Source organism: Nelumbo nucifera, chromosome 1 (assembly GCF_055504915.1).
Source record: "Nelumbo nucifera cultivar China Antique chromosome 1, China Antique-T2T, whole genome shotgun sequence".
Taxonomy (NCBI): domain Eukaryota; kingdom Viridiplantae; phylum Streptophyta; class Magnoliopsida; order Proteales; family Nelumbonaceae; genus Nelumbo; species Nelumbo nucifera.
The window spans coordinates 197,409,249-197,480,715 of record NC_142649.1 but is presented as its reverse complement, the minus strand read 5'-3'; the positions used below and the strand labels follow the sequence as shown (position 1 = coordinate 197,480,715).

Here is a 71,467-nt window from a genome sequence, read left to right as displayed (position 1 = left end):
ACTTTTTAACTTTTTTCAGCAAATACCCTTATTAATATAAAATATTTTTAATTATTTTTAGTATTTTAATTATGTTTAGGTTTTTCAGAATTTTCTGGATTTTTAATTAATTGTTGGTATTTTTCATTATTATTTAGTAATTTTTTCATATGAGTAATTTTGCAATAAAATATTGTTAATAAAACATGTTCTACATTTTAAATTTTCATTAATTTTTATCATTTTTAATGAGTTCATTATGCACAATAAAGGTCTCAACTCATATGTTATCTAATAATATTATTAAAAGTTTAAGACTATCAATTAATATTTTTATATTTAAATTTCTTATTTTTATTAGTGTTTATTAAGTTTGATTTTTAAGTGGAATTGAAACACATTTTAATATTTACTAAATTTTGTTAATATTTATTTTTAGTGAAAGTTTAGTGGATTTTTAAATTAATAATTTTTTGATTGTTTAACGTCAACCTATTTATATTATTACTACTCTCTCTCTCTCTATATCTCTTTTAAATGTAATAATAATATGCATTAAAATAAGAGGCCTTGGAAAACCCAAAGGTCTCTCTTTAATAGTGTGTATATTTATTAATCTAATCAAGATAAGCAATGATAAATACCTTCTCTCGAAAGAGAAACATGCTAACATGAACAAACCAATTTTAATATATATATATATATATATATATTATATTTCACTTGTTCTAACCAAAGTGACAACATGACAATAACAAAGTTTAGAAAAATGGTTAAAACCTATATGGCAACAAGAGGTGATTAATAGGTTGTTAAGTTGAAATCAACCACACATGGAATTCCAAGAATAAAAGGAACTCATTAATAGGCTTTTCGGAACAATATCTGTACAATTTTTTAGGTGAAAATAATTTAAAAATTAAAACATACTACCAAGATAGTTAGGTCCATAGAAATAAAAGAAATAGGACTAAAAAAATACCATGAAGATAGTGGTCTATAGACATATCTGTAGATTAAGAACAAACACTCCACAATTCAAATATTTCAGCATAAAAAATTCAATCCACTTTACATTAGAGAATACAAAATATAAACTTCCTTTTTTAAGTGAAACCCTTGTAATTAATGATACTCTTGATTAAATTGAGATCTTTGTAGACTTAATAATAAACAGATTTAGAAACTAGCATGGACAAATGAGAAGTAGATTTCATGACCAATAGCATTAATTAACCACCACCCCAAAACCAGAATAACAAAAGGAAACTTAGCCACCTCTAAGCAATCAGATACCTAATGTGAACCGCTAATCATGCCCAACTGTGAGTCTATGACGCAACCATGACATTGACAATCAAACCAAAACAAAAAACAAAGACAGAGTAAAATAAAATACAAATTTAAACATCTCAAGTTCAACCAAACAAATTAAATAAAGCAAATCAAAAAGAAGAAAATGAGAGAGACTAATAAAAAAGATTAAGATTTATGAAAGCACAAAAGGCATCCTCACTTTGCTATAGATTCCAACAAATGGGAGTATAGGTGAAGTTAAACAGAAAAAAGAAAAATAGAAAGCCACAAAGAATGGTAGAAGCTGCACCAATATTTTAAATGTAACGTTGTTTGGAATTGAGCCATCGTATTACATAAAGCAGTATGTCCAAAGTAGAAGAAAATTACATTGGATTCAAAGTACAAAAAAATTACCGAGAAGAAATGATAGGGATTTACATTAAATGAAACTCAGAAGCTCAGGTAGAACACATGACTTCATAGAATTGGGCAGTATCAAACCTGGCACATTTCTCAGAGACAAAGTTGCTAATACATGTAGAGCTTATTCAAATGAATCCCAAATAGAAGTCAACATTAGGGTATATTATTTTTACATTTTTTACAACAAAGATTAGATTATCTAATAGCAACTTTGGTACAATCAACTAACTACCATAAAGCAGCTAAATTAAATAAAATATATATAAAGACTCATTAAAGCATAGTTAATTGCATGTTATGTGCCTATATTATTGGGGAAGAACAAAATAAAAGGATAGCACTATTTTTCACAGAAGATGCAGAAAATAATCCCTAATTAATCAAGCATAATAGTTTTACACAAGGGCATGAGGAATTTATTAATGGAGATTAAATTATATATTTTTTATATTTAAGGTTAAGAGTGGCAAAATGTTAAATTAGTTATTGCTTAGGATAATCACCTGTCGAACTCTAGGACTATAAGTATTTTACTAATTAAAGAAATTTAATGCAACCTAATATAAAATTCTCCATCAAAAATATCCAATTGCAACAACACCTAATAGGGTAAAACTATAAGAGGTAAAAATCTAAACAAAAATAATATATTTAAAAAGGTATCCTAGACTTGGACACAAAATAGAGACAAGCAATCCCAAATATCCAAAAAGACACCTACATCAAACCCTTATGAAACAACCCAAAGAAACACCAAATAACCCACAAAAAGCACTTAATTAGTTCACTAATGGGACAAGGAACGACAAACATTTAGTCATTACCAAAAAACCAAACCTAAGAGTGGGATTCTCATAGCTATATACACCCAAAACAAAGTGACGACTCCAAAACCTACAACCAAAACAACAAAAATTAAAAAAAAAAAGAAATGGAGCAAACAAAAAACACACTAATTGAACAAGACGAAACCTATGGGCGGAAAGCAAATACTAAAAGTCACATGAAGGAAATTAGAGCAAATAAATGAACCACAGCTTGTAAGAAAAACCTTGGTTAGTAAGGGAAGAGATCTCATAGTCCACCATGCCTTCTCCCATCGCCACTAACTATCTTGCAATCCCAAAAATAACAAAGAAACAAATAAAACCCTTACAAAGAATAGAAGCCTTTATAGAAGAGGAATGCAACCAAATGATCCAATGGGGGTGGGAAAATAGAGGGAAGAGGAAAAAAATAGAAGAACGAAATGAAACACTTGTAGGAAAATAAAAAGAAAGGCTCCGCTTGTTTGTAGTACAAATGCTGAATCGGGGTATTTATATACTACGGTTTGCATTTATGAGCATTTGTTTGACATGTAAAAAAAGTAATGATTATCAGATCAAAAATGTATTTTTTAAAATTTTAGTTCTTTGAAAAGAGAGCACTTTTGTACCTATTTTTTTATACAATTTTATATTCTTTTGATAATCAATTTTTTAAGCAAAGTTAAAGCATTGGAGCATTTAATGATGGGGCTCATACTTAGCATCGATTTCAAACAAACAAGATGAGTGTAAAATCGATTTAAAATCTAAACCGTATTCACGTTCATGAACCGAAAAAAATGTAAATATGTAATATACATATTTGTGTTTGCATTACAACCAAACGCAACCAAAAGGAAGTAGGTGATTGGAAAGAGAGAGAACCAGGGAGGAGAGTTGACAGTGGTATAATGAAAAAGGACTGGGTGCGGGAGAGATTGGACTGATACACGTCGGCCGTCAGTCCTCAAGCGTCCACTGGCCAATAACTCAGCTGTCCTAAGCATAGGCTAGCCTGTTTTTGTTAGCCTTCGAACGTTGGCCGATTCCCGTCAATTCTTGAATGTTTGCTCATTGACAACTTAGCTACCCTAAACATAGTTTGGCCAGTTTAGGGTAATTGAAAAAGAGGGAGGGAGAGAGACGAGTGAGACTCAAAGCGTGATTTTCTCACATTCTCACCTAACCCGCACGGACTAAAAAGCTGGATTTTCACGCATAGATCCCATTTCCTAACTGCAGAAGTTGTCCTTGGATTCTATTTCTTGAATGGGGAAGGGGTTGACCGTACATTATTTTGCTTTTAGGTTATATATAAGATCACACATTTTCTTTTCCAACCTTGATTTTATAAGATATAAAAGATATTAATCCTTTTGCCAAAAAAAGAAAAAAGATAATAATCCTTTTTTTTTTGAGAAGTTGGGCTTTGTTTGCACACAGAGATGGCTAATTTTTAAGTTCTCATACAAGTCCTTTGACTTAATTTTGGGGCGTGACATCTAGGAGAACTATGATGCTTTAAGTTGTTGTCCTTTCTAGTTTTCTCTAATTTGTGCCTTACACAACAAGGCTTCAATGCCATATCCTCAATGTTTCTTCAAAGGGAAATCTATGATGCCAAAAAAACATGATATCGGAAAGGCTTTGATCAATCACAACCTCTCATGAATTTTGATGAAAATTCACTAATTTTATAATATCAGTTGATTGATTGTAAGTTTTCCCAACGTCATGTCTTTCTGGCATTATGGTCAAATCCTTTTTAAAACCATGCCAATTCCACTTGGAATAAAATTTGGAAGGTTGGTCGAGGTAAAGAGTTTGCATCAGTTACATAGAACAGAATTATTTCATCTCCATTGAGAGGAAAGAAAATGTAATTAAAATAATACACATCTATACTACTAGAGCTAACAAATTGCACAGTATTTGACATGTGTTGTGACAGTCCCTTGTGACCCCCAATAAAACACAAAAATGCTATCAATGGAAATCATTGGAATGCCCATGTTTTAAGCTTGGATCTCCGTAAAGCAAAAATTCTTAGAACATATCATCCAATCGCATATCAGGAACATCTCCCATAGATGTATGTTAAATTCATGGGAGATGTTCCCAATGTGCATAGAACTTGCACCCTCACATTGGGAATATCTCCCGGACTTGTGTGTGTGTATTATCATTCATGGGCAAGGTTCAAAGTATCGATACGTATCGGGAGCTTCCTGATATGCCCTTACAGAGGGTGTATCGGGGTTTTGATCAGTTTAGGGGGTGGACAGACCTTAATCCAGCCCCTCTTAACTGGATTTAAAAAAAAAAAGAAAAGAAAAACTATTGATACGCCTCTACTGACGTATCAGGCGTATCGATATTTTGAACCTTGTTCATGGGAAGATATAATCATGCCCCATCTTGCTCATTTTCATTCTTTGAGGAAACCCTACCTACAAAACTGTTGCTATAGATGTTTACTAGCGGACTACCGTGGAAACTCACCTCGACAGACATTGATTGCCATAGTGCTTTTACACGAAAGCACTTTTATAAAAATACTTTTACAAAATCACTTTTGCAAAAGTACTTTTATGAAAGCACTTTTATAAAAATGCTTTTACATGAAAGCACCTTTATGAAAGCAATTTTATGAAAGCACTTTTATAAGTTTATGAAAGCACTTTTAAAAAATACTTTTACGAAAGTACTTTTATAAAAGCACTTTTTTCGGAAGCACTTATAAAAGTACTTTTATGAAAGTACTTTTATAAAATTGCTTTTACGAAAGCACTCTTTTCAAAGTATATTTATGAAAACACTTTTACGAAAGTACTTTTTTATTCATTCACTTTGGATTGGATTGGACCCAATCTAATCCATTTGCATTTTAATTGGACTAGATTAGATTGTAGTAGGTGTTGTTTTTTTATATTATTTTCTGGATTTCTCGTGTTATTTTGGTGTTTAATCCAATTTGGATTGGGTTGGACCCAACATGGTCCATTTGCATTTTATTTGGATTGGATTGGACTTGGTTTGTACGGATTTGGATTGGATTTGGTCCAGTCTAATTGTAAATCGACCAATATTGGATTGGAATGCATTGGACCAAATCTAGTACAATTGACAGTCCTAACTACCATCCATCCACCAGTAAACATGTATGCCAACAATTTTGGAGACCTAGGCTAGCAGTTTATGAATACTGCCACAAATGTTTTTTTAAGAATGAAAAAGAGCAACATAGTATATTTGTCAATTTGAAAAGAATTCATTTTTTGGAAAAACAAGCGTTTGGTTCATAGCATTATTTTCTCATCCTTCCTATTTTTACCCATTCTTGTCCATTTTAGAATTTTATCTTGGGTAAAAATAAAAAAGAATGAGAACTGAACCAAACATGGCCTCAATATATTTATCTTGGCCGTTTTATATGTCCAAAGAGTAAAGTCAATTATCAAGACCCGCGATTCAAAAAGAACCTTGGAGTAAGGACCAAGGCATTTCTATTGGTTGGGCTTAAGATGCAAGGCATAAACCTAAACAATATTCAACGAAATGCTGAAATGAAATTTATAAATCACAAAATAAGTCAAAACACTTAATATTCAACTATTTATGTAATACATACATGGCTTTTTGGCTTTTCCAGGCTCTTCAATTTTTATCCCATTGCATAACTATCTTTTTTTTTTGTCTTTTTTTTCCAGGCTCTTCAATTTTTATCCCATTGCATAACTATCTTTTTTTTTGTCTTTTTTATGCACAAAATAATTGTTAATCAATAGAAAAGATATCAGTAAACAAATCTAGATGTGGAAGAGGAGCGATTTAATCTTTGAGGAAAAAAATTCCTCCTCTTTTAGGTTGCGGATAGGGATGGCAATTTTCCCTAACCCTGCCTGGTACTTGACCCAATGGGACCAAGGATGGAGATTGCTTTGGTGAGGTGGGGATGGGGATCAATAGGGATCCCCAACTAGGGTCGAAGTCAGGGATGGGGAATGAAGTCCCAACCCGACCCCACCTCAACCTCGATTATATATATTTAAAATTTTATTAATATGTTAATTTTTTATTTTAAGTAAATTTATTTTTCAAAAAAATCTGTTAATTAAATAATCTTGGGGATCAGGTTCCCACAGGGAACCAACCTCCACCAGGGATCGAGAATGGAGGACAACTTTTATTCCTAATGGGGGTTGGGGTTGGGGATAGGGAATATGATCCCTACCTCGAACCCAATTATATATATATGCACCAACCTCCACCAGGGATCGGGGATGGAGAACAACTTTTATTCTTGATGGGGGTTGGGGTCGGGGACATGGAATTTGATCCCTGCCCCGAACCCGCCCTATTGCCATTCCTAATTGTGGAATTTGATTAAAGAAGATCATTTGTGTATTCCTTGTCTTAGTTGAAAAACTCAACAAAAAAAAATCTAAAGCAACAAATAGTAAAGGCAACAATAGTAAACATTTACCATTAAAATTGTTTTTTTTTAACCTAAAGCAGCAAAAGTGGGCAACAATAGCTCAATTGCTACCTGAGCTCCCTATTTTTTTTTTTTTTTTTTTTGGGGGGGGGGCATGATAGGTTGAGTGCACCCCAAAAAAGTGGAAGAACACTTGGTCTTTGTGTTAGATAGTTATGCCCTTAGCTCCAATCAGATTGATATATCTTTTAACATTTATTGTAAATGAATAAAGTACATAATTGATTCATGTCATTGTGGGGTGTTTATGTGTAATACCCTTAAACTGTACACTTATGAGACTCATGTTACTTTAGAATCTTCACAGCCATTGGAGAGATCTGGGGAGATTTATCCTGCCAAGACTGACACTGATGTACCGCCAAGTTGGTTGGAGTGGCTTGTCTCAGCTGCCAGGGTGAGACCTGAGGTACATTCAGTGTGAGTTTTCTTGAAACCCTGAACTGGACCAAAATTCCAGTATTGCCTTGGATCTTGGAGATAGATGGGCAAAACTGGAATATTACACCTGACCCCTAGACTCGATTATGGTACTACACTAGGTGTCGGATCGGGCTCTCTTTGATATGCCAATCAGTGAGATCCTTAGAGGGGGTCAAAACCTGGGTATGTTGGGACAGTCCAAGAATTCATTTGAGTGGGTGATCATAGTGACAGGATCAGCCCCATTGTCAGACAAAGTGAATGATCAGGAATGCACTATCTCTTATGGAAGCCTAAACTATCGACAGTTGATTTGAACCATTGAAATTTGTTTCTGCAAAATATATTTACATATATATATGTGTGTGTGTGTGTGTGTGTGTGTGTGTGTGTGTGTGTGTGTGTGTATTATGGTTTCAAAATGTTTGCAAAATGTTTTAATTCTCGGGATCCATGTGAGTAGAGAGTGCATCACTGTTCCTTGCAGCTGAGGGAGAAGTCATCTCTTTGTCGGGCAGTGTTTGATCATTATGTGCTGAGAGGTTAAGTGTAAGACCATTGAGGGTAATACCTAGTGGGCTAATCTTGCATCTGCCCACAGTCATTCAGTTTTCATAAGGTGGCTGGACCTAAAGACCATTTAGTGTAAATGTTGGGCCCATTAAGAGCCTATGGTGATGGACTCAGGGGTTCACTGTGTCCTACAGTGAATTCAGCCAAGCCTTGTAACAAAGACTGTGCTGAACCCATGTGGCTGATGTATAGATCAATGTTTGGGTCCTACGCCAGACAAAGAGAGACAACTGGGCTATAGGTTAAGAGGTTAAGTGAGCACATAAACTTAATGGGCCTAAAAACCAATTCGAACTGCTCTTAAGTCAGTTAATCAAAAGGAGGCAAGATAGGATCTATAATCTAATTAGGATTAGTTGAAGGATAAGATAAGTCTCATCCATTCAAGAGTCTAGATTGATATTTGGATTAAGGAACTCTCTCCTAATTGGATTAGGAGGCTGATCCTCAAAAAGTTATAAATAAAGGGGGTGAATTCCTCAATGATACAACACAGCAACCTATAGAGTTCTTCCCTGTTCTTGTCGCCCCTATCTAGTTCGATCTCCACTTGTGGGAGTGACCAAGAATTGTTCTTGATATTGCTTCTTGGTAAAAGAAGCAATCTGAAATCGTGCTCACCAGCCCTCTACTCCATTCTTGCTGAAGAATTCGGTTCTTGTTGAAGAGCTGTCCTACTGATCCTGCTTCACCACACATTGAGTCATCTTCAACGGAAGCGGGTTTTGGTTTTCTCCTTGGGCGTGAACACCTTCATTAGGAGTTATTGTTACTTCATATCAGGTATATCCCTCTCCTCCCTTTTAGTTTCAGATTTGGTTCAGTATGGTTCAAGATTGATCATTAAAAATGTAATTTTCTAAAATAGGGAATGCGATTCCCAAATGGAAGAGAGATAAATTTTTGAAATTTCGTCCTACCTTCCTATAGGGTTTGGCCATCCATGTGATGGATTTCTCATCCCTTCACTTTGAAAATCCCTCACAAATTAAAGTTTTTTATTTGGAAATGTTGTTGTGGCTACTTGACCCAGAGGGGGGACAATGGAATATGGAGTAGATGGAGTCACCACCTAAATTTTTGGGAAATGGGAATTTAGGAAAACCTAGAATTAAAAAAAAACAAAATTTTTCTTGATGACTCGTTACTCAATGGGACATAGATTCTTAGGGTTTGGAGACCAAGGTACGGTGTGGGAAGGTATTAAGCACCCTACACACTCGGTTAAATCGGCCTCTACTTCACCAATGTCCCAAGGACGATTTTAACAATTTTGGGCTTAACAAAGACACACACTAGACAAAGGAATTAAAATATAGAAAACAAAGAGGAAGTTGTAAGCATTTGATCAATTAACTAAAAAATGCATTTTAACAAATGGAGTGACTAAATGATGATGATGAAATTGAGTACAACATGTAAAGGATGAATTCATAATCACACTTAGAATGCAACGACTAAGGAATTTAATGGCAAATAAAAAAGGATGGAGTGGGTTATAAAATTAATGACCTAATTATTTGCAATACCACTGAAAAATAGTGACTAATGGGTGAGTGGTGAATATAGCTTACTACACGTGTCATAGAGACATTAAAAGCTTAAATAAAAAATGATAAGCTAGCAAAAGACTATATATGACTAAGAGTTTTAGGGATTAAGGCAACTATGAACAAACTGATATATTTCAAAAAAAAATTAATTACCAAATGACCCTATTTAAATCATAAGAGGAATGCTGAAAAAGTATTATCAAGTTTTAAGCTAACCCTAAAAAAGACTAGCTAAGTGGAAGAAAAACATTAATTATACTATAACAATGGCTTAAAAGAAGAAGAAGGAGCAAACGCAAAAGTTTCTAAATGGCATGCAATTAATTAAACTTAAATAACGTAGTTCTAATTAAATGATAATAAATAATTATGATGGTGTTTGAAAGTATGGGCTTTTTTTGGGACTGATTCTTAAGAAAAAACGAGTTTATGCTTCCAAAACCCGTCTTTTATAAAAAATGCTTCTGTCACATAAGCAGTGAGCAATACTATGCTGTTTGGTAAGGTAATTTTCATCACCGTTTTTCATGTATGTGCTGAAAGGTAAGCACCACATAGGATACACATCAGTCAATTATTGGAGGAAATGGTTCACTGATGCATGAAATGCCAAATTTGATGTCTCATGCATCGGTGGGGTCCCAATTTTCGAGGCTTACCTGATTTTTCAATAATCGGCTGAATCAAACAATGAGATACATGGGCGTTTGTTGAAACGCCTATATGAATCTGACATGGCACCGTTTTTTTTTTTTTAAACAGTCATGATTCCAAACATCCCCTATATGCAAAACGAAATCGTGCTATGAAAGTGATATGGCTGATTTCACCGGATTGAAATGGCTAGAAAAAAAAAAAAAGACCAAGAAAGAAAGAAATGAGAATATTGGTGGGGTCAGCTATTTACTAATGGAAATTGAGATCAAATTAAAAAAAAAAAAAGTGTAAGTTCAGAAAAACAATTTAAATGGTTTAAGAAAAAAAGATTTCTAACCGAATGCAATCAAAGAAAGATTCATATAATTCTAATGTGATGCAATGATTTTTTTTTTCTTAAATGTAAATGAAGACATATCCAAAATACTAATCTACATGACTAAAAAAAGTCAATCCTACCGATTTCTTAGAATGGAATGATGATTGCTAAACACTACATTATTAAATTACCAGCAATGGACTAGGAATGCAAAAATGAATAAGTAATAAACAAAAAAAAAAGGAAAATGTAAATTATTTCCAAGAGTGAATGTGACCATACCCCTTCAATATTAGATTCAACGCTAAACTTTTCGGTCACGTCCTCAGCCTTGGTTGTGTCTCTTGCCGCACATTAACCCTTCAGCAAATGCAAAATGGAAAGCCTTTTAGAAGCCTTCGTTCACGTTCGGATGTTTTGAAACTCCAAAAGCTTAAGTTATGTATCCCGATGAATGAAAAAGAAACGCGTTTGGATGTTTTGAAACTCCAAAAGCTTAAGCTATGTAGTCTGATGAATGAAAAAAAAAACGCTGCTGAATATAATGGTGCTTTCTACTACATCGTTTCGACTTCAAGCATGTTTTGAACTCTTTTTTATGTTTGTACCACCTCATGGGATTATGGATTTCAAAATGTGATGAAGGGACCCTATGGGTGTGTGAGAATAGTGTATGGAGACGTTGGGAGGTGATGAGAGTTTTATGAAGGTAGGGCACTCTACTATGTGTGTGTGTCGGAGCAACACTATGGCCGGGGGATGTCCTAAGGCTTGAATGACATATGGGAAGAGAGAGGGAACTTTCTCTAGGGCATTAGACGTGAGTGGGTGAAGGCTACAGCTGCTTGGGACGTGAAGGGGGTATTGTCTTGGATAACTAGGGTAGAATTCTCTCGTTAAGCTAAAATCTATATGTCATTGTGTGTGAGAAAATGGGGTATTTATAAATTTTTGGAAGAATTATAGAAGAAAATGGACGGCTAAGATTGGGAGACTAGGGAGATCAATAGCTGAGGTTTAAAGGGTTTTTAGAAGGAGATTTGATGAAGGGAAATTTGGCCCGACCTCGCGATCGCCCGACACGTGGCAAAGGCAAGCAGCTCGGGACAGTGGAGCACCCAAAGCGAGCATCGGAAGCCAGTCCAAACTCACTACCGAGCCCGAACTCCAGACCGCTGTACTTAGTCCGAGCTCCTTGTTAAGAGCGAGCTCCGTGTCAAAAGTCCGAGCTCCCTAAAACCCGAGCTCCCTCAGTCCGAGCTCGGTACTAGGAGCCCGAGCTCCCTAAGTCCGAGCTCGGTACTAGGAGCCCGAGCTCCCTAAGAACCCGAGCTCCCTAAATCCGAGCTCCCTACTAGGAGCCCGAGCTCCCTGTTAAGAGCGAGCTCCCTACTGAGAACCCGAGCTCCCTGCAAGGAGCACGAACTATACTGGGCCCCAAGCCTCACAAAGCTGACCCGAGCTGACCCGTGACAGCTCGGAACACTCCAAACCGAACTCATGGCACCTCGCTCGCCACTCCAAACACTTCACTTCCAAAGCACCAGGCCAGCCAAACGTACCCAACACCAAGGACGTCTTTATCCAAGGGCGACGTACCTGACTGATTTGGGATCTGACGCCTGACAGCCGCATTTCAAACGGCTTCCTGCCACCGCCACCTGCAACCGTCGTCACTAGCCGCAGAGACGGCTCCGACAAAAGGAACAGTGACGGTTCTGTCCGACCAGAGGAAATGACACCCGAACTGACAGGAGTTCAGAAGTAATCATGCCCGACCTGACAAAGGTCTGGAAGTGAGTGCGCGAGGTGGTTATAAAAGGCTTCTACCCCCCCAGGGACGAGGTATGCTAACTTCCGCGCTATCTGGTTATTCTTGCCTTTGAAGGATTCTAACTTGAGCTTCGGAGCCCTTACGCCGGGTTTTCCCCGGAGCTTCTCTTCTCCTCCCGTTTCAGGTCCCTGTTACTCATTTCGGAGGCAAGATCATCAACAGCTAAGACCAGCCAGATCGTGCATCATCAATTGGCGTCGTCTGTGGGAAACGCTTCAAAAGGCCTCCCTCCAAAAGTTTCATACCCTTTCCTTCTTCTCTAAAGAACTCATTACTTATGGCCTCATCCAGCAACGCCAGACGCGGCACAGAGACAAACACCACCGGGGAACAGCCCCAAGTCCCTGTAGTGTGTGTGGGGCAGTTCACCATCCCCCTCACAGTGGACGGAATACCCAACCTGACTACGCCACAAACAATGGCACCTATAAGCCTGCCCTTCGCAAACGTCTCCTTCCCTCCTCCCGTCGAGACTACCTTCTCTGAACCGATCGCCGTCCCCCTAGCAGCTAGCCAGAATCAGTTGGACGACTTAATGCAATGCATGCGGACAATGCAAGCCCAGATGCAGCAGTTCCAGCAACACCAGCTTCACCAACACCAAGTGTTGCACAACCTCTCCCAATACCACTATCAGCAGCAGTTTCCCCAACTGACACCGAACCAACCACCGCTTCCACCTCGCCACCCCGCCCCGAAGCCAATAAAGGCCTCTCCGCAGGACGGGCGCCTTCACCAAGGAAAGGCCTCCAGGCCCCAGAATCCTCCAAACAGTCAGGCCTCGTCCCCAGGCCGGAGAGAAAGAAAAGTCATCCCCGCCTCGCGGCTCGTAGGCAGATCAGGAACCTCGCCCGCGAGGTCAGCACCTCGGGTCTCAAAACCGGAGTCCCCACTGGTGGGAAACTAATTCGGCGCACTGACGGCAGCGGACTACCAGAACTCCGAGCCCATCGAGCTCGGCAACACGGAGGCCAGCAGCGCTAGCACGAGGCCCACTGAGCAGCGGAGACGCCGTCGAAGTCGACGAACCGCCACCCGCGTCTTATCCGAGCTCAGAGGCAAAGGCGAGGCGAGCTCGGACGAGGTAGGAATCACCCCGATTCTCTCAGTTCCTTCCCCCCTCGCCTCAGAACTCCTGGCAGTCCCCTTGCCTAAAGATTTCAAGCTCCCGCCCCTAGACAAGTACGACGGATCCTTCAACCCCAACGACCACGTGGACGCTTTCCAGTCCCAAATGCACCTCGCCAGGGCCAATGAATCATGCATGTGCGTGGCCTTCACCACCACCCTCAAGGGGGTAGCCCGCACTTGGTACAGGAACCTAGCCCCCGGATCGATAAAATGTTGGGCTCAGTTCGTGCAGGGTCTTCACTGCACACTTTGTTACCAGTAAACGGTGCCCCAGAGCAGAGGAGAGCATCTTCGGAGTAGTCCAAAGGGAAGGAGAACCCATACGAGGCTACATCAAACGATTCAACGAGGCATGCTTACAGATACCTCGGTTAGACCCCGCGGTACAGCTTGCCGCAGCAAAAAGAGGGGTGACGCACAAGGAATTCAAGTGGCACATGGTAGCTAACCAGCCCGCGACCGTGGCCGAGTTCCTCAAGCTCGCGGACAAGTTTATGAGGACGGAGGAGGAAATCAACCAAAGAACCGAGGGCGGAAACGAGAAAAGAAAGAGGGACGGCGAGCCCTCTAGCTCGGCCGACCGGAAAAACCCGTATCGAGACCCGAAACCAAACCAGTCATTCCGAGCTCCCCTCCCAGCTCGGACGGATTACACGCCACTGAACACAAGGCGGACTGAGATCCTAATGACAATCAAGGACGCCCCCTTCGTGAAGTGGCCACCTAGCCTAAAGGGAAATCCGAACGAAAGAAACAAGAATTTGTATTGTAGTTTCCATAGGGACCACGGTCACAGTACCGAGCTATGTAATAACCTCCGAGACGAGATAGAAGGGCTCATCCGTCGCGGATACTTAAGAAACTTTGTACAGCACAACAATAATAGCAATAAAGTGGATCACCCGGGCGAACACTTAAAAGACGCCCCGGAGACTAGCAGTAGGCCTGCCGAGCCGGTGCAGCAACAGCCTCCGGCAGAAAGGCCCGTTCGGGGAACCATCCATGTAATTGTGGGAGGTTCAGAGGTAGCGGGGTGCACATCGGCGGCAGCTCAGACCTCAGTTCGCGAAGCGGTCCTCGAGGAGCGGAACCCCCCGAAGAGGCCGAAGACCGAGGAGCCGATCCTCTTCACAGAAGACGCGCGGGGAATTCGCTACCCTCACGACGATGCACTCGTCATTAAACTCAGGATCAGCGACTTCGAAGTTAGGCGCGTGCTCATAGATTCAGGCAGCTCAGCGGACATCCTATTCAAGCCGGCATTTGATCGGCTACAGCTGCCAAGGAGCGAACTAAAACCTGCAAGCACTCCCCTGGTGGGCTTCAGCGGGGAGGAAGTCAGGCCCCTTGGAAAGATAACGGTGCCCGTGGAAGTTGGCACCTGGCCTTGTGCGGTCAGACTCAACCACGATTTTCTGGTGGTCGCGACCCCCTCCCCATACAACGCCATAATAGGACGGCCAATCACGCATATCCTGCGGGCGGTGGTCTCTACCTATTATTTGGCAATGAAGTTCCCTACGGACTTCGGTGTGGGGGTAGTGCGGGGCGACCAGCTCGAGTCCCGCAAGTGCTACGTCGCCGCCCTAAAAGGCAAGTCCAAGCCGGCCGGCGACCTCGACCTGGAGCGGCCTACGGAGCAAGGCGAAGAACGAGCCTCGCCGACAGAAGAGACAGTCGCGATCCCGACCTCACCTACAGACCCATCTCGCGCACTCCAGATTGGTGCTTCTATCAAGGGACCCCTACGGACCGAACTGGTAAGTTTTTTACTCCAAAATTTAGATATTTTTGCATGGTCCGCGGCCGATATGCCCGGTATTGACCCTAGCCTTATAACTCACAAACTTAACACTGACCCTTTAGTCAGACCCGTTAGACAGAAGAAACGGAACTTAGCCCCGAAGCGCTGGAAAGCGGTCGACGAGGAAGTCGAAAAGCTCCTCGCGGCAGACTTCATAAGGGAAGTCCATTACCCGAGCTGGGTGGCCAACCCTGTGCTGGTGAAAAAGGCGAACGGCAAGTGGCGCATGTGCATCAACTACATCGACCTGAACCGAGCTTGCCCGAAAGACTGCTTCCCCCCTTCCCAGGATCGACCGCCTAGTGGACGCGACCTCGGGACACGAATTGCTAAGTTTCCTGGATGCCTACTCAGGCTACAACCAAATCCGGATGGACCAGTCCGACGAGGAAAAAACCAGCTTCATAACCGAATTCGGTATATATTGTTACAAGGTCATGCCCTTCGGGTTAAAAAACGCCGGGGCGACCTTCCAAAGACTTGTAAATAGGCTGTTTCGGCCCCTGATCGGGACAAAGATAGAGTGCTATGTAGACGACATGGTCGTCAAAACACAGTTTTCGCGAGAATTAGTACAAGACTTAGATTCTGTCTTCCAAATCCTGCGTCAGCATAACATGAAATTAAACCCCAACAAATGTGTCTTTGGCGTCACCTCGGGCAAATTCCTGGGCTACGTTGTCAATCGACGTGGCATCGAGGCCAACCCAGACAAAATACAAGCCATCCTAGATATGAGACCACCTTGGAAAATAAAAGAAGTCCAAAGGCTAAACGGCCACATAGCCGCCCTAAGCCGCTTCATGTCCAAATCGGCAGACCGCTGCCTACCCTTCTTCAAAGCGATCAAAGGCAAAGGGTTCGAATGGACCCAAGACTGTCAACTCGCGTTTGACGAGCTAAAAGGCTACCTCGCCAAAGTACCAACCTTAGCTCGGCCCGAGGAAGGCGAAGTCTTAGAGCTATACCTCTCAGCCAACAACGAGGTAGTCAGTTCGGTACTAGTAAAGGAGGCAGACCGGGTCCAGCGACCCATATATTATGTTAGTAAAATCTTGCAGGGAGCAGAAACAAGGTAACCGCAGATAGAAAAGCTAGCGTATGCCCTGGTGATAGCAGCACGGAAACTCCGCCCATACTTCCAGGCCCACACCGTCGCCGTCCTGACCGACAAACCTCTGAGGCAAGTCTTACTCAAACCCGAGGTTTCCGGCCGGCTGACGAAGTGGTCCATCGAGCTCAGCGAGTACGATCTCCAGTACAAGCCAAGAACTGCCATCAAGGCCCAAGCCTTGGCAGATTTTATCGCGGAGTGCACATTCAACCCCGGAGCCCCTAAACTAGTCGAGCCCGAGGTCCCCAGTTCGGGCGAACTCGGAGCTCTCAAGCCAAACGAGTCCGAGCCCCGTGAAGTAGCAGCCAGCGTGGCTTACCTCCTGGTTAGACCAAGCGCAAACTGGGATGAGGAGCCCTGGATCCTTCACGTGGATGGCTCCTCGAACCAACAAGGCAGCGGGGCTGGAATAGTGCTACGCGGCCCGGGCGGAACAAAACTGGAATACGCACTACGCTTCGAGTTTGCGGCATCCAACAACGAGGCAGAGTACGAGGCACTGATAGCTGCGCTAAACCTAGCGTGCAAGGTCGGGGCAAAGCACGTGGTTATCTGCAGTGACTCCCAGCTCGTGGTCAACCAAATTACAGGCGAGTACGAAGCACGCGAACTCACTATGATTGCGTACTTGGCAAAAGTAAAGGAAGCTTTGCTCAACTTCCAATCACACTTCATCAAGAAAATCCCGAGGTCAGAGAACGCTGAGGCCGACGCCCTGTCCCGATTGGCTAGCACGAGCCACAACGCCAGGAGAACCGTGTACGTGGAGGACTTGCCTCGGCCCAGCATTCTCGGTGGGGCAGAAGAGGTCGCTCCCGTCACCGAAGCAGAACCGAGCTGGATCGACCCACTCGCAAGCATCTTGTTAGATGGAACCCTCCCCGCGAACCGCAACATAGCCAAGAGGGTGCAGCGCTAGGCAGCCAAATACGTCATGATAGACGAACGGTTGTACCGACGATCCTACACGCTCCCCTATCTGCGATGCTTGCGCCCAGCCGAAGCCGAGCTGGTACTCCGCGACATCCATGAAGGCTTGTGCGGCAGACACCTGGGGGGCAGAACCCTCGCCCAAAAGGCACTTCGACAAGGATACTACTGGCCAACGATGAAGACAGAGGCAATCGAGCTCGTCAGAAAATGCGGCAAGTGTCAGAAGCACGCCAGCATCCACCATCAGCCCGCGGCCGACCTCAAGTACCTCACCAGTCCATGGCCCTTCGCCCAATGGGGCATCGACCTCCTGGGGCCATTCCCACCAGCGACAGGCGGGAGAAAATTCTTAGTGGTGGCAGTAGATTATTTCACAAAGTGGATAGAAGCCGAACCCCTGGCAATAGTCACGGCCCGAAACATACAAAACTTCTTTTGGAAGAACATCGTATGTCGCTTCGGGCTACCTCGGGTACTGATCTCCGACAATGGCAAACAGTTCGAAGACATCAAGTTCCAAGAATGGTGCCGAAGTATGGGAATTAGTCAGAACTTCACATCGGTCGCACACCCACAAGCAAATGGCCAAACAGAAGTAATGAACAGAACCATCCTCCGCGGACTAAAAGCGCGATTGGACCGAGCCAAAGGTTTGTGGGCAGACGAACTACCAAGTGTTTTATGGGCACACCGAACCACGAAAAAGACCGCCACGGGTGAGACCCCCTTTAACCTCACCTATGGCACCGAAGCAGTGATCCCGGTGGAAATCGAAGTGCCTACGTTACGACTAGAAGCGTACGACAAACGAACAAACGAGGGCGAGTTGCGCACCAACCTCAACCTACTGGACGAAGTGAGAGACCTCGCGCACATCCGAACTGCGGCTTACCAACAAAAGGTAGCTCGGTACTACAACGCGCGAGTAAAAAAGAGGGACTTCCACGTCGGCGACCTGGTTCTCCGTAAGGTCATGGTGCCCGAACCCGGCGTAGGGAAACTTGGGCCGAACTGGGAAGGACCCTACAGAGTAATGAAAACACTCGGGGGGGGAGCGTACGAGCTCGGAACTCTAGAAGGTAAACAAGTACCCCGAGCATGGAACGTTGTCAACTTGAGAAGGTACTATCTGTAGGCCACCAAGGCAAGTACGCCGAAGTCATTTCATAAAATAAATTGAGGGACCGAAATGGTCAGTTCGGCAAAAAACATAGCTCGAAGACACCAGTACATGAACAAAAAGACTTTTTCATTTCAAAACAGATATGTACATTTCTTTTCATTTCATTTCATTTCACAAGCCCGGGGCTACTTCATCGTTATCAGAAGCCTCTCCGACAACGCCCAAAGGACCTGCCTCCCCCTCGGAGTCTGGTTCGGCATCCGCGGCACTTGCCATCTCGGGAGTGATGCGCAAAGTGGATATGGCACTGGTATCAAGATCGGGGTACGTATTCCGGATCATCCACCGACTTAGCTTGAAACCCCTCCTGTAGGAGTCTACCATCAGGTCATCGAAATCCGGCAAAGCGATGTAATCACTGACAGCCTTCTTCCTCGCGTCTTCAATGCCTTGAGAGAAGATCTGAGTCCTCTCCCTGATATCCTCTTGAAGATATTCGACCTGGTGCTCCAGGTCCTGCTTCATTTCCGCCATACGCTGCACCACCACCCCCATGGCCTCGGCGTCCCTCTGAGACCTCGTCTGCCTAGATCGCGCACGGCGAGCAGCAGCATCAGCAGCACGAGCATTCTCCTCGGCAGTCCGAGCGGCCTCCTCGGCAGCTCGCGCCTGCCGCGAGCATTTCTCCACCTGGTTCGCCAAGGCATGAATGGAGGAGTTCACCTATCAAAGGAAAACGAGGTCAGAAAAACGAATGAAAAAATAGAAGCCAAGCACTGAAGAAGGGATCACTTACCACCATGGCATGAGTAACGGCACAGCAGGCCACTTGGTGCAGAGGAAGTTCAGTCCACGCCGCAACTTCCTCAGGAAACATCGCCTCCTTACTCCGTTGAAGAGCATGCATGGGCGACAGCACGCTTCTGAAGTCCCCCGGGGCCTCCAAGCCCGACGGCCCAGCTCGCATATGAGCGGACTCGGAATAGGCGGGAGCCCCCGTATGTGTGGTTTCTGCATAAGGAGCCCCCGTGTGTGTGGTTTCAGCGTAAGGAGCCCCCGCCAGCCCCTGCATAGGAGGAACCATCTCGGGCTCCTCTGCCGGGCAATCCGGCACCTCAAGCTCCGCAGCCCTGGATGGCTCGGCGCGAGCTCGCTTGGCCACCCGCTTTCTCCTCTTCATCCCCTCGAACAAGTGCGCACCTCGTGACCCTCGAGAATCCATTGTACCTGCGAAAAGGAGTTCGGCATCAGTAAGGCGTAAGCGAAGAACAAGACAAGATCACTAGGGAAAGAACCTACCCGAACTCAGGCCCGCAGCAATAAGCTTGGCCTCCGTCAGATACCATTGGCAATCCAGCCCAAGCCGCGCCCATTGCCGGAGGCCCTCCGTCGTCTCCTCATCAAGCCACTCCCCAGCCGGTCTGAAACGGCCACCCCATCGCACTTCGCACCCCGAAATAGTCCCGCTTCCACGCCGGGACCTTATTGGGGAGTCCGTGTAAGAGCTTGAAGCCCGGGCGAGGGGACAGGTAGTATGCCCGCCTACGCCCAGGAAGGGGACCCACTTGCTTTTTCAACATTAAGATAGAAGAAAAAATCTCTAGGTCCAGAGGGAAGTTCTCGTCGCAAAATAAAGAGATCGTTCCCACTAAGTTCCAAATAGAGTTCGGGTGTAGTTGGCCAACCGTCACACCGAAGTGGTTTAGGACCTCGACAAGAAGAGGGTGGAAGGGCAGTCGCAGCCCCACGGCGAGCTGTTCCCGAAAAATCACCATCTCATCAGGACCATGTTCCCAAGGAAAGCTCCCCGTAGGGATAAAATAACCGTACTCACTAGCAAATTATAGTAGTCTACGAGGGTTTGAAGTTCCTCAAGCGTCATGGTCGAAGGGCCGAACTGATCTACAACCCGGCCACGGCGGGAGGTGGATGCCGACCTACCCGAAGCACCTCGGGTGGTAGGCCCGACCCCTCCCTCAGGACCTACATCGGGCTCACTTGAACTACCATGGGACGCAAACTGGTTCGTGGAACCCACATCAGACCCGCTTGAACAGTCGGAACCCTCCAAACCAGACATTGCAAAACGGAATGGGATTCCAAAATACTCACCCGGGAGGAAGACTGAAGCAGACCGCGAGAACTCGAACAAGCAAGACCTGGGACGTGAGCTGAAAAAGCCTGGACGCGAGCTGAAACTTAAGGCGCGAGCTCAAGATGTACAACAGTAGCAAGGACGGGTCCCCCCCCCCCGCGCACTATTTATATCCACAGCGTACGGAAAGTGACGGCCCAGATCGAAGCCAATCCAACGGCCCACAGCCGCGCTAAGCCGCACGTCTTCCAAGACCAATCGGCGCACGTCTTTCCGAAACTGACAGAACGTCGCGCACGTCTTGTCAGAGGACAGGTGTCGACACGCGTCTCCCCGAAACTGACGAGGTAACGGCGCACGTCTCCTCGCATTAAAAGCGTCTGCAGCGCAACTCCCGAACAACTGCCGTCACGACTCCCAAACGCGAAAATCAAATTAGAGCAAGCGCGCTCAGCACGGACCAAAACCCTCCTGCTACCTTGCAAACTCCCCGCGCCAAGACGGAACCGTTGTCGCAGGGAGTGGGGGGCAATTGATGAAGGGAAATTTGGCCCGACCTCGCGATCGCCCGACACGTGGCAAAGGCAAGCAGCTCGGGACAGTGGAGCACCCAAAGCGAGCATCGGAAGCCAGTCCAAACTCACTACCGAGCCCGAACTCCAGACCGCTGTACTTAGTCCGAGCTCCTTGTTAAGAGCGAGCTCCGTGTCAAAAGTCCGAGCTCCCTCAGTCCGAGCTCGGTACTAGGAGCCCGAGCTCCCTAAGTCCGAGCTCGGTACTAGGAGCCCAAGCTCCCTAAGAACCCGAGCTCCCTAAATCCAAGCTCCCTACTAGGAGCCCGAGCTCCCTGTTAAGAGCGAGCTCCCTACTGAGAACCCGAGCTCCCTGCAAGGAGCACGAACTATACTGGGCCCCAAGCCTCACAAAGCTGACCCGAGCTGACCCGTGACAGCTCGGAACACTCCAAACCGAACTCATGGCACCTCGCTCGCCACTCCAAACACTTCACTTCCAAAGCACCAGGCCAGCCAAACGTACCCAACACCAAGGACGTCTTTATCCAAGGGCGACGTACCTGACTGATTTGGGATCTGACGCTTGACAGCCGCATTTCAAACGGCTTCCTGCCACCGCCACCTGCAACCGTCGTCACTAGCCGCAGAGACGGCTCCGACAAAAGGAACAGTGACGGTTCTGTCCGACCAGAGGAAATGACACCCGAACTGGCAGGAGTTCAGAAGTAATCATGCCCGACCTGACGGAGGTCTGGAAGTGAGTGCGCGAGGTGGTTATAAAAGGCTTCTACCCCCCCAGGGACGAGGTATGCTAACTTTCGCGCTATCTGGTTATTCTTGCCTTTGAAGGATTCTAACTTGAGCTTCGGAGCCCTTACGCCGGATTTTCCCCGGAGCTTCTCTTCTCCTCCCGTTTCAGGTCCCTGTTACTCATTTCGGAGGCAAGATCATCAACAGCTAAGACCGGCCAGATCGTGCATCATCAAGATTGATTGAGGGAAATGACTGTCAAGACAGTTTTGGGAGAAATCCTCTCAATCAATCAAGGCAATAAGTGAAAATTTTTACCAATTTACCTAAATTGAACATTTCAAGCTTAGGTAATTGTTTTGACTGTTTGGAGGCTCCTTAATTGGTTAAATTTTAAATTTTAATATGGTTCTAGAGGTTGGAAGAAAGATTTGGTCATGTGGGTCCTAAGGTTCCAAGTTGTAGTGAAGAGGATTCTAGACGGAGGGCCCTGATCAAGTCTAACTTCAGGTCTCAAGATAGAGGGGTTAACGGTGTCATTATTGGATGATCATAGAATCATTGCACTCAAAATTTCGAGCCCTATTCATCTATAAGGTTGGATTTTTTATTTTTTGTGGCATGCGGTTCAAGATGAAAAAATAATCTTGATTGGACAATTGGATTTGATTCCGACTTCGTGTCTTAAGATAAAGGGGTAAAGAGTGTCGGATTTGGGTGATCTTGGTGTCCTCAGATTTAGATTTTTAGGCTCTATATACCTATGTTATTGGGTTTTTAATTTGACGTAATATGAGGTTTATGATCAAAATGACTCCAATCAGACGATTGAAATCGGTTCTAGCTTTGGGTTTTAAGATGCAGGGGTAAATGATGTTGGATTTTGGTGATCTTGATGTTGCTGAATTTGGATTTTTGGGCTCTGCATACCTATGGTTTTGAATTTCTGATTTGACATGAGATGAGATTCATAATCAAAATGACTCCGATCGAACGATCAGAATTGGTTCCGATTCTGGATCTTAAGATGAAGGGGTAAATGGTGTTGGATTTGAGTGATCTTAGTATTGCTAAATTTGGACTTTTGGTTTTGCATACCTATGGTTTTAGATTTCTGATTTGACGTGAGATGAGTTTCAAGATCAAAATGACTCTGATGGGACGTTTGAAATCGGTTCTAGCTTTGGGTCTTAAGATGAAGGGGTAAACCATGTCGGATTTGGGTGATCTTAGTGTCATTGGATTTGGACTTTTGGTCTCTAAGTATTTATGGCCTTGGATTTCTAATTTGACATGAGATGAGATTTAGGATCAAAATGACTCCAATCGGACAATCGAAATTGATTATGGCTTCGTGTCTTAAAATGAAGGGAGTAAATGGTATCGGATTTGGGTGATCATGATGTCGTTGGATTTGGATTTTTGGCTCTGTATACCTAAGGTTTTGGATCTTTGAAATCCAAACTTTTTAAAATTTAAAAAATGACCCTTAGGTCATATTAGAGGTTAATTGAAGCATGCTTGAAGCTCAAAGTGCTGTAAAAAGGCTAACGGTCACAAAAATGGGGTGTTTATAGATTTCCTCTCTTTGTTGGAGGATGATAATCCGAACAACAAAACTTAAGAAGACAATTCATTTTTTGTGCAGAAATGCAATGGAATGATTGTCTCTAATGCTACTTGAAAAACTTTTTCATGACAAAAGTGTTGATGATTGAAAGAAGATTATTATTTTTTATTAAAAATGATTCCCCTGGAATCTCCTACTATGGTATGCTCACATAGTTGTCTAGCATTCTTTCGACCGTTAACAAGAGGATTGTCGTATGCAGGCCAATCCCTGGATCTTCCAGAAAGGGGTTTTTGAAATAAAATCTCTCACCCACAATGTTTGTGTGGCTATTTAGGACTATAGTTGTCTCTACAACAATGAAATTACAGAATCTCTCGCTGATCAATTCCCCAAGATTTTTTAAGATGCATAATTTGATAAATAACTGATGAAAAAGAAAAGGTGATCTTTGTTAATGAAAAAATCTTTTTAAAAAAAAAAAAAAACAAATCAATAACATTCCCGACCCACTAATTTATAGATCCATGACATCAACAATTTACAAATCGATGGTTCATTTGATCCTTATATAGGAAATGCAAGACGAGCTCTCATCCTCAAACACACCTGGTGAAATCATTGTTGAGGACAGACTTGCTGGGCAGACTTAGGCTACAAAGCTTCAAGGAGCTATAAATGCATATATGCAGTCTATCACTTTATATACGGACTCTAGCAAGTTAGCAAAAGCTTCTAACAAATCAAGAATATCCAATCGAATGGGTGGAGCAGTTTCATAGGAGTCTGGATCTGTTCCTCACAGAATGCATCTCACATCGTATCCTGGCCGTACACTTATATTTATTATTTATGGGGAAATGTTTTTTTATAGGGATAAGATGTAACTGTGAGATCGGTGTGAGACGCGCTGTATATGAAGCGGATTCCGATTCACATTGGAGAAGCATGAAGGAAAAAGTAGGAACATACAGCTCCATTTCTTTTGTTCATGTGCAGATAAAAACTTAAACAAGGCTACGGTGCATGTAAAGGCCAGCTGGCCATCAAATACAACCATGCAACTATGTCTAATGTACAATTCTGAAGATGTTTCCATTTTCCTTTTTTTTTTTCAAAAAAAGTATATATGTCTAATTATTTTCATAAGGTTATTAGATCTTTTTACATTATATCTATTTTCTGTATTTTAATATTTTTATATGATTTATGATGTCATAAATTTATCCGGACGATCGTTACGATGAGCGTGCTACTCGGTTCGCGATTCCGGATTGATTGACGTCATATAGTTTGATAAAAGAAATGGGAAAATGCGGTGAACCTTAGCTCTCATCACATGGCCCATAGATATCAATATCATCATAATCCTTCACTTTTGTAGGACCATCTAAAGGTACAAATAGGATTGCTTTTTCTTTTCAAACTTCATGTCAAAATTATAATAGTTTAATTAATAATAGGCAAAAAATATATATATATATATACGTATACAAACAAAAACAAGCAAAAGCAAAAGAAAATGAAAATTTCAATTGAAGTGTCAGGTGGGCCCGCATACCCTTATCAAAAAAAAAAAAAAAGAAAACTTGTGATGGAATAAATAAGAGAGAAGGCCACAGCGTGGATAATACGTAGCGCCGTTGCGGTTGGACTAATTATTATTTTTATATTTATTTTAATAAAAAATTTTAGGAAGATGAATAAGAGAGACTGAGAGAGAACTTCAAAGACGCCATCTTTTTTATCTTCAGACGATCAGATTCCTCGCTTTAGAGCTCAGGGAAAGTGGAGTTTTCGTTTTGTACTTCTTTTTCAGTTCTTCCTTTTAAGAGGTTAGGGTTTCTATGTTTTATTTTCTTGATTTTTATTCTTTTTTGTTTTTACATGTTTCCATCTGTACTTCATCGATGATAGATTACTCTGTGGACTCATAAATTGAGAATTGTTTTGAGATGACGAGGTGTTTGTTACTAAGTTTTCTAATTTGTGTTTATCCATATTTTTCTTTTATTTTGTTAAAAGTATTGATCGTATTCTCTTCTTGAAGATTTTATCAGCTAGTTATTGTTATTGTTTTTTACTGCCTGGGTTTCACATTGATGTCGATAAAACAAACCTATTTAGAAGTTTAGGATTTTTGCAGATTTTCTTTTTAGCCAGAACTTCTTGTTTGTGCAATTTCTTTTTTCTGTTTATATTTTTGCTTAATTGAGGCAGATATTCATGCTTAATTTTGTTTTTCTTTCTGTTTTAAAAGAAAAGTAATACAACACTGTCTTTCTTATTCTTCATTTTTGTTGTTTAATTAATAAGGTTTGTGCATGTTGAAGCTCTAAATTAGGGTTCATGTTTTGTAATTTTCACTTATTGTGTTGACTTGTTATATTGTTTATTTTATGAAAATATTTATATTTTTGGATATCAAGATTCTTTTTCTTGCTGGTTCTTGTTCTTAGTTGTTCGATATTTAATCTCCTTTTTGAAAACATGGTTTTCCATTAAAAGCTTAATTTCTTATTTCACTGTAGTTCCAAGAAGAAATGGCAAAAAGCTACTTCAAACAGGATCATGACCTTGGTATGTGCTGGTCTTTGTGTGTATTGGTCATCTACTGGATTCTTGTCTTCTAGTCTGTTCCTTTATTTCCAATGTCGTGAGAATGATGTTTTCTTGATTATGTGTGTTTAGAGAAGAGGCGTGCTGAGGCTGCTAGAATTAGGGAGAAATATCCAGACAGGATTCCGGTGAGAATTGGAACTTAATCGTTGGTTCACGTCCTCTTTGTGCTTTCTTGTTTGGGACTTTGGGTTGGCCGGAGATTTTGTTAGCTGTTTCCATTTTTTTTAATTCCTGATTTCATTTCTCATGGACGTTTAGATATTTGGATATCTTTGTTGAATTGATGCTTGATGTTGCCTTTCTCTTATGTTTCTGTTAGCTGTGGTTAAAGCAAAGAATTGTAACATGATATTTGAGAAACTCAACTGCATAACGCATTTAAGTGTCATACTGCCATTTTGATGTATTTGGAATGCAATACATAGAAAATAATTTGTCAAAAGACTTTGCCATTTGATATTGGATCTACTGTTAATATATGCAACCAATGTAGGCAATGTGTTACTAGTGACCACCTTAGCATCTAAGATCTACATTGATTACTCACCGACCATGCAATTAGGACACCCTATTGCTAGTTGACCAGCTAAACACTTTAGATTTTAATGCTTTTCTGTATATTTATAATTTTATATTTATATATGAAAAGACTATTACCCAATGTTGGTCCTAGCTATCTGGGGTCTTGGCCTCTAGGGATGGGTGGATTGGATACAGACCTTTGGCACTTTTTTGCATAAAGTGGCTGTTCTCAGAGACTCAGACTTGAGCCCATGCTCTCATGCTTGTCAACTATTCCTCACTAAGGGGCCATTTGATAGCAGCTGAAGTGGCTGAACTGAATTGTGCATAGCTTTGTCTTTTAGTGGATAAGTTACAAAGGAGGTTATGATATCTTTCGTGGCTGAAGCTGAAGTTGGCTTAATTACCATACATCAAATATTTTATTATATTACTTTATCCACTAAAAGGCAAATCAGTAAGTCATTCAGTCCAGACACTTCAGCTGTTATCCAGTGGCCCCTAAGGCACCAATTAGTCATTTCAGTGTTGACTTACTAATATAACTCTTCACTTTCTAATTAACTCCTAATCCAATTAGGAAAACTAACTCTTACAATAACTAGGAAAACAAGCTTTCAATCCAACTAGGAAATCTGTGTCAAATAATCAGTTAATAGCTATCTATGATCCATACCCGCATAGAAATTAAAAAAAAAAAAAAATCTTAGATTTGGCATTTGGTTCTTGCACCAACTGGTCATTGCCATGGCATGCAGCGTTAACTTCACTGGATGCAGTTTGTATGCTTAACTCATTAGCGAACAATGTACAAGCTTAAAAGTACTTCTTATCTCTTGAAAAGTTTTCTCCTTGATGAGACTGAACTGAAATAAAATCAACTTAGCTCCTCTCAGCTCTTCATATCCCCATGTCCATGAATCTTCCTTCTGCTATTCTGCTCTGATTAATTCCATATCTCCTTATTTTCTATTAGATGATAAATCCTTGTGTATTTTCCCTACATCAACCATGTGTTTTTTGGTCTTCTGTTCTCTTTGAGCCATAGTAGAATAACAATGTCTGCCTTGAGTACATGTATTTATAACAGTGTTATAAAAGGTGCTAGAGGTGTATGTTGTGCCTCTAGGTGAATGCTTTAAGGCATGCTGTAGAGCATGGAATCATGCGAGTACACCTCTAGTACGGGAGGGGGGGGTTGTATAGAACGGTGTACACCTCCATTGCACTTTATGCAGTAAGTGTACATTTCATATGTTTTCTCTTTTAAACCACAGACATGTTATAGGGCAGAGTTTTGGGCTGCCGAGAGGCAACTTATTCAGAAAATGACTGTAGTAGAGATGTGGATGTTGAGATGGATTAGTGGCAAAATTCAGGAAGGGTAGCAGTGAGCTTATTCATGGGGAGTTGGTTGTTGCCCTGATAGAAGGTAAAATGAGGGAAGATAGATTATGGTTTTAGTGCCTACGTAGAAGACAAAATACTGCACCACTAGGAAGTGATTTGATGCAAGTTAAAAGGTCTAACTATGGCATGAACTAAAAAGAATATGTGCTGAAGCGGTCAAAAATGAGTTGAAGGCTCACAATTTAACCATGTAATATATTGTGGAATAGCAAAACAGGATTCATGTAGCTGGTCCCGTTAACTGTACAGTTGGGATATGGCTTTTCTTTTCTTTTCTTTCTTTTGTTTTTTTTATTTTTTGGATTGGTTATTTTTGTTAAAAGAGGTCCATAAAGAATGTCTTATTATGGACACAAGACTGGGTTTAAATGTATACCTTAAGGCTATGTTTGGTTTAAAGGAAAAAGTAGGGAAAGGAAGGGAAAAGGTAGGGAAACCTTTACAAACCTTGTATGGGTTTCCCTACCTTTCCTTTCCTTTTCCTACTTTTCCCATCAAAACAAACACAGCCTAAAGAGAGGAACATGGACCACTTTCTCTGGCCAAAAACAAGGTGCAATGTGCAAGATTCCTGTTTCATTTAGATTTCTCTAGATAACCCAACTAGCAAATGTGTCAGAGAACTTTTCTCTGTGGGGTTATGAATCTTATGCATATACATAGGGAAGGAGAGAGCTTTCTCCATAGGATTATGAATTATATGTGCCTGCATATTGCTTTTCAAGGAAGGAAAGGTAGGGGGAAATAATGAAAGTGCAGAAGGGTAGGTGTGGTTCTCCACTCTTCTTTCATATTTGAACTTTCATCCTTCACTAATCTTTCCTATCCTATTCCTCCCTTGTCTAATCAACTAAAAGTTGTTCCATTTGGTTTTCCATTGTTGCTTGTATTTTAAAGCCCATTTATATCTTTAGCAGCTCTTATGCCATAACCCCATCTAACATTTGGAAGTAGCCAACTTGACTCCATAACTTGAATTAATATCCCATCTTCACTCCTTGCTAGTAGCAAGAGGTTAAAGGTTTATTAAAATTCCTTCTTTAATTGATAAACAGAGCAAATTCTCTGTGGTTGGTTAGTTTAATTTTCTTTTTACAGTCATTTGGGGCTTTCATTTATCAAAGTACAATTAATTCTACTTACTATTCATTATCATCTTGTACTCCTCTAGATCCCATTCTAACTTAGTGGCACTGGCTTTATAAATTTAAGGTGATCGTGGAGAAGGCTGAGAGAAGTGATATTCCAAACATTGATAAGAAAAAGTAAGTATGCTACTAGTTGTTTTGCTTCATTTTCTTGTGTTTATGTTTCTATTATCTGATTTGGCTATTACTTTTGGGAAAAAAGTAGAAAATTGACTTGTATTCATTTTTGAGAGGGTGATGTACCCAATACACCCTCCCAAAATTAGTGGTGGTGATAGTGGAAGAATGCTTAGGAAATAGATTGCTTTGCCATGTTGTGGAGCTATCGTTCTGGTTATTGTTACATGTTGAGAGGGTGATGTACCCAATACACGGTGCCTTTTTGGTTTATTGTCATATCTAGTATTTGCTGTCTTGTCTCATCTCATTGCTTTGTGACTATTCTAGCTAATCTATCTAATTTGCATTTTTAAGAATAGATTGAATTGCTCAGTAGTTTCTTCTGATTTTATGAAAAAAGTCCTAAAACAGGATTACTACTATAATCACAATGGAAACCAAGGTTCAAACTTCAAATCATTGATATGTGTCATATTGTATCAGTATTGAGGGTCTTGGTAAATATTGAATGCTGAGAGTTGGGGGAATTTGACAATTTCATAGTAGTCATCCTCACATATCTAAATTAATCCAATTTCATTTTCTAATAACCTGGGTAAGAGAATTTCAGGTACCTTGTTCCTGCTGATTTGACGGTGGGACAATTTGTGTATGTAATACGGAAGAGAATCAAGTTGAGTGCAGAAAAGGCAATCTTCATTTTTGTAGACAATGTCCTCCCACCTACAGGTATCATTTTGACAATTTTATATTGCTTCCCCACTCAACCGTAAATTAAAAACCAATGTAGGTTTATGCATTAGAGTTGTGAGTCTTGTAATTTTGACATCAAAAGCTAATACCTTGTTTTTTGTTGCTACAGGAGCTATAATGTCGACAATATATGACGAGAAGAAGGATGAAGATGGATTTCTCTATGTTACTTACAGCGGAGAAAACACATTTGGGGACCAGAATATGCTGTAGGCTTGTAGCCAAGGTTATTCCCTTCAAATTTGTCCTCCCCCAGCCCCCTCTCCTTTATTTTCAAATTTCAATGTCTTCTTTATCCTTATTCTCGTATTGGCCCTTCCCTCTGTTAATAATTCCAGATTCCAGTATACAAGGATCCCAACAACGGTAAGTTGTACAGTCGTAATCTGTATATAGTTTCAAAGAACAAGTATAGCATTTAGATGGCTCCTTTATTATTCATTCATCCCAATCATGTGGAATATCAGTGGTGCCATTCTTTTACTCTTTTTAATGGATTTCGATAAGTGGGAACAATTAAATTAGCATTTCTTGGTAAAACTTACAAGATTTTTGGGTGCATGATCTGTCATTGAAATGTTTCAATGAGGTCTTTTTTTTTTTATTTTTTATTTTCGGTAGGATAAAATGGGGCCTATTTAAGGGGGATGGCCCTTCCCCAGAAATCCAATACAAAACCAATATAGTTTGAGATCAGAAAACAACTATTATTGCAATTAAAGAAATCCATCTGGTAATTTAAAATTTTAAACTAGCTAAAAATCTGCAGTTTGATTAACTTCTCTATAGACGGTGTTGTGCTTGATATCTCGAGCTCTCCTTCCCTCACCATGAAAATGTTTCAATGAGTTGAAATCTGCTGGATCCTGCAGTAGTTTAGAAATAGTAGTTTTCCAAACAAGAGGGTGTCTGTCGCCCTTTTTAGTAACAAATAGTTGCGTATTGCCAATTTGTTATCATTCCGTTCCTTCCGTAGGATGCTTTCCACATTTGTTCCACTCTCTGGTCTCGACTCTCGAGGTTGCCTGCTATCAAAAATCAAAGTATGCAGAGGTGAAGACAATGTGCGTACTCTAAGAGGTGAAGAGTGAAGACAACTAATAGTAAGGATGCTTTTGACTTTCCGAAATGGGTTCACACGACAGCCTATAAGCTATATTTGGTGAAAAATGTATTTCTTAAAATATTTTATTTTATATTTCACTTGTAGTGCTGTGACTGCTGTCCGCCAGCCTCTTTGCGAAAAAAATTACCTTATTTAACGCATCTCTAAGAGTTAATATTAGATCCATGACCTATAAATAAATTATTAATTTTTTAATAATATATAATTTAATAAATAAATAATAAAAACATTAGTCAATTAATTAATTTGGAAAAAATTAAAATATTAAAATTATTAATTAAGTCATAATTATTAATAAAATAAAATATTAAGGTAAATTACAAAGATTCTCCTGTACTATGACCATGAGACAAGACCCCCTTTTGTTCACTTTTTGTCTAAAAAGGCCATTGCAATAATTTTTAATTTCCATACTGCCCTTATAATAACTATTTGGATGAGAAAAACATTGTTCATCTTCCCCAACCTCACGGTACACTAATATCAATGGCAGTAATCCCCTCTATCTCATATCCCTTTACATTTCTCTCTCCCCTCTCTCTCCCTCTCTCTCTCTCTCTCACTCTCACTCTCACGATACATTAATATCAAATCTCTTAACACTACTTTAAGGCACTAAGTCATCTCGCCTTTTGTGTTATTTAATGAAATAAAATAGATTTTATTAATTTTTGTATTCATCAAAACAATCAATATATATATATGATTAACAATTCCAACTAAAAATTAAAAGAAATAATATTTAAAATTAGCATTTTATAACTAAATTAAATAAACAATCTATCAAATCCAAATTGACATCAAATGATGATTTTAATCCCAAGAAATTTATACAAATAAAATATTAATAATAAAATAATTATCTTAGTACTTAAAATTTATAAATTTGTGCATGATATATAATATAATAGGTTCATATTTGTGCATCCCAGGTATCGGGTATCGGATACTCTAAAGTTAAAACCCAAACCTTATAGGGTTTTAGTCTAAAATCCCAAACCCGTCCAAAACCTTATAGGGTTTTGATAAACGGATCCTATTAGGGCTGGGTTGGGTCCCAAAAATTCCTACGAAATTGCCATCCCTAATCTCTCTTCTTCCCCTTTCCCTTAACAGTGTCGAGATTGAATCCATTTTCATGAGTTTGGTGTGATTGCTCTGATTGAGTGAGGTGATACAAAGCTAGCACCGAGTTGTGCTGAGCCCGCTCGATCTCGGATTAGAGCAAGTGTAGAAGCTAGATTGAAGAGGGCATTGGCCGGTGATGGGGGGGGGGGGGGGGGGCTAAAGTACAATGGGGTCGGTGAAAGTGCATGAACCCATGCACCAGGCTGTATAGGGGGGATAAAGTAGCAACAACAACTAACTACCATAGTGCATGAACCCAAATGTGTTCATCCTCCCCTTTATATACCCCCACCCCTCCCTTATCGTTCCCCAGGGCTCTCAGGGCTTTTGAGCTAAAGGCAAAGAGTTGTGAGAAAGAGAGAGAGAGAGAGAGAGAGAGGGTGAGACATTGAGAGAACAAAATGATTTCCTCGTCTTCTCTTACGATCATCTCCAAATGCATTGTGTTCCCAGAACAGGAATCCTCGCTTGGATTACTCAAGCTTTCCGTCTTTGATCTCCCTATGCTCTCCTGCCATTATATATAGAAGGGCCTCTTTTACACTCGTCTTCTTCCCATCGATTCTATTCTCTCTCTTCTTAAACGCAACCTTTCCAAGACTCTGATATATTTTCTTGCCCTCGTTGGCCGTCTCGCAACTTATGATGACGGTTACGTTTACATTGCCTGCAATGATGCTAGCATCGACTTTCTCCATGCCAACATTGCTCACCTCCTCATTCGTGACATTCTCTCTCTTGTCCATGTGCTAGACTCCGTTAAGGAGTTCTTCGCCTTTGACCGCACCATCAGCTACGACAGCAATTTCAAGCCCATAGCCGCCGTCTAGGTGACTGAGCTCGCTAACGGAATCTTCATCAGGTGCACTGTCAACCACACGGTGGCTGACAATACGTCCTTCTGGAACTTCTTCAACGCCTTTGTCGAGGTGTGTAGGGGTGTCAACAAACTCACGAGGCCATTGGATTTTCACTGCAATTTTGTCAACGGTTCTCTTGCGGTGCTTCAATTCCCTGAGGGCAGTCCCCAGGTGATGTTCTCTGTCAATGCCCCTCTAAGTGAGAGGATCTTTCATTTCAGCAAAGAAGCAATATTGAAGCTGAAATCCAAAGCTAACAAATGGGTCGACAACAGATTAACAATCGAGGTTGAGATTTTGGCACCGCAACCCTATTACATGCATGAACCCAACTAACTACTTTACCCCCCCCCCCCCTCGTACATCACCGGCTAGTGCCCTCTTCAGCCTGGCTCTTGATGATGACAACAAAACGGTGATAGGGGTGTTAGGGGCATTGCCGCCACTTCTGCACCTACTCTAGTCCGAGAGCGAGTGGGCTCGGCACGACTCGGCACTAGCTTTGTATCACCTCTCACTCGTTCAAAGCAATCGCATCAAACTCGTGAAAATGGGTTCAATCCCGATGCTGTTAAGGGGAAGGGGAAGAAGAGAGATCGGGGGGAGAGAGAAAGAGGGAGAGAGAGGGAGAGAGAGAGAGAGAGAGAGAGAGAAATGTGAAGGAATATGAGGTAGAGGGGATTACTGCCGCTGTTGTTAGTGTATCGTGAGGTCGGGGAAGATGAACAATGTTTTTCTCATCATAATGGTTATTACAAGGGAAATATGGGGATTAAAAAATATTGCAATGGTCTTTTTGGACGGAAGGCTAACGAAAGGAGGTCTTTGTCTCACAGTCATAGTACAGGGGGGTCTTCGTTGCAAAACAAAGTAAAGGAGGGTCTTTGTCACAGACCCCATAGTACAGGGGGGTCTTTGTAATTTACCCAAATATTAATAATAAAATGTAGACTAATTAAAATTAAGAAAATTTTGATTAAGACCCACCCCATAAATTTTAACTCCACCTAGCGTTCACAATATTTTAAAATTTTCAACACCTTAACCTAACACATAGACACGCAAATGGATCAAATCATGATTCGATATTCGAAATCTAATCCTATTTTGTTAGATTTGGATATACTCCCTTTCAAATTGGAATCATTGGACAATAGGATTTGGTTAAAATGGATCAAATTCGAGTCACCCCTTATCTAATCCAAAAGAATTCTATATATGTGTGTGTGCACATGTGTATGCTATTTATTTATTTTTTAAATATGTTTGTATTGCATTGTTGTAAATTTTTATAGAAAAACATGTATATATATAACGAAAATAGTTAAAAAAATACTTGTATTTTTTGTTTTTCTTTATATAAATTGTTATATTTTTTCTTTTAATAAATTATTAATTTAAAAAAAATAAATCAAATTGGATCATATTCCAATGTCCTTAACGGATTATGATTTGAATCAATGTTTGTGAAATCCGATCAGATCAGATTTGGATATACTTTGATTTGAATCCAATTATCTATTTGCATCCCTACTAGCACACCACATCCCCCTTTGAATTCGCATCAATACCCCACTTTCACTGTTGCCAACCATACAAAAAGTAAAAAATTATAAAGTGTGAAAATGAAGTTTCCTCTAAAAATTAAAATATTAATTAATGTTAATAATTATTTAGCTAATTAATAACTTATAAATCATAAAATTATTATTAAGTAACTAATAATTAACAACAAAATAATTAATAATTAACTATTAATGAAGTCATAGGCATTCATAAAATATAATATTAATAATAAAATATAAAATAATAAAAATTCAAATATAAATTAATCATAATAAGTAATTAACTAATTATTAATTTTAAATAACTAATAATAAAATAATAAATAATAAAAAGTTTAATTAACTAATTAGTAATTAACAATAAAAAAGTTAATAATTAATTAGAAAAGTAATTAATGAATAAATAGATAAATATTTTATTATTACTGAAATTAATGATTAAATAAAAATCAATAATAAAAATTTTGAATAATTAAGAATAACATATAAAATTATTAATTTTATAATTCGTAGTAAATATTTATAAAATAAAATTTAAAATATTAATTCTTGATTAATAATTAATTTTCAAAATTAATTAATAAAATAATTTATTATAAAACTAGTTAATGAGATATTAATATTTAATAGGTAATTTATAGTAAAATATAAGATAATAAAAATATTAATTAATTAATTAGTGTTATTAGGTTTGATTTCCCCACTATTTTCCCTTTTGCAACCAAAACAATGGAATCTGAAAATTTTCCACTCATTGTTCCTTTTTCATCCCATCCTACCAAAAATCTTTTCACAAACTAAACTCAGCCGATCGAAAAGATTATTACAATTAAAAGAAATCCATCGTGTAATTAACTTAACCTAGCTAAAAAAAATCTGCGCTTCGATTAACTTCTCTACAGATGGTGGTGTACTTGATATCTCGAGTTCCCCTTCCCTAGCTAGCTATGAAAATGTTTCAATGCGTGTTGCCATCATTTCATTCCGTCCTTTTACAAAGAGAAATATCAGGATGCTTTCCACCTTTGTTCCGATCGATCCACTGTCTGTTTGTCTCCAGGTTGCCTGCTCTCAAAACTCAAATATATATGCTAGTGTGAAGACAACTTGCGTAGCCTTGGTGCCTGTTTGGGAGGGCTTGTAGCTTTCCGATCGAGATGGATTTAATTTACACGACAGCTTAATTATAATAGTGAATAATCCAGAGAGCCCGAACCGGCTGTCAAGTCATTTGTTGAATGTTCTGCTCTGCGCTTCCGAAGGATTCTCTGAAGGCCGAGAGTTAGAGTTATTTTTTCCAAATCCATACTGCAAAAAGGACCCAACACGGCAAAACCACAAAATTAAAACTCCAACGGTCCAATTCCAAACTTGCAATTTTAATTCCAAATCCACCCAGAAAAATAAAAAGCACACATTTAAGTCTTTAACTAACAAAAGGTGGACTTCTCCTCGGTGGATTGCTTTTTTCTTGCCCGTATAAGGAAATCCCATTTCTACATGTAAATTGCTAATAGAATGCAATTTACATCTCTAGGTGCACTACTCTTGAGTCATACCAACACCTTTTGTATGTTCTTTCTTTTGTCCCTAATTAAGATTCTCTTTTCAATGCCTTGAATTGAAAAAGAAAAGATCGTCTGTCATTAAAACCTAGGTTTTGAGTTATGGAAATTTCAGTAATTTTGGAACCTCCGTGATGATTTTATATAAAATTTAGGACTATTTTTGATATATTAATTTTAATTATTTTATTAATATTTAGTATTTCTATAACATATTTTTATTTTTTTAATATATAGTATCTTGAAAAAAAGAGCGAAATTCCAAAACTCTGAACCAAGTTATGAAAAATCAACTAAAATATTAAATTGATTTACTGCTCAACCCAATCAAATCGCTTGACTGGGTTGACATGATCAACGGTAACCCTGATGATAAACCAACTGAATCCTTTTTTTATTTGTTTATTTATTTGCTTGCTTGGGCCACTCGGGCTAGGAGTTGAATCCAAGCTGTCAAGTTGCACTTGCACCTATTATTATATTAATATTTGAAGCCTATATATAAAATCTTCAGACCTTTCTTACCTTTGGGGATTGGGTGTAAATTTCTGATGGCTTGTGGGTATTCCATGAGCATAGTAAATTCATGGTTATGTGAAAAACAACGCTTGGATAAGTTGGATGACGGTTAATTGGTCGTAGGATTGATTCCTACTCGGACAAATAAATAAATAATGCCTATCTCTCAGACAAATCATATATCGGTGCAGGTGAATCACAGAGAGAGAGGAAAAAACTTCAAACTCTCTCGACGTGGATATGTTAATCCACACAGCCATGCCTCCACCACTGATACTGCTGCATGGAGTCCCTAGAATTAACGTGTCATCACGCAGCAGGGTGAGCCCTGTAGACAGAACAGGATGTAGAACGTGGACAGCCAAAGTTTTTCTCATCACTTGAAATATTTCTTGGTTAAATAATCAGAAAACCAAGTCTAATGTGTCCACTCCAGATTGAACTTGTAACTTCAGTTAAAGAGCAACCTAGAAGGTATGTTGGGAATTGAGATTGTGAGTTGCAATCAACCCAATACCGCTTCTTCAGGATCACCGGTCGAGACACAATCCTCATAACCTACCTCGCTAGATGAAAGAAACCAAATAAAAATCTGAACTAGATTATATATGGGCGCGCGGTTTATTGGTTTCCAACTGTAGAAATACAAGGCATAATCACCATCCCTGGTGAATTCATTCATTTCACAACTCAATTGCTAAAACTGATCAATATTTGAATCTGTGACGCCAAACGACGACATGGTAGTTGTCAAAAGCTTTAACAAAACTGTGTCTTTATCTGAGAGAGATTGTTAGTTTAGTTCTTCTTTATCAGTAGTTGCGAGTGGGACAACAGATCTAGGCAGTGCGAAAATACTTACCACCCACCCAACCTAGCTTCCAGTGTCAACTGTCGCCTCACGGTGCAATGCATTTGAGAGAGAGAACCAAATGTTGGTACTCCCGCCCCAGCAGCTGCAACTCCACAGTCCCCACAACAACTCGGTTATCACCGATCTGGGTTTGGCTGATTGGATCTGGCTATAACATGATAACATCAACTGGGGTTGTGCATGGTAACGTTCACCTCAGCGTGGAGACAACGGCGCCGAGATGACCAAGGATGCTTCGACTTTCCAAGACATGAATCCGTCAGCTGATTGTCAACCCCTGCAGAGTCCCGAATCCCGAGCCCTCCCGGGACCGAGTTTGTCGCGCCGTCGCTCCAAGCCGACATAGACCCCGAAAACAAACAAACACGCAAAACTAACATCAACGATGGTGATTGGGACCAGATGAAGGCATCCGGTCCCATATCCACGTGGCTATAATAGCATAGTTTTCCTTTCCACGTGGCGTGCATGCCTGGATTACTGCAAGGTTGGGGGTCTCTCCCTCTCATGTCCCTCACCTGAGGTGCACAAGGAGGTTGGTCATGCAGCTTTGCCTCCCATTTCCTCTCTCTCTCTCTCTTCAATCCCCACTCTCCACACTTCTGTCGGTCCTACTTGCTTTTGAGTTTTGACTGCGTAAAAACTAACTAGTAAAAAGTAAATGGGGAGTGGGGACTCTCCTGTCCCACGGAAGAAAGGATTTCCTGCGACCACAGTGCAGTCACACTAGTCTTGTATATCTTTTATATTTACTAATTTACATTTTGACGTTCAACTTGGATATACAGACTGGACTGGACTGCATGTCATAGACGGCTTCATGCACAGAATGTGTTAATATAAATTTCTGATGATCTCATTCCGATCCTGGACCAATCGTCACAGGCGGTGCTCTGACAGTATATTTTATTGATGAACGGCATTTGAAGCCGTTATACTGCAACCAACTGTGTTTAGGACGCATATTCTATAGCTTCGATCGGAATGGTCATTCAAACTTCTAGTTTCAGAAAACAACAACCCATTGAATGACTGAGGCCAAGTAATTAAGGCAGCTGGTGTGGGAACTAATGCTTAAAGCGTCTCACAATCTGATATACAATCCCTAGGGGAAGAAGATGTGAGCCGAGTCAATATATACACCAATTTTCGAGGAAGAGGATGCATCATAGCATAGATGTTGTCATCCATCCTAGCTAGAAGAGATTTTCTACCATGGCGCCTTTGGATTAATAAACCAAGTAGCAAGATTTTCAAGAAAATAGGGGAGGGGGAGGGGGGGCAAGTCTATTTCTAAGAGCATGCAACAAACACGGAGCCACAATCATGCATACACTTGTAAAGAAATCCAAGACAAAGACAAGGAAAGGAGCTCATCGATTGAAACAAATGGGGCAAGCTCTCTCTTTCTTGTTTTTGTTTGTTATTTCATTTTCTGTACATATATATAACTTAATCCTCCTCTTGTTTCCCTTTGTTATTTCAAAGAAAAATCTCTCTTTCGGACTCTGTTTTTTCCTTCCAAGTTCCACCTGCATATGTTCGCCAACACCAGGAGCCTAAAATCGTCTTCTTCCTTGGTGGGGGTATATTCTCTGTCTTGGGTCCCAAATGACTGAAACATGAGAGGGAGGGAAGAGACATAGAAGGCGCCACATATCTTCATTTTTCTTCTCCTCAGGTCTCATCTTTCATACACCTCCACGTTCTCTTGGAGAACCTCTTTCACTACCTACAATACCTGCATTTATTGCTCAATTTCCTCCTCCAGTCTCTAACTATAAATATAAATACTGCTAGCTAGCTAGCTAGCTGCTAGTGCTACCCTCTAGCCCTTGAACAGTCAAGAAATCTGATCTCGTCATGTCAAACATGCCTTCTCTTCTCCTCCCATTCCTATTCCTTCATTGTCTCTCCATCTGTGCATGCGATGCCCGCCATCTCCGAGGCATCGTCTTATTGGAGTCCCGTAGCCAAGTTCGCCTTTCTGGCAAGGTTAGTGCAAAAATAAATGTTTCAATTTGTTTTATAAGGTCACTAGGTGAATATATATAGAGAGAGAGGTCCAACTCTTCTCTAGCTAATATAATTAATCATCTCTGGTTGTGGTGCAGCAGGATCTGGAGAAGGAGGGCAAACTTGATAAGACCTCAATCCCATCGACGACGAAACTTCACTTGCCAGAGGAAAATCAGAGACCAAAACAAGAAGCAGAAAATGGGGAAACCAGGATGGACAAGTGCCGGGAAGGTGCAAGCACCCATGAGAAGTCAAAGGGTTCAGATGCTTCTCTGAAGAAAGTAAAGATATCAGGTGCTGTTCAAACCGAGTCTCTTGTTTCGGTTCCACGGCGTGTGCCTCGTAAGAAAAGTGGCCAATATCCGGGGTTTAATTTGGACTATTCTCCGCCGAAGACACACCCTCCCTCTCACAACTGATGAACTACACTACACCCACCCTTATTCTCTCTTTGCCCACCTCATTTCCTTCTTTTTCTCTCATTGAGCTTGGGTTTTGCGTCTTCAACTGACATCCAGTCCAGGAACTTCCAAAAAAGTGGCTTCATACTTAATAGAATGAAGAAGCAATACAGCCTTATTAAAAGAATCTGTCTAACTCATATATACATCACTGCTCAATATAACTTCTAACAACTCACCACAGTACAGAGTTGCACTGTATTTGTTGCCAATGCCTGGCTCTCCTGTTTATTGTACATCAGAGATAACATTTTTAACTGAGAAGTATCACCACTCCGGCTATCGATTTTGTTATATATTATACTGAAATGTTCTTCATCTTCTTTTATTGTTATCATCATCATCATTGATAGTAATGGGGATGTGCAGGGTTAATTGAGATAATAATGTCTTCTTCTCAGGTGGGTTTGCCACAAGCAACTAGAATATATACAGGTAAATTGCACCATGTTCGCATTTTATCTTTTCCGAAGATTTGTCTGTGATAAAAAAATCATTAAGCTACAGGATTAATGTGTATGCAGTAATGGCGACCAAGAAACATGGTCCATCTCCTTGAAATTGTCCTTATGTTGAGGCTGGCAAGGCCATATGATGTCCGCATCCATGTGTATATCATGTGACGTGCTTGTATATGCATGGTAAAAGCAAGCTAGTGTTCACCTTGAAACTTGAGAATCCATGATTAAGTAAGAACAATATAAATATAAATATATATATATAGAAAGGGAGAATATATATATATATATATATATATAGAAAGGGAGAAATTAATTAGTATAGCTAGAAGAAATGGTGCAATTTGTGGAATGGACGATGGGTGGAAAATTCATGGGTCGGGTGGATGGTGTTGTAATGAATTCGTCTGGTGCTTGTGTAGGGATTGGAGCGGCAAGCACGGTCGGTTCTAGGATCTGCTTCCCACGCTGCCGAAGAGATTATAGATTCTGTTCAGGAAAAGGAAAACAATTACCACGATGACGTGGTAGTCATGGATTATGAGCAACCCCATCGAAAACCGCCCATCCACAATGAATCACCCTAAGATAAACGAAACGTGCTCAAGCGCCACAGACGTGCCTGAGTTTCTAATTTTCAATGTTTTAATTCACCATTAATTCATTAGTTTTTCTCCTCCTATTAGTAAGAAAGATTGAAAAGGAAATATAAAGAAGTGGGTATATATCCATCTTTGAAAAATCTAATTGATTTTTTATGATTCATTAAAATCAAAGAGTAAAATTCAGTGGTTGGCTTCTTAATAAATGAAACATGTACGGCAGTACTTCTCTTCATATAACTCATAATTAAGCCTGTATTAATCTTGTTTGTTGGTCACCTCCTGTGAGGTTATAATTGGGGTTGTTAGGCTAAGCAGTTACTGTGAGTTTATCAGCTGAGTTGCTAACTTGTTGATGGTTAATTTTTATTATTATTATTTTTTTTATGTATATATGGATGGTTAATTAGTTATGGTTACCAACCATTTGAATATCGTTAGTCCTTACGAACTCCATGCAAAAAAAAACAATGCTGGAGACATGGCTATGAACTGACCTGTCAAGTGGAGAGAGAGAGAGAGAGAGAGAGCCTGTGGACAGCTAAAAATTTTCTTGACACGTTGATCAAGTATCATGACTGAGGAAAAAAAAATCCCAAATTATTTTTTAGAGTTTTTGTTGTGAAGAGCAAAGACACGCTGTAATTTGTAATTCCATAGGATTGAGTCCATATAAAATGCTCCTGCTTTAACCAAGACCACTCGTTTTTAGCTCTAATAACACCTTACCCCACCCAGCTGTATTGTTTGTCGAGCCCACTTAGCTAAAATCTAGTCCCAGTCTCAAACAAATATTGAGAGCTCTTGTGCCACTTTGTTTGGGCAAGTGCTCTTTGCAACATGCCAACATGGATCTAATTTTATACAGAAAGAGTTCACCCATTTTGCTAATTATAAGAAAGCCCACTAGATAAAACTGTTGAGTAAGGCCAACGATTGCCCAATTCAGGTGCGACCTGCTTTGAGGTAAGGATCAGGTGCAGAAAAGTCGCTATGCTTTTATGAGTTTATGCAAAAAAAAAAAAGGGACCTCACTAATTACAATGCAAGCCCCTTGGAGATAAAAGAGTGCAATGTATTAGATTAAGAGTAAGTTATTTGTGTAGGGCAATAACAAGTGATTATCTGACATTGGGAATTTCTTTAAAACGACCACAGTAATCCATTCAATCAACAAAGTTCAGTTACAAGTCAGCCTCCAAAGTGTGAACAAGAGAATTAGGAGGCATAGACCAGGTCCATGGAGAGTTACAGTCGAGTGCAAATTTGGCTACCCCATGTACAGCTGGGTTACAGGGCCTGGGAATACAAGTAACTGATAGCAGGGAAGGTGTGAAAGTAAATTCTTGCAATCAGCCATGCAGCGTAACCAATTAGCTGCGCATAGGATAGCCATTGGGAATGTTTTTGAAGAATGAGATATGATTCATGACTTCATATTCATGATTGTCATGTTGATCTGCTGAAGGCCAGAAATAAACATGCAAAAAAGGGTGTAGGTAGAGAAGACTTTTAAATGGCTGATCTCTCTATTGCATTTTCATTCAATGTAACTGTTGGATAGATTCAAAGGAAACCCCAAGCTTTCTTTCCGCAAAAGCAGAAAAATTGCCTTGTATTATGGATCTGCCTAAGCACAGCCTAGTGTGGTTGAAAAAAAAAATGAAAATAGTAGTACAATTACTTGTTTCATATACAATACATTGTATATTAAACTTCTGTACTTCTAAATTAGGTCCTTCTCTCTTCAAAATATGGTGCTTAGAGCCATCAATGTAGCACTTCAACAAGTCAATAGATAACATGAATAAGAGGTTATCAATTTTTTTCCCTAATAATCTTTAATTAAAAGCAGTAAATGATAAATCAAACTACTTTCAAACACATAAAAGACAATGTAACTATTAACGATTATCACAGGACAGGTGTTGATATGAAGTTTTGGAAGCCTAGTGACCCTTTCACGTTGCTTCCCATGAACTCCTTGTCTCCATTTGAGAGGATTGACTTACAGATACTTTCTAGCCAGGGCTCGAACTTTTGTATCAAAGTGTGATGATGTGATGCGGGACCCAGGTAAGTAGAGAGGGTTGAGAAGAATCTGCCATTTTTAAGTGAATAAATCAGTCAAGGAATTATCTCAATAAAAAGAAAACGGAATAAATCTGCCAATCTCAATGACGAAGTCGAACAACAAAAGCATGAGCAGCTTGAAGAGGGACTTAGGCCCCGTTTGATTCTTGGGAATAGGAGTCTGGAATCGGAATTGGAATGGGCTATTCAGACTCCAATCCAACTGTTTGGTTGGATGGAATCGGATCCCATTCCCACTCCTGGAATGGTCATTCCCTGCCCCTCGGGAATGAAATCCCATTCCTTCTGATTTCAATTCCCATTCCCATTCCTGTCTGAACCAAACAGATGGGAATGGACAATTCTCGTTCCAATTCCCGGAGGATTCCAATTCAAGACTGCAAACCAAACGGACCCTTAATTTGGGGGAAAGCTTGCCTTTCTGATTTTGGGTGGAAAACCTGCAGAGCTATGAAATTCAGCAAATATCAACCAAAGCCCACCTTTAAAATCTTTGTGGCAGGATGGCAATGCTCGTAGAGAAAGCAGTTTCAAACGGGAAATGTGAGAGAAACAAACTATGGCATGAACACAACCCTACTCCTTTATGCCTGCATTAATTGAATATGAACCCTGCCAGGTTGTGTAGCTGGCTGGGGCAATCTATCATTGAAAAAGATAAAAAAGCAACAACAATTGGCTAGTTCTACCCAATGAGATCAATTACTAGTAGGTGTTTATTAGAGGAACGTTGTGGATTTCATCAAAGCCAGCTTTTTTTTATCAATAACAGTGAATTGTATTAAGATTATGAAAATTACAAAGCAAGGGAACTAAACAATCTTAACTCCCGAAGACAACCAGTGAACACCAAACCAAAAGTAAAGCAATTACAACACAGCCCAAAAAATAGAGTTTCTGTTCACCCCTTGCCTAGCTAGACCATCGGCCAATGAGTTTGCACTTCTCTTTACCCATGTGCATTGAATTTCAATGTCCTTAGTCAGCCACTTAAATTTCCTCTTTTCATTGTTGTAATTCCAGAGCCTAGAGTTATCCTCTTTTAGCCAGTTCACCACTCACCACAGCTTCTGAATCTCCTTTTTTTTTATAAATGAAAGTAGTTTTATTAATTTAAATAACGAAAGTACAGTCAGCCTAGGAGGAGGCACGAGGTGTTACCTCCCCTGAGGACTGAACCATAAACACTAAACATACACAAGCCTGAAACACAATTAATATGCATGTCCTTGACCCTTTGTACCCTTTCAAGAGCTACTAGTATCTCAGCCCTCAAGGAATCTCCCACCCCTATTGGACCAGAAAACATAGGTAACAGATTCCCTTTTTCATCTCTTATTGCTCCCCCTATTCTGGATGGCCCTTGATTACTCATACTGCTGCCATCGAAATTCAGTTTAGTAAAACCGTAAGGTGGAGGAATCCAGCAAGAGCTTGAGGCCTTCTTAGCTGAAGCTAATTCTGCGATCTCCTTCGAGTTTCTTAGCAACTCATCAACAGAGAATTCTGCAAACAAGGCCAAAGTTTTCAACCAATGTATCACTCTAATATGGATGACCTTCAAAATTACTTCCAAGCTTCTCTCCTTTTTTGAAAAAATCCGTGAATTTCTCTCCTCCCAAACAGTCCAACAAACTGCAGCCCTAATACATCTCCACATAATCTTAGCCCATTTTGTTGGCCAGTTAGGCATGGAAGTGAATAAGCTGCACATTCAAAGGGGGGGTCCACCTGCACCTAAACAAAGAAGTAAATCATTCCCAAATGACTTTAGTAAACTGACAGGAAATTAGTAAATGATATCCAGACTCACCATCAGCTTTACAAAGGGCACACCAGTGGGGAGACAAACAGCTATTGGGTCTTTTTCTTTGAAGTAAATCTCCTGTATTAACTCTTTCCAAAAAGGCTCCCCAACAGAAACTCACAAACTTTGGAGGTATAGGATGACACCACACCTCTTTAACAAGGAAAGACAATCCAACAGAAAAAGGTTGTATTAGGGCTTTAAAGAAAGAAGCACAGGTGAAAGAACCCGAGGGAGTGAGTGTCCAAATTTTACTATCTTCCTTTGTTGGCTCTAGGAAGACCCCTTCAAGAATGGATAATAAAGATAAAATACAATCTAACTCTGTGTCCCTGATTTCCCTTCTCAAACCCAAGTTCCAGCTGAACCCAGAAGCCAGCTTTGTTGCATGGATTCAGATTTACAATACCAAAACAATTGTTGGCAGAACCTTTCTGAATCACTTCAAACATTTTTCAGGAAAAAAAAATCAATTCAACTTCCCAGGGTCAAAACAACAGTTGGTGCTTTGTGTTCCCCCCAAAGCTAGACTTTTCATTCAGCTCAGGATCTAAAAATAATCGACAACATTCCTTCCTTCTTACAATTTTCACCATGTTTATCCCCTCTTTTGAGCGGAAAGCCAGTATTTTACCATCAACTGCAAAAGCACTATGTGGACATAATCTGGACAGATCTAAAAACATAATTATTCACAGCATTCACAATTTAAATGATGCTTATGTCTCACCTAAGGAACCAAAAACTTTGATTTTGCAGTTTCCATCTATAATTAGGGTGAAGTGAAGAAAACAATGTAAATCTCAAAGTTCACATTTGTTAATCAATGTGCACAAAAGAAAAAGTGCAAGCATACATCTCAAAGTTCACATTTGTTAATCAAGGAAACAATGTAAATCTCAAACTTCACATTTGTTAATCAATGTGCACAAAAGAAAAAGTGCAAGCATACATCAGAAGATTTTCCCATGTAAGCAAAGATGCTAGTAGCTCATAGGGGTAGAGCTGCAACTTGGGTCAGGTTAGCCTGAACCCAGCCCAAAAAGTCAGGTTGAAGTTCAGGTTTAAAAGTATGAACCCAACTTAACTTTGGTTTAGATTAGGGCTGAGACCTTGACAAACCTGAACCCTAATTATATTTGTATGTATATAACATTTATTATGGAAGTACTTATGTATACATGTATGTATGCATGTGGAATATATGTATATGTGCAACTATGCATCCATTAATGTGCATATGTAGGTAGACCTCAACCCTTCATTTTAGGAAATAAAAACATTTGGCAAAAAAGAAGAGAAGTCGGGCCAACACAAGCCCAGCCCGATCTTAACCCAACCTGAAAACTCCAGGTCAGGTTAGGGTTGACCTAAACCCAACCTAACCTGGCCTGACTTGCACCTTGTTGGGGTTTTAAACCCCCCACCTTAACCCTAACCCAACCCTACCCAATCAACCCTATCCCTAACCCAACCTAAAATCCCTCACCTCTAACCCAATCCTAAATTTACTTCAGTTTGGGTTGGGCTCAGGTTGGACCCAACCCAACCTTCTCCCATCCTCTTAAAATCTCTCAAAAGACTAAGAGACCTAAGCTCAACTTTTATAACCATATGTTGACCATATTTTTTTATTGGTATTTGTTTATTTGATTTTTTTCGCACACATGGATGGTGATAAATATACATGCCTACTCAATAAAAGACAAGGCACTGATATGGGTTTATTATATAACCACAACTCTTTAGTAATACTTCTCACCTTAGCAGAACATCAATTGCTATACAGCATACCATATATGGTATAAAACAAGAAAGGAAAAGGGAAAACAGGGGGGGAGAGGATGACATGGAGACTCCTGTATAAACAGTGTGCTTAAGATACAGTGGAGAAAAAATATAGAGAATATTTTATGGTAAGGGGTCGATCCATCATCATATTAGTCTCCAGTTCTCCACATCTTAGCTTCTTGTCCTGCCAGTTTGTGAAAGCTGCCTCCAATTCATTACTTGGTGGTAGGAATGGCAACGGGGTGGGGCGGGGCTGGGTTTTGCATGCCCATCTTGGACCCCGAATTCCAATTCCCCGCCCTGCCCTGGTCATTCCTACTTGCATACTTGCAAATTTATTTTTTTATTTTTTTGAAACCTACCTAGAATTATATAATATAATATATATTAACAGTTATATATACTATGCAATATAATATAGTCAGGTGGGTTTGGGGTTGGGTGGACAAATACCATCTCCGCCCCATCTCTGATCCCTAGAATTTTGGGATTCCCCAAAATCCACCCGTCAAAAAATCTGCCCCAACTGGGGCGGGGTGGGGCAGAGCCCAACGGGGATGGGTCAAATTGCCATCTCTACTTGGTGGGACTGGGGATGCCTCTGCAAATAAGATGAACTGCTTCCAAGCCAGTGTTCCTCACCCACAAACTGCTCTGAGTAGCTAGAACCTGAGGGAGATCATCAAACTGGAACTATGCCCCTATCTCTCCCTCTTCCGTTGCTGCTACTAGAAGATTCTGCAGTGGAGTCTTCAGCATTGTGCAGCCATAGATTAGCATTGAACTGTAATAATGTGTTATTATTTCTAGCCATTTGCACATCACCTTGGTTTAATATGTCTCTCTGAGGTTCCAAATCTAGATTTAAATTTGCTGGCACTTCTGGATTACCATCCTCAGGTCAGGAAGGTGTCTACGATCCATAGAAGAACCTTTGTCCTCTTCAACTCTTATCAATGAAGAAGTTATACTAGGGACCATCCGATCCCCTTATTGTCTAACCATAGTAATTGGGTTGTTTCTAATGGGTTCATGATCCACCTCCATTTGTATGTCTTGTGGAAAGGAAAATGGAACTGAATCAGAATAATCCCCAAGTCCTTCCTCAGATCCATTCTCAGCTATAGCTCTCAAGGCTTCTTCATGCTGCCACATCTGAAAGAGCCTCCTGCAACCTGGCTTTTGCTGCATCTATTCCTACAATGGGGAGAGGATAGTTAGAGCCCAGTTCAACCACAGCAGCTTGAAGTACAAGTTCTGGCGCATCCCATTGGTGGTGTATCAATTTGGTAGGAAGCCTAGCAAGTTCAGGAAGCCACCTTCATACCTATTCACCTTTAGGGTCAAATTTGTAACCTTCAAACTGTGGATTATCTTTGCGGTCAAACCCCCAACCATCAAGGAGAGTTCCAGATATATACTGCGAATCCAGAGTGTCACTCTCTAAATCTGCATCCAATAAAGTATCCCAGAAATACTTCATCCCCCACCCATGGTAGCTGCAGGAAATTCACAAAAAAGCTGGCTACTACAACTCGTATCTGGTCATGTAGCCAACCAGTAGCCCAAAGTTCTGTCATGCTAGCATCAACCAAAGGATAACCAGTTCAACCTTGTCTCCAAGCCTTGAAAAATCTCTCATCAATTACCCAAGGAAGTCTTTCATAATTGATGAAATAGCTCTTATCAATTACTCATGTATCTTCACTACTCCCTGAGAGGCCAAGGCCCTGTTTGGCAATGTTTGTTAGACAGTGTATGCCCTTAGCTCCAATCAGATTGATGTACTTTTGACGTTTACTGTAAATGAATAAAGTGCATAATTGATTCATGCTATCTATGGTGTGTTTCTGTGTAATACCCTTAAACTGGACACTTAAAAGACTCGTGTTAGTTTAGAATCTTCACAGCCATTGGATAGACCTGGGGAGATTTATCCTGCCAAGGCTGACACTGATGTGCTGCCAAGTGGGTTGGGGTGACTTGTCTCAGCTGCCAGGGTGAGACCTGAGGCATATGCAGTGTGGGTTTTCTTGAAACCCTGAACCGGACCAAATTCCAGTATTGCCCTGGACCTTGGAGACAGATGGGAAAAACTGAAATGTTACACCTGACCCCTAGACTCGATTATGGTACTGCACTATGTGTCAAATTGGGTTGTCTTTGATATGCCAAATAGTGAGATCCTTAGAAGGGATCAAAACCTGGGTATGTTGGGGCAGTCCGAGAATTCACCTGAGTGGGTGATCATAGTGACAGGATCAACCCCTTTGTCGGACAAAATGAATGAACGGGAAATGCACTCTCTGATGGAAACCTAAACTGCCGGCAGTTGATTTCAAATTGTTGAGATTTGTTTTGCAAAATATATTTATATAGAGATATACATGTATATTATGGTTTCACAAAATGTTTGCAAAAGGTTTTAATTCCCGAGATCCATGTGAGTAGAGAGTGCAACACTATACCTTGTAGCCAAGGGAGAGGTTCTCTCTTGTCGAACAGTGTTTGATCATTAAGGGCTGAGAGATTAAGTGTAAGACCATTGAGGGTTATACCTGATGGGCTAATCTTGCATCTACCCAAAGTCATTGGGCCTTCACAAGATGGCTGGACCCAAGGACTATTTAGTGTAAATGTTGGGCCCATTAAGAGCCCATACTAATGGACTTAGGGGTTCACTGTGTTTTGCAGTGAATTTGACCAGGCCTTGTAACAAAGGTTGGGCTGAACCCATGTGGCTGATGTGTAGATCAATGCTAAGGTCCCACGCCATACAAAGAGAGCCAAGCTAGCCAGCATTTAAAGGGAAAGTGAGCTATGTGACTTAATGGGCCTAAGGCCCATTTCGAACTGGACTTAAGTGATTTAATTAAATGGGCGAATTTGGGTTTATAATTTGATTAGGATTAGCAGTTGGATAAGATAAGTCGTATCCACTTGAGAGTCCAGATCCAAATATCAGATTTTGATCAAGAAACTCATTCCTAATTGGATTAGGAAGTTGATCCAGGAAAGGTTATAAACAAGGGGGTGAATTCTACAAAAAGATCACTTCTTTTCTGCAATCTTTTTCTCCCTCTGCTTTTGTTGCCCTACCTTGTTCGATCTCCACCTCTTGGAGTGATCAAGAACTGTTCTTGATATTGTTTCTTGGTGAAGAAAACAATCTGAAGTCGTGCTCACACATCCCTACACGATTCTTGGTGAAGAATCACAGGTTCTTGCTGAAGAACCCTTCTTGCTAATCCTGCCTCAACATTCGTTGTGTCATCTTTAGTGGAGGCGGATTTGGTAACCTCTTTGGGCGTGAACACCTACGTTGAGCGTTACTACTATTCCGTATTAGGTACATCCCTGCTTGCTTCCTTTTGGTTTCATATTTGGTCCGGTTTGTTTCAAGAACGAACCTTGAAAATGCAGTTTTCTAAATTAGGGAATAGGATTCCCAGAAGAGAAAAAAATTTTTGAAATTTCGCCCAACCTCCCTGCAAGGTTCGGCCATCCATATGATGGATCTCCCTTCCCTTCAATGTTCCCACCTATTCCTGTTCTTTTAGAAATTCCTCTTCTAGAACAAGAATTTTATTTCTTGTCCTTCAGGAGTAACAGATACGTTTGGCAAATTCTTCTTCGAGAACAAATTTTTGTTTTACAGGAACAGAAATAGCGTTTGGATAATGAAACTTTTTCTTAACATCAATTTTGCAAAGGTTCATAACACATAACAAAGGACAATCTTCATGATATTCAACATATAACAAAAGACATAACAAAACACAACGATGGAATTAGAGAAGAAACCCCACCCATTCAGCATAACATATAACCATCGATGGGATTAGAGATGAAACCACACCCATTCGGCATAACATATAACAAATGCAAACAAAATAATATAAGAAAAACGATTTTAGGTCGCATTAAAACTCATCTTTGCCGTGGGAGCAAAAATGAATTCAGGGGAATCTAGCCGGAGAAAAGGTGAGTTTAAAACAGATAACATGATACAAAACCAGGTGCGGTGCCGAGACAAAATACCTGTTGGCGCGTTCCTGGCCAGAGTTCATTGTCGAACGAAAATGTTGGGTAGGGCTTCTTTCTATCATTTTGTGTGAAATACCCAAAATACCCCTTCTCTCATGTGGGAGTCGTTAACACGTGTTCGTTAATAGGGGTTAACATCATGGGAACCATGTGTTCCCTAGGAACACATTCTTTGGGAGCGTCGATTTTTCACACCCAAAGAACGTGTTCTTTGGGTGTTCTTCTTACGCGAGAACACCTTTTTTTTTGTTTTTCTTATACCAAACGCGTTTCTACTCTGTGAGAACACCGGGAACGCGCGAAACGTTCTTGCGGAACATTGCCAAACAGGGCCTAATAGACTTGAGAAACTAGTTGACACTTTCTTCACCTTCTGTGTTTCCTTCATTTGCCCACAAAACCTTTTTGATGTGGACAAGATGGAAGACTTTCCACACACTCACCTCCCCAAAATGTAAATGGGGTGAGAGAAATTAGGTTGTAGCACTATCAGCATTTTTACGGTTAGCAGAGTACTCAATTAATGGTCCATTGATGAAATTAGTGAGAACCTTGTCAGCATTGCTCCATCTAGGTGACCATGCATGGGCAAGAAGTGCATTGCTTTCCTTCTCTAATTCATCCTCCCTCTAGCTCCTATATCTTTGCAAAGAAAATTGGGGCAATTAAAGAAAAGATCAAAATCTGGAAGTTTGAAAATTGTCTTGGTATGGAAACTGAGAAAAAAGCAATGTTGAAGGTGATTGAAGAAATTGACAGGGCTGAAGAGGTAGGTCAAATTTCGACAGACTTGAGACAAAAAAGAATTCAGGCAAAGGCAAATTTTGACAAGTTGGCAGCAAAGGAAGAGATCAAATGGAGGCAGAGAGCAAAAGTGGCTTGGCTGAGGTTGGGTGATAAAAGCACCCACTTTTTTCACAAAATGGCTAATGCATGGAAAAGGGCTTCATCAATAAGTAAGTTGGAATGGGAAGGAAGAGTGGGAGAGTCAATGACTGAAATAAAAAGGCTAGCCACTGCTTTCTATAAAATCTTTACAAAGAAATGTGGGCCAGAAGACCTTTCCCTATGGATCTTCCTTTTAAGCAGCTAAGTCTCGATCAAGCTATGTTTCTTGAGAGACCTTTACTGAAGAGGAAATTAAGGCAGCAATCCTAAAAATGGAGGGTGAGAAATCCCCTGGACCTGATGGCCTAACAAATCTTTTCTATATTAAATGTTGGGATGCGATTAAAGATCTCTTGAAGGTCTTTCAGGATTTTCATTGCAATGCTTCCTTGCAAAGAAGCCTTAATGCCACTTTTGTGACACTGATCCCAAAGATTGAGGGGGCCAAAAATCTTAGGGACTTTAGACCAATTAGTCTCCTAAACAGTTTCTACAATACTCTAGCATAGGTGTTGGCCGAAAGACTGAAATTAGTGTTGAGCAGTGTGATCTAAAACAATCAATGCGCTTTCGTCCCGGGGAGACAAATGCTTGATTCAGTTTTGGTGGCTAATGAGCTCATAGACTCAAGACAAAGGGAGGGAAATCCGGGGCTGGTGTGTAAAGTGGACATAGAAAAGGCCAATGATCATGTTAATTGGAGATGTTTGGATCTAGTGCTAGAAAAAATGAATTTTGAACAGAAGTGGAGAAATTGGATCAAAGTATGTATATCCTCACCCAAGTTCTCAGTTCTAATTAATGGTCAATCGGCGGGATTTTTTGAAAGTTCTAGAGGCCTAAGACAGGGAGATCCCCTCTCCCCCCCCTGCTCTTTATTTGCCTTATGGAGCTTCTCTCTCAATTCTTTATTAAAGCGGTTGAAAATGGGCTTTGGGAGGGTTTGAATTTGCTCCTCAAGCAGAAAAAGTTAACATTCTACAGTTTGCTGATGATACTCTCTATTTCCTTGATGCCTCAATTGATCAGTTGGAAATCTTGCTTGGGATCCTCTGCTGGCTTGAGGTGGTCTCAGGCCTTAAAGTTAACTTGCATAAAAGCAAAATCATTCCAGTAGGGCAGGTCTTGAATATGGAGGAGTGTGCAAGAGTTTTGACTTGCCAACTGGACTTCTTCCCTGTGAAGTACCTGGGACTTCCTCTTGGGGCAAAAGGCTCATCCTCTGCTATATGGGATCCAGTCATTGAGAAACTAGAGAGAAAATTATCTTCTTGGAAGGCTATCATTTTGTGTGAAATACCCAAAATACCCCTTCTCTCCTATGGGAGTCGTTAACACGTGTTCGTTAATAGGGGTTAACATCATGAGAACCATGCGTTCCCTAGGAACGCATTCTTTGGGAGCGTCGATTTTTCACTCGCGTTCTTTGGGTGGTGTTCTCACGCGAGAACACCTTTTTTTTTGTTTTTCTTATACCAAACGCGTTTCTACTCCGTGAGAACACCGGGAACGTGCGAAACGTTCTTGCGGAACATTGCCAAACAGGGCCTAATAGACTTGAGAAACTAGTTGACACTTTCTTCACCTTCTGTGTTTCCTTCATTTGCCCACAAAACCTTTTTGATGTGGACAAGATGGAAGACTTTCCACACACTCACCTCCCCAAAATGTAAATGGGGTGAAAGAAATGAGGTTGTAGCACTATCAACATTTTTACAGTTAGCAGAGTACTCAATTAATGGTCCATTGATGAAATTGGTGAGGACCTTGTCAGCATTGCTCCATCTAGGTGACCATGCATGGGCAAGAAGTGCATTGCTTTCCTTCTCTAATTCATCCTCCATCTAGCTCCTATATCTTTGCAAAGAAAATTGGGGCAATTAAAGAAAATATCAAAATCTGGAAGTTTGAAAACTGTCTTGGTATGGAAACTGAGAAAAAAGCAATGTTGAAGATGATTGAAGAAATTGGCAGGGCTGAAGAGGTAGGTCAAATTTCGACAGACTTGAGACAAAAAAGAATTCAGGCAAAGGCTAATTTTGATAAGTTGGCAGCAAAGGAAGAGACCAAATGGAGGCAGAGAGCAAAAGTGGCTTGGCTGAGGTTGGGTGATAAAAACACCCACTTTTTTCACAAAATGGCTAATGCACGGAAAAGGGTTTCATCAATAAGTAAGCTGGAATGGGAAGGAAGAGTGGGAGAATCAATGACTGAAATAAAAAGGCTAGCCACTGCTTTCTATAAAAATCTTTACAAAGAAACGTGGGCCAGAAGACCTTTCCCTATGGATCTTCCTTTTAAGCAGCTAAGTCTCGATCAAGCTATGTTTCTTGAGAGACCCTTTACTGAAGAGGAAATTAAGGCAGCAATCCTAAAAATGGAGGGTGAGAAATCCCCTGAACCTGATGGTCTAACAAATCTTTTCTATATTAAATGTTGGGATGAGATTAAAGAAGATCTCTTGAATGTCTTTCAGGATTTTCATTGCAATGCTTCCTTGCAAAGAAGCCTTAATGCCACTTTTGTGACACTGATCCCAAAGATTGAGGGGGCCACAAATCTTAGGGACTTTAGACCAATTAGTCTCCTAAATAGTTTCTACAAAATTTTGGCAAAAGTGTTGGCCGAAAGAATGAAATTAGTGTTGAGCAGTGTGATCTCAAGCAATCAATGTGCTTTTGTCCCGGGGAGAGAAATGCTTAATGCAGTTTTGGTGGCCAATGAGCTCATAGACTCGAGACAAAGGGAGGGAAATCTGGGGCTGATGTGTAAACTGGACATAGAAAAGGCCAATGATCATGTTAATTGGAGATGTTTCGATCTAGTGCTAGAAAAAATGAATTTTGGATAGAAGTGGAGAAATTGGATCAAAGTATGTATATCCTCACTCAAGTTCTCAGTTCTAATTAATGGTCAATTGGCGGGATTTTTTGAAAGTTTAGAGGCCCAAGACAGGGAGATCCCCTCTCCCCCCCCCCCCTGCTCTTTATTTGCCTTATGGAGCTTCTCTCTCAATTCTCTCTTAAGGCGGTTGAAAATGGGCTTTGGGAGGGGTTTGAAATTGCTCCTCAAGCAGGAAAAGTTAACATTCTACAGTTTGCTGATGATACTCTCTATTTCCTTGATGCCTCAATTGATCAGTTGGAAATCTTGCTTGGGATCCTCTGCTGGTTTGAGGTGGTCTAAGGCCTTAAAGTTAACTTGCATAAAAGCAAAATCATTCCAGTAGGGCAGGTCTTGAATTTGGAGGAGTGTGCAAGAGTTTTGACTTGTCAGCTGGGCTTCTTCCCTGTGAAGTACCTAGGACTTCCTCTTGGGGCACAAGGCTCATCCTCTGCTATATGGGATCCAGTCATTGAGAAACTAGAGATAGAATTATCTTCTTGGAAGGCTAAATACCTTTCAGCTGGGGGTAGAGTGACCCTCATAAAGAGCACTCTGTCCAATCTTCCTACCTACTTCCTGTCCCTATTTCCTATTGCAACCAAAGTTGCCAAAAAAAAAAATTGAAAGCTTGCAGAGAAACTTTCTGTGGAGGGGTTGGGAAGAAGAGAAGAAAATTCATCTAGTGAATTGGGACCAAGTATGCTTACCTAGAAAGGAAGGGGGTCTAGGAATTAGGAAGCTGAAGGTGATAAATACTGTCTCGCTTAGCAAGTGGTGCTGGAGATTTGCTGCTGAAAGAACATCTTGGTGGAGGAACTTAATTGCCTCTAAGTACGGGGTGGATTGGGGTAACTGGAAATCTGAAGACCCTCTCTCTAGTTGGGGCTGTTCAGTATGGAAAGGTATCCTAAAAAGTCAACATGTTTTCCTGGAAGGTGTGGAGTTCAAAGTGGGTAGAGGTGACAGGGTTAAATTTTTTAGGGACCCCTGGTGTTTGAATAGCCCCTTGGCTGAAGCTTTTCCTCAGCTCTTTCAATGTGCTGCAGAACAAGAAGTTTCAGTGGCTGATTCCTATATTTTATCCAACAGCTCAGTGACCTGGTGTCCACGGTTTAGGAGAGATCTGTTTGACAGGGAGCTAAATGAGGTAATGAATCTGCTGAATCTATTATAGGAACAAAATATTGATATGCTTAGGTGGATATGGAAATGGAGTAAGGATGGCAACTTTTCAGTCAAGTCCTTATCTTCTAAATATAGCAGTTCTGGGCCTGTTATCTTTCCCTGTAAGCAAATCTGGAATGCAGTTTCTCCCTCTAAATCCAATTTTCTGGTTTGAACTATGGTGCTTAATAAGTGCCTATCAAAAGTCAGCTTGGAAAGGAGGGATCTGCTGCTATCAAACCTTGCTTGTGGGCTGTGTGGACTGATGCCAGAATGTACAGATCATCTAAGTATCCACTGCTCAATATCTTCTAGAGTATGGGAGCATTTTCTAAAGTCTGCTGGAGTTTGTTGGGTCATGCCGAGATCAGTCAAAGACCTCCTATTTAGCTGGAATCTGGCAGGCTTGAAGAAAAAAGGAAGACTTGTCTGGAAAACAATTCCTGCAGCTATTCTTTGGTCTTTGTGGTCAGAAAGAAACAATAGAGTTTTCTCAAACAAGTCAAAATGTCTAGATGAGCTAGTACAGCAGTCAGTCAGCAAGCTGATCTCCTGGGTGTCAGTTACTGCTGAATTTAAGCACCTGAATGTAGCTGAGTTGTTTAGTTCTCAGTCCATTTGGAGTCTGTAATTTTAGTTGTTTTCTGGGCTTCTTTTGTCCAGGGAACTGTTGTACTTTGTTGTTTCTTTGAAATAAAATCTTACCTTAACTTTTCCAAAAAAAAAGGGCACCATGATACATCGCCTGAAACTATCCTCTCAGGTGGGAGAAGTGGGGCTTCTGGATCATAAGGCATGCCAGGCACCTGTTCCAGAAAGCCATGAAGGTGGTGAATGGGCACCCATCCGCATCATTAACTTCCCATGGTTCATAGAGCAAATCGACATTAAAGAAGCACACAGCTATGCCTTAGGAGGTCAGAACCTCCTTTGCTTTATGGTCCCTTACAAGTGACAGGGGATCGTAGAGGTGGTTGAAGAAGAGTTGAGTAGCACCAGTAGACTTGACAATATCTAAGAGAGAAGAGACTATCAATAGACCTCTTGGTAATGAGAGAGGTACCAAGACACTTCAAGGAGTCAAGATAAGCAGGTGAGCCAAGCTCTGCTTAAGCCACCACCTTGAGACCCTGACAGGATGATAATGGCCCTCTTCCTCAGGTGCCCATATGAACACTGCAACCACAACCCCTGCCCTCACAGCAGCAGAAAGCACAGGGTTATCCTCAACCCTCAGATCCCTCCTGAACCAAACTATGCTGCACCCACCACCTGACATCTTGTTTATTTGATGTTCTATTGGTTCTTTTTGGTACACAAGTGAATAAAGGAATGTTTCAAATCATTAAAGTGTATTATGAGTTATGATAGATCTACTATTGGAGGTCTAAAATCATGAAATTAGCAATAATAAAACATGAAGTTATAGAATTAAAATCACTATAACTACTTGTCATTAGGGTTGTCTTAAGAGTCCAGACAAATGAATTACTTCTGATCACTATCCTATTAAACTTGGCCAAGTCCTTTGGAAATGGACCAACACCTACACCCTTTAGGTTTGAAAAAATGTGATTAACTCACCTGGATTTTGTGAATTAAGATAAAGGAATGGTGGAATGAAGATTTGAGAGGAATAAAGTGGAAGGGGGTTAGATTACACAAGAAATTGAAAAGGCTTAGAGCCAAATTGAAGGGATGGAACAAGGCCCAGTTTGGGAGAGTGGAGGAACAAAAAGCCCTCCTAATGGCTCAAATTGAAGAGTTAGATGGAAAGGAGAATCAGGATTCCTTGAGTGTGCAAGAAAGAGATCTGAGGTGGAAATTAAAAAAAAAAAAAAATAGAGTTGAAGATGCCCTCTTGAGAGAAGAAATTTCCTGGAGGCAAAAATCAAGGAATATTTGGCTCAAGGAATGTGATGGGAATACAAAATTTTTCCATGCATTCGCCAATAGGAGGAGTAAGAATTTTGTGGGTAAGCTAGAGGTAAATGGTGAAGAGGTTTCCTCTCAGGATGAGATAACAAGTATTTTTGCGGAGCACTTTAGAGCAATATCCAGGAGGCCCTTGAATGCTAGGCAGAATTTGGGAGTTTTTGAATGGCCGAGATTGGGAGAGGACCTTAATGTTTGGCTGGAAAGGAGTTTTGAAGAAGAAGAAATAAGACAAGCAGTTTTTTCAATGGATAGGTCAAAGGCCCCAGGTCCAGATGGGTTCACTATGGCTTTGTTAGGTTCAGAATGCCCAGGTCTCTAGCAAAAAGGATAACTATGAGAGCAACTGACACCTCTGCCTCAGTAGAGTCAGTGATCCCAATTGGCCCACTAGAGGCCCAGCATATACTACCATTACTGTCTCTTAACAATTCTCCAATTGTAGCTAGTCTAGGGTTACCTAAAGAACTTCCATCAAAATTTAGTAGGAGGGATTACATGACGAGACTTGAACTCACACTTTCGAGCAAGACTACCACTATTAAACTCAAATGGATTTACTATAATGAATTAGACAAACATAATGAATATTATTTAGTTTAGTTTTCGTTGGGTTGCCTAGGCCCTCAAACCAATTGAACCTTGGCGAGAGCTTTGTTTTTCCAACCAAAGCCTATACCACAGCCTACAAATGTCCACTTAATCTCAATTTTCTTATGCTCTTTGCAGAACACAAGTTGCATCTTAAACATGAAACCATGGTTTTAAGGACTAAATTCATAGACCATAAAAGAAATACATCATCTCAAAAACACAAATAGAAAAAGAATTTGCTTGACCACATTATTATTCGGGTTCTGAAGTTACAAGGACTTATTTCCACATTCTAGAACAAATCAATGACAGAAAAAAGCATTGCAGTATAGAGAAGCAGAAGTCAATAGCATACCTTTATATAAAGCTCATGAACCTCTTGGAAAAAGCTTCTAATTCCATCTTCATTACGGGAGTCATGAAGCAACATCAATCTTGTATGTATGATATAGTCGGTCAAAGAAACAAGAGAATGGAGATAATATACCAATACTATAAATTTAAATATTAATGCATTAATAAAATATTTTTTTCTTAAAAAACAAAGGATACCATTAGATGGAGAAAGCTCAAAAACATACATTGGATAAACAGTCTATCCTCTTGACCAAATGTCAGAGTGAACAACATCAATTGGGAAAATTCCAACTTTGGACCAGCCGTCAGACAGCCAAATTTCACATAATATCAATAATCATAACTACATCATAAATACAAGTTAATGTGTTCATTTAAGATCATATCCAGCATAAAGTCCTTGATTGCTAGAATTATCAATAAGTGACTGAGTGTTTCTTAGTTGGAAATGGCCATGACTGGCGGTGCCGATATCTGGGAGGAGAAAAAAAAATCCTTTAGTCATGACCATAAAAAGAACAACATAACTTTTGGATGGCCTGGATTAGCAACCATTACAGTGTTATAACAGCATCAACCTTGCAAGTTGCAGCTTGCCCATTTGGTGTTTAAAGTTTAATGAAGGGTCTTTACCCAGTAGATAAAACTAACCAAAATTCTTTGATTTTTAGCAAATGGCAGATCCCATAAACTGAATTATTTGCCTTACATTTTGACATTACAGCTTAAATAAACACAAAAGAGAAGACTCAAGAATGGCTATTCCAGTAAAAATGGTCCAAGAAATATAGTTAAATCAATAATGAGCTAGACAACATAGAGCATGAATGAGCAAACAATAAAAGAAAACTATTAAATGAACCTTACAAGCCAGTAGAATGCACTAGTATTCTAATGGGTTCAGTCTCTGAGTTGATATTAAAATATGCAGTACACTTGGGTAGTTTGTTTGATTTCTGAAAATAGTAACATATGCTTGAGGATGATACATAGACATGGAAACAGGTAGGATATGACCTGCTGTAACGTATACAGACACCACCAAATCATTGAACCTGTCCACTGCCTTCAAGAACCTGTATCAATAATTTGGTAAACACAAATTACTAGGTGCTAATAAGAATAAAGACAGAAAATGTTTATTAGTAACTTATTTGAGTCTTCATGAAGTCAGTCAAACACCTATAAAGATGAAAAATGAATAGGGGGACAATGGAAACTCACATTGCACTTGTAGTCCATGCAAGGTCCTGAACAATATCCAAAGCTGCATGTAATATAAATTGATGCTGATGGGTGGCTTCTTCTTTCTGTCACATGATAATGATGTAAGGGTGCTAACCATCAAAAAATAACGACTTCATACAAATACAAGAAGTAAGAGGGAAGAAGCTGAAAATGTGCTAAAGTATCCATAATTAGGCAGAAAAGTTGATTATTATAAAAGTGAAACTGTTGGTCCCAACTTTCAATCAAATCGACAACAAATGACAAAATACAAGATACCCTGTGCTTCCAGAATTAGATTGACTTAGAAGATCAAAGATGAAGGAAAATGTGAATGCCTTTTACTCGGCTAAAAATGATATTTAGAAATTTTGAAGATTTTGCATTAGGATGTGACGACCATGATTCAGATGGATCAACTTAATTGATACACCACATTCTTCATCAAACATTACAGAACTGTCACCCCATTCCTACCCTCCCTTCCCGGATGGGACGAAACAGATAACTCTCTAGGACATCAGCCATATTGACAATATAGGAAGGTACAAAAGAAAGGGAAAAAGCAAAAAATAATAATAATAATAATTGAATTAGTAATTGAAAAAGCACTATTAGAAATATTCCATTTTAAAATAGAACTTGAGCTTCCCAAATAAATTGGTTTTGGAGTAGGAATTCATACTTTAATTGCGGAACCCACTTCAGCCTCGTATATGGGTATATCATTCCTGCTGACAATAATGAAACAGGCCGTACTTCCCATCTCCTCACTCCTCTACTAGAATCAAATGCAAGCTGTTAGTCTCAAGCTGCAACAGAGGAGAAACGAAGTTAGATCTTATACGTATAAGAGACCATCACATTAAGCAGCAATTTTGATGCAACTCAGAGCACACGCAACATGAAAATGCTTATCAAAACCTTTAAAAGAAATGTATAACACAATCAAAATGCAAACAATTTGTTTAGCATTTCTCGTTAAACAAATGGAAACATGTCGATTTTCAGAAACAAGGAAGCTAATAAGGAAATTTTAAATAAGAGATTTAACAACTGTTTTGAAATTGGTTTGGTGGGTTTGCAGATTACCCTTTACGCAGCGCGGGAGATCATGGATTGCGGAGTCCGTCGTTTGAAATTGAAAGTACAATCTGCTTCTTTGTTTCTTTAGAGCGGGTGGAAGTGGAAACCGTGGAATCGATTTTACTCCCAAATATTGTGCGTAATGAGGAATTTAGGATGATCCAACCCATGGACCGTCGTTGTCCGGGTCCCCAATCCCCATCCCGGTTCGTCCGTTTTGAATAGCTTGATTCGGTTTCCTTGCAGCATATTTCCGGTTTGTCTCGACTAATCTGTTTTCTCAGCTTAAGGTCATGTTTGGTTGTGCAGTAGAATGCACTAGTGTACCTATCAAAGGTGTTTAAGAAAATAAAAATTTTACTTTAATTTTTTCTAATTTAAGGGGTAATTAGGGCACATTCCATTTTTGATAAATGGATACATCCCTACTAAAGACAAACAAGCATTAATAATAAAAATAAAAAATGAGGTTTTTTGTCTAACTAGTAAGTGTCCATATGTGGCAATTTTAAATGATGGTAATGATAGTAATAGTGTATCCAAAAATTTTCATAAATCTTATGTATTTTTATATTTTTTTGTTTTTTATTATTAATTGGATGCAGGATGCAAAATCTAAATGTGATTACATAAATACATCATCCAAATATGTGAGTATTTTTCAAGTATCATCCTTTGATAGACCTACCTGCTTGAAATGGACAAGGTAAAAAGTAGTAGTTCAATTTACAATTTAAACCTCACAATTAAATAGGAACTAAATTCAATATGAGTATTTTAGTCAAGAAAAAGTTTCATAATCTTATTCATATTTGCAATAGTAGTGTAAATATAAAATTATAAACGTGTTCAATTTTTTCTATATTTTTTTTGTATTTTTGTGTGTAAAAGTAATTCCGATATATCACACTTACTTTTTAATTAATATGGTAATTATATGATATTATACATGTGTCTAAATGTTCTTTTGCAAAATTTATGTATTTTTTATTTTATTAATTTTTATTATTTATTAATGACATTAAATGTTAACACGTTTGACCCATAAGTTGAACTATTGAACTTTGTCAAATTGTAAAATAATTTCATTTTTTGTTAGTTCAAAATTATGTATTTCATTTTCATTATCGATAATATTTATTTTTTAACTTGATTAATAAAAATATCATAAATGTGTCTAATTTTCTTTACATTTTTGTAATTTTCTATGTTTATTTTTATTTAAGAAATTTATTACCTAACTATGACTTCATAGGTTGACCGATTTGATTTGGATGATTGAATTGCTTATCCACCACTTGGATAAAGAATGGCTTTGTTTTGAGCCAATTTTAAAATATATGGGTTTATATTGTTAAAAATATTGACATAAACCTAATTAGTAACATTTATTAGTGAAAATTAACTTAAATATAGGATTAAATAAGAGAAAATCAGAGTTAATACCTTCAGTATAAGACTTAGTGAGAGGGGATTAAATGAAGTGGAAAATAATAATTGAACTTACATTTCCAACCCTTAGGATTAGAGATGGACTAAATACACAAATATGGGCATTTTAGTAGCCATAACAGTTGTAATAAAATGACTTTTATACCCTTTCTCAAACAAAGAAAAAGAGGGTAATTTTAATCTATAAAAAATTCCACTTTGCATTGACACTTTTATATATAGCATAGATAAATATACTCCTCATGCTCCGTTTGTTTGTAATGCAAATATGAACTAGATATAAATTTTGTAACTGCTCCATTTTGCATTTGTTTGTTTGTAATTATGATTTGCATTTTTACTTGATTCAAAATTTACAATTTTTTTCTGTCTCATTTGCATTCATTGAAAAAAAAAAATTACATTTAAAAAACATGATGCAAAATTTGCACCACTTTCTCCTACCTTGAATCTCTCATATAAAATTGGGATCACATCAATTGACTTCCTACCTTATTCCTCCCAAATAAATAACCTTCCTCCCACCTCCATTCTCTTTAATATAATGTTGCCACTACATCATTTTACTTCCTATTTTACTCCTCCCAAACAAACAAAATAAAATCAAATATGGATAAAAAGTAAATCAAGATTCTATATTGATTTTGGGTCTAGTTTTAGGATTCCAAGGTGTCCAATTTCCAATATGGATTTACTTGGGCCTTTCGCATCCAAATCTGTTTGTATAGTTCTAACTAATAGCATATAGTTTTAAGAAGCAGATTGTATAATGAAGCCTAAATTGTTTACATCTCAATTGATGGAAGCATTTGGATATGGGCCAAACAAAATATGAATTTGTTTTGCCACGAGTCAATTGTTTGAACTCATGGTCAATGAGTTTGCAAAATAGGGCAGGCAAATCAAGATTATCAGATGAATCAGATCAGAGTAGTGGGCGCAACAATTCAAGTGTTCAACTTGAATTTGGTTGATTTTTCTCAGCTGAAGCATGGGGGAAATGGGGACTAACATCACTCTAAAAAAACAAAAATTCAAAAATCAATTTTTAACCATGTAACCAACTCAAATAAAACTTGGTCAAGTTGAACCAACTCAATGCAAGTTTTATTTTATTTATTATTTATTATTTATTTTATTTTTGTATGGTGTAGAGGGGTATAAATTACTTATATTATGCCCCCTTTGACATTGAAACTACTGGGGATTTGTTAAAGGAATAGATTGAGTTAAGATACAAATAACCATTTCCAGCTTAGGTTTTAGTGTTCAGGCCTGACCCAGTAATATATTATTTGTATATTAAATATATAGTTAAATATAGATTTTTATAACATATCATATTATATTATGCATAGATGCTATAAAATGACACATATAATATATAACATATATTGTATAATATAATATTTTATATTATATAAAGTATAACATATTTTTGTACATATATTATATAATATATGTTAGATAAAACTTAATTAGAGTGACTTGGCCCAAAGCTCGATCCAGCCCATGGTCAACCCTATCACCAAGCAATGGCCCCTTAAAAACAGAAATAGATATTTTACCAAAACATATTTGGAGATTGATAAAAGTAACCTCATTAATAAACATTAATTACAGTTTTACCATCTCAAACTGTTCTTTTATTTAATTTCTTTTTCTTAAAACCTATTTGCCAAAAGTAGACGGTTCACCAAAATGCCCTAAATAATAAAATAATAATCTTGTCTCCAAAAAAATATAATAAAAGTAATCTCATTTGCAAACATTAAATACAGTTTTACCATCTCAAAGTTTTAGTTTGTTTGATTTTTCTTGAATGTCTTTAATTTTTCATTACCACTTTAAAGTTGTGACAGAAAAAAAACAAGAATGTGCTAAAGGGTAAAATGAACAACTTTTGAAAAGTTTTATGTCATGTGAACACTCTCCATCACTAAAGCTGATGACACATTAATAGAGGAGAGGAGTGAAATAAGTTACTTATTTACTGCAAGGTTTGAGTAAGTTGATAGATAAACCCGAGGGGAGGTCTAAATTATTTATACTTTTTTTTTGGGTTTGTATGTTGGTTTGGGGGAATGGAGAACTTGGGACTATAAACCTGATCAGCCTAAACAAGTTGCAAAACAGCTTAATTATGAATCACTTTTTTAGCAAAAGAAAAGAAGTAATTTTTGGGATATATTATGCATACTATAGCCAAGATAGACTTTTTGTAAGGACAAAATTACCCCTTTGTATTAATTAGTCTCTAGGATAAAAGACTTAAACCTCTCCCTTGACGTTTCCATAAGTACTGAAACCTTCCCTCCAAACAACAAGTTGGGTTTTGAAGTTTTTAGACAGACTTAAATTAATCATTTCTACAAGTAGGGCCATAGAAGTAAGCGTGTCAATGGACTGGTTTTGGACTGGATCCAAATTAATTTAAATGGATTTGACGGACTAAAAAGACATAGTGGGTTAGACCAACTCGGTCTAAAATATTTATTAGATTGGACTGGACCTGATCTATCCATAATAAATTTATACTAGATTTAATTGGATTAAGCCAATATCTAGTCCATTAATATAAAATAAGAATATAGGTGTCAATGGATGGATTTGGATTGAAACCAATCTAAATTAAAATGAATTTAAACAAATTAGATAATCCAAACATTGAATTTGAATAGTCCAAATTATTCATTGGAGCATAATTACGAAGCAAGTTATTGAAGAAAGAAGGCGGGCAAGAGCAACAAACAACGAGCCACAGCCCATGCTGATGCTGTAGTAAATACAAGAAGCAGAGCTCCTCGATAGATACAAAACGGAAAATGAGCAGACTAGATCTGTTTCCACTTTCCATCTGTTTGTTATTTAGTGAATACACATATGATATATTCACCAAGAGGCTTCAAATTGCTTTCTCTTTTGGTGGAAGTTCGTTTTTGGGTCCCAACTCCCAACGGGCTGAAACTTAACAGAGAATGAGGAGACAAGGGAGGCAACCCATATCTGCATTTTCTTTCTCACGTCTCATCACAGAAACATCTGCATGTTCTCTGGAGGGACCTCTTTAATTACCTACTTATCCTGCATTTAATGCTCTTGTTTTCTTAATTTTCGACAACCCTGCTTCAAATATATATATTACTACTTCCCCTCCTGAAAACAGGAAAAATCGCCTACAGTTATCCATCTCTAACCATCAGCCTACACTTATCCTTTTTCTCGTCATGTCTTTCGTGTCTTCTCTTCTTCCTTTTCTCATAATATGCTTCACTGTGCATGCATGTAAAGCCCGCCATTTCCAAGTCGTCGATAAAGAATCGGACGCACAAGATCATCTTTCTGGCAAGGTTGTTGCAGAATCTTAATTTTTCTTTTCTTTATTTCATTTTTTTGATCAATGTAATATGAGAAGAGACTATATATTTAGCAGAGGGCCAGAGACATTAATCAGAAAATCTCTCATTATAGAATTTCTATCCCTGGTGCAGGAAATAGAGAAAATGGAACCCAATAAGACTTCATCATCAGTTCCATCAGATCAATTATCGAAGCATTCCCTGTCAAATAAGGATCTTCGAGCAGGACAACAAGTGAAAGTTCCAGAAAACAAAAGCCATCATAGTGGGGGTGGTGCAAGCTGTAGTAGTTATCAAAGGCGGCCAAAGCAGGATCCAGATCATCAAGCTCTTATTAACAATGTTAATGGAAAACCAGGAAAGGCTTCAGGTGGTGCGCGGAACAACTCTCTTGTTTCGGTTTCATGGCGTGTTCCTCATCATTATCAGAAACATGGAAAGCATCCTGGATTTGACATAGACTATACTCCACCCAAGACACGCCCTCCCTCTCACAACTGAATTATCCCGGCCGGCCCCCTTTTTGTCTCCGATCAATTCCCACCTTCTCTTTACTTTCCTCTTTGAGGGCACAGCTTATTATAATTAATTAATATCCCGAAACTGTCAAAAACATTAATTCTATGATGTAGAACAAGAGTGATCTTAGAATTAATATTAGAACTGATCATATATATACAAACCACGTACAACGATCTCAAGCATAATCGTCATACGACGCCGGCTGTTGTTTTATATACCTTTCTAGTTCCACGCTTGGCTTTTCTACCTATCGTATATTAATTCTCTGAGAAATATGATCAATTCGGCCATCAATTTTAATATATCATATACTCTGGACCTCCTCCTCATTTACCCAATTAATCACAATTATCTTTTTGTCTTTTTGTTTTTGTTGTTGTTATTTTTGTTGTTATTGCAGGAAGTGAGAATGCAGTGCCTTTACAAAAAGAGGAAAATAAATTAAATAAAGGTAAATTATTAGAGCATGCTTTTATGTGTTGAAGTTGGTGCATGCATGCATAATATATATGGTGATGAGTAGTGATGACCAAGGTTCATGAACGACCTCCTTTGATCAATTAATGATTATGCCCTGAGGGTGGCAAGGGCGGATGTTCTACATTTGCATGCATGCATGCATGCCGAATTGTCGATGTCATGTGTACATATCACCTTGTTCTTATGCATATATCTTATAGGTGAGAAGCATTCTTTTCCATAGATGCGCATATATAAAATGGATGAACATAAGCTTAAAAATGGTATATGTAAGCGGATGCATATGGGGAAGTGCAAAAGGCATACATGGATGGTATATATGTAGCATCTTCTATATATGCATGGTGTCATGTAATCAGGATTGGAGAGTTGAGTCAATATAATGCCGGCCGGATATGGGTCTTGTGTTAATGAAGAAACCATGCACTACATATTGTTTGGTGATCACAATTTGATAAGTAATGGGTTGCGAGTATTTCCACAACAAAATGCATTTCAAAAAGTTGATAATGCACAATAACCCTAGCTAACTAGCTTTAAATATAATCAAGATTTCCACCTAGTTAAAATTAAAATTTTAATTATTTTGAGCGAGGATATATATATATATATATGTGGTGGGTGATGGTGGATCTCTTTTGAATTTTTCATGCTTCTCCTTTTTTCCTCTATTAATGAGGTTGTGAATGAGGAAACATGCATGAGACATGGGTATGGGGCCATGGCTGTAAAATGTGGTAGTTCTTCATCATAAATGGGGGATGACAGTTACCCGTTAGTTCCCTTATTTCTATTATCGACTGTTACCCGTCAGTTCCTTTGCACATGGTGTAGTCGGAGAAATTTTCATTTTGATCAAGTTCTACTTGTTCGGTTAAAACAAACTTCCCATGACAAATGAATTCCACCTTTTTTTAAAAGGGCTAGAGCTGTTATATGGGATGGGTGTGTGGCTTCTTCAGTTGCGACAAATTAAATCAAACTTTAATTTGTTGGAGATGTGTTCAATTGTTTCTTCTGTTGGTGATTCTGCTTCACCTTGTTGCAAAAGTTCTTTTTTTATTTTATTTTTTATCCACAGTCTATATTTTATTCCTTCTAAGGATTTGTATCTACCCTTTTTTGCTTGATACTTTGATTACTTTCTTGTGTTCATACAAGTTTCTTAATTTGAATGAAATGTGATTCTTGCCTTTAAAAAACTTAAATCGAACTTTCAACCCTGGATTTGATCAATCAAATTGCTTACATGTATTTGCATTTACAATGTCAGTTCATGTAGATAAAGTATTCACTCAAAAACCAAAACGATCACATCATTTTAAGCATATTATCAAGAGGTTGTAGGCACATACTAGAACGAAGGTTTATTGAGTCTGAGGGCAACCACTTTGTGGAAAAAAAATGCCAAAGGTTAGGGAAGTATACCCAGTACTCTATCCCTCCCAAGACTCCAAATTGCTGGGGCCAAACTTGAGTAATGACCTTCTTTTTAGGAGGTTGTAGCCTTGTAGCCATCTTGAGCTGTCTGCTAACTAGTAACCCCTTAGACGTAAGTCATGGAGTCTATATATACCCACGTTATGGTGGACTTTCAAGGCTACATTTGATTATTAGAAAATAAGTGAGAAATTGAGAATTTCATCAGATGCAGTAACGATTTTCCCACAATTTCCCCTTTCCCACCATTGGTTCCCCACTTAGAAACCAAATGTAGTTTTACTGTGGTTAATTTCCAGTGAAGAATAAAAAACGGTTCGATATTGAGGACTAATTTTCCACTTGGGATTCGATCCAGTCCACGGTCCAAAGTCCACGCTCGTGTCCTAGTGTCCATCTCTTCTACGAAATACGATCATCCCCAATAACACCACCAATTGGATATTTGGATGGTTGAAAAGCAATATCACGTGGGAGCCCTCGTTGAATTACAGTCTCCAAAAACAGATTTCTGATTTGCTAATTAAAAGGATAAAAAAATAGCAGTGCAATCTGCATGGTCAAATTGTCAAGATCTTACGATTTTTTGAACCTCTTTGGAGTACTACTTTTTATTTTTTTTTCGTTCCTACTTCCTAGAGGGTTTAAACTTTAAAAGTTAGATATTTGTGCGGTTGCGGTTGTGCCTTGTCAAGATCGTTCAGTATTGAAAATGAAGGAAAAAAATAATGAACTCTTATGCCTTGGTTCATTTAATACTGATTTTTATTTTTAACTTTTATCTAAATTTTGTATAAGTTTTGAGTATAGAATAGAGATGATGAATGGTTCCTTAATCAACATTATGTGCACGTAGAGGTGCTAGGATGGTTTCCTAGCTAGGCCCTGGATTCAAAGCCTAACCAGAGACAGTGGCTGCAACCATTTCAAGAATGTCTCCCAAACACATTAAATATAGAGATATTTTAATCAGGTTTCAAAATCCCAAGCATGAAAGTTGAGAAAAATGGAAAGCGTAACTTTTCTCTCGTAAGTAAAACAAACATCCCCAACTTGATTTCTCATTGGAATTGACGAGGAGCGCCATGAAATGGCATTTCCCCATTGTGATTGGATGGACAACATCTCACGCCATCTGATTTCCACCAGACAGTGCTTCTGGTTTTTGTTGTTCCTTGAATTGAATCAATATATAATGTCTTCTTTTTTAAGCACTACAGCTGACAATAAAGGGCTTGACAAGGTTAGATCGATGAATTGATCAGAGGTCCTGATCCCCAACTTCAGATCAATCTTTCCGCTTTCCCAACCAGAAGAAACCAGGACTAAGCTTCAGTACTATTGCATCAATCTGGGTATTGAGCGACTTTTCTTCTTGAGCAAGAAATTTACATCAAATTGATGTTTCTTGAAGCACCCCCCGGTCGGCATGTATTTTATTAAACTCAAAAGTCAAAACGCCTGATGAGGCAGTTTTATGCTTTGAAAAATGCCATGTCAGCCAATGTCTCTGTTTCATGGTGAAACGTTGCCACAAAATTGTCAGGCCATTGATCCATTGGCCTCTCTTTTTTAAGAGATCAGATTGGCACACCCCACAGAGGGCGGAGATCACATCTGCGCGATCTGAGCATGCATTGGGAACATCTCCCATCCTTGTCATTGGGAGATGTTCCCAATGCACAGTTTGGATGTGCTGTGGGGTGCAGATGTGATCTTCAAAGGGCATCCCACAGCACCTCCCACCCGTGTATTAGAAACATCTACTCAATCTCATGATAAGTACAAGAGATGTTTCCAATGCACAATGAAATATGATGTGGATGTGGGGCTCAATGTGATCTCCTTTTTGAAAAACCTAAGTATGCTCTGATTCAGCTAAGAAATCAATTTTATGACGAAGATCAAAGCTGAAGCCCTCCCAAATGAGTTTTTTTGGGGGGAAATTCCTAATCATTACCCTGAATTTTAAGGGTACCCCGAACTTTCAAAATGTGTCTAATAGGTCCCTGCCGTTACAGACCATAGTTATCTATATCATGTAATGACATGTGCCACTAAACTTTTAAAATATCAAAACTACCCTTGAAAGAATATACTATTCATTATCTTCTACCTTGAGACTGAAGAGTTGAGCCATTGCTATGACGGCATTGGGAACTGACGGCGGTGCCAGGAACATATTTGAATGAACCAGTGATGGTGCTGGTTATTGACCAAGTTCTGACAATGATTGAAACCACCATTGCTATGTTTTCCTATATATTCTTTATTTTTTCTTTTATATAGTTGATGATAATTTCTTGTATATTCTAAAATCCGTCTTGGATAGTTGATGCAACCTTCCTATCTCAACTAGGATGCAAGGGGAAATGATGTAAATCTTAGCATTTATAAGGAAAAAGTTCTTTTGATTGTTAACGTTGCATCACAATAGTATAACTTAGGTTGTGTTTGGTTTGAAGAAAAAGTAGGGAAATGTAAGGAAACCTTTACAAATCTTGTATAGGTTTCCCTATATTTCCCTTCCTTTTCCTACCTTTTCCTTCAAACCAAACATAGCCTTAGTTTATTCTTTGTTTATTTCAGAATTTACTTGTATTTGGATTTGACTTCACTAAATGTAAACAAACCTTCTGATGGATAGTTTTGACTTCACTAACTGTAAACGAACTTTCTGATGTATTTGACTTCATTTACTTGTCTATGGAGTTTTGTTTAAATTAGTTTATATGGAAGTGACAGATAAAGAAAATTAATTAGATGACACCTGATGAGTAGTTTTGACATTTCCAAAATTAGCTGATAGACTGTTAATGACAGAAACCTATTAGACACATTCTGAAAGTTTGGGGTATTGCATAGACACGTTTTGAAGTTTAGGGTGTGACTTGATACAACCCCTAAAATTTAGGGTACTAATAAGGAAATTTTCCCTTTTTTTTATTACATGGGAATGACCATCCCATAGGGAATGACCATTTATGACTTGACTTGGCTTGGCCTGGCCTGCCCGCCTACAAAATTATGGGCTGAGACAACCATTTTTAATCAAAGTTTGGCCACTCTGAACTCGCATTGGGATCACAGAAAATGCGGATCAGGCCTAGGTCAAACAAACTTTAGGCTAAAATATCCAAAACCGGCCTAAAATGTGTGTATATATATATATTCTGTATAATAT

General features: G+C 39.5%; 4 protein-coding genes and 3 pseudogenes across 6 annotated transcripts; 4 read left to right on the top strand and 3 right to left on the bottom strand.

Annotated features, from left to right (window-relative positions):
- The first annotated feature begins 25,060 nt into the window (after positions 1-25,060).
- Positions 25,061-30,538, top strand: LOC104602316 (autophagy-related protein 8f-like). 2 transcript variants are annotated; one of them, XM_010265949.3, is made up of 7 exons: positions 25,061-25,237; positions 25,934-25,982; positions 26,094-26,149; positions 29,169-29,221; positions 29,835-29,953; positions 30,087-30,203; positions 30,316-30,538. In XM_010265949.3, the coding sequence occupies exons 2-6, from the start codon at positions 25,946-25,948 to the stop codon at positions 30,188-30,190; spliced, it is 369 nt and encodes a 122-aa protein (XP_010264251.1). In that variant the 5' UTR covers positions 25,061-25,237; positions 25,934-25,945; the 3' UTR covers positions 30,191-30,203; positions 30,316-30,538. The 2 variants fall into 2 exon arrangements, with proteins under 2 accessions (XP_010264251.1, XP_010264250.1); XM_010265948.3 differs by having other exon boundaries at positions 25,065-25,237; positions 30,087-30,538.
- Positions 30,539-32,559: 2,021 nt separating this feature from the next.
- Positions 32,560-33,903, top strand: LOC148804333 (putative acetyltransferase At3g50280; annotated as a pseudogene).
- A 5,091-nt stretch (positions 33,904-38,994) lies between these two features.
- On the top strand, positions 38,995-40,922 carry LOC104602315 (uncharacterized). Of its 2 annotated transcripts, none has more exons than XR_016070942.1 (3): positions 38,995-39,609; positions 39,732-39,927; positions 40,464-40,922. XR_016070942.1 is itself a non-coding variant. In XM_088886801.1 (3 exons), the coding sequence occupies exons 1-3, from the start codon at positions 39,478-39,480 to the stop codon at positions 40,577-40,579; spliced, it is 447 nt and encodes a 148-aa protein (XP_088742927.1). In that variant the 5' UTR covers positions 38,995-39,477; the 3' UTR covers positions 40,580-40,922. The 2 variants fall into 2 exon arrangements, 1 of the variants encoding a protein (XP_088742927.1); XM_088886801.1 differs by having other exon boundaries at positions 39,729-39,927.
- A 1,879-nt stretch (positions 40,923-42,801) lies between these two features.
- On the bottom strand, positions 42,802-61,193 carry LOC104602314 (uncharacterized). Its single transcript, XM_088895771.1, has 6 exons — positions 61,037-61,193; positions 60,630-60,756; positions 59,942-60,027; positions 59,733-59,793; positions 58,716-58,802; positions 42,802-43,255 (listed from the first exon to the last, which is right to left on the bottom strand). Exons 2-6 carry the CDS (start codon positions 60,708-60,710, stop codon positions 43,163-43,165), a joined length of 408 nt encoding a protein of 135 aa, XP_088751897.1. The 5' UTR covers positions 60,711-60,756; positions 61,037-61,193; the 3' UTR covers positions 42,802-43,162.
- On the bottom strand, positions 47,409-53,025 carry LOC148804332 (cryptochrome-1 pseudogene; annotated as a pseudogene).
- On the bottom strand, positions 56,533-57,110 carry LOC148804331 (cryptochrome-1 pseudogene; annotated as a pseudogene).
- Positions 61,194-65,517: 4,324 nt separating the features above from the next.
- On the top strand, positions 65,518-66,420 carry LOC104602417 (uncharacterized). The gene is made up of 2 exons (XM_010266102.3): positions 65,518-65,832; positions 65,974-66,420. Exons 1-2 carry the CDS (start codon positions 65,710-65,712, stop codon positions 66,340-66,342), a joined length of 492 nt encoding a protein of 163 aa, XP_010264404.1. The 5' UTR covers positions 65,518-65,709; the 3' UTR covers positions 66,343-66,420.
- The last annotated feature ends 5,047 nt before the right edge of the window (positions 66,421-71,467 follow it).

What these genes read in the sequence shown, in the direction of transcription:
- LOC104602417 (XM_010266102.3), top strand. Translation starts at nt 65,710, where the DNA reads ATGTCTTTCGTGTCTTCTCTTCTTCCTTTTCTCATAATATGCTTCACT. An exon ending in AAGATCATCTTTCTGGCAAG is followed by an intron (nt 65,833 to 65,973) that starts GTTGTTGCAGAA and finishes TCCCTGGTGCAG; the next exon opens with GAAATAGAGAAAATGGAACC.
- LOC104602314 (XM_088895771.1), bottom strand. Translation starts at nt 60,710, where the DNA reads ATGGGAAGTACGGCCTGTTTCATTATTGTCAGCAGGAATGATATACCC. An exon ending in GCATGGACTACAAGTGCAAT is followed by an intron (nt 59,794 to 59,941) that starts GTGAGTTTCCAT and finishes TTATTGATACAG; the next exon opens with GTTCTTGAAGGCAGTGGACA. An exon ending in CTGTATACGTTACAGCAGGT is followed by an intron (nt 58,803 to 59,732) that starts CATATCCTACCT and finishes GACTATATCATA; the next exon opens with CATACAAGATTGATGTTGCT.
- LOC104602315 (XM_088886801.1), top strand. Translation starts at nt 39,478, where the DNA reads ATGTCAAACATGCCTTCTCTTCTCCTCCCATTCCTATTCCTTCATTGT. An exon ending in AAGTTCGCCTTTCTGGCAAG is followed by an intron (nt 39,610 to 39,728) that starts GTTAGTGCAAAA and finishes GTTGTGGTGCAG; the next exon opens with CAGGATCTGGAGAAGGAGGG. An exon ending in GAAGAAAGTAAAGATATCAG is followed by an intron (nt 39,928 to 40,463) that starts GTGCTGTTCAAA and finishes GGGGATGTGCAG; the next exon opens with GGTTAATTGAGATAATAATG.
- LOC104602316 (XM_010265949.3), top strand. Translation starts at nt 25,946, where the DNA reads ATGGCAAAAAGCTACTTCAAACAGGATCATGACCTTG. An exon ending in AATATCCAGACAGGATTCCG is followed by an intron (nt 26,150 to 29,168) that starts GTGAGAATTGGA and finishes TATAAATTTAAG; the next exon opens with GTGATCGTGGAGAAGGCTGA. An exon ending in CAATGTCCTCCCACCTACAG is followed by an intron (nt 29,954 to 30,086) that starts GTATCATTTTGA and finishes TTGTTGCTACAG; the next exon opens with GAGCTATAATGTCGACAATA.